This window comes from Hemibagrus wyckioides, linkage group LG24, assembly GCF_019097595.1.
Source record: "Hemibagrus wyckioides isolate EC202008001 linkage group LG24, SWU_Hwy_1.0, whole genome shotgun sequence".
Lineage (NCBI taxonomy): Eukaryota > Metazoa > Chordata > Actinopteri > Siluriformes > Bagridae > Hemibagrus > Hemibagrus wyckioides.
Window position 1 is genome coordinate 19,840,178 of NC_080733.1, and position 72,089 is coordinate 19,912,266.

The 72,089-nt window shown below is 48.7% G+C and overlaps 2 protein-coding genes across 4 annotated transcripts; both read left to right on the plus strand.

The window, feature by feature from the left end:
• The first annotated feature begins 1,548 nt into the window (after nt 1–1,548).
• On the plus strand, nt 1,549–18,356 carry cdk12 (cyclin dependent kinase 12). Of its 3 annotated transcripts, none has more exons than XM_058377747.1 (15): nt 1,549–2,253; nt 2,354–3,366; nt 7,851–8,471; nt 8,544–8,744; nt 9,178–9,317; nt 9,428–9,598; nt 9,720–9,909; nt 10,065–10,121; nt 10,209–10,310; nt 10,581–10,658; nt 11,351–11,467; nt 11,693–11,824; nt 11,915–12,114; nt 12,217–12,678; nt 17,798–18,356. In XM_058377747.1, the coding sequence occupies exons 2-15, from the start codon at nt 2,381–2,383 to the stop codon at nt 18,154–18,156; spliced, it is 3,816 nt and encodes a 1,271-aa protein (XP_058233730.1). In that variant the 5' UTR covers nt 1,549–2,253; nt 2,354–2,380; the 3' UTR covers nt 18,157–18,356. The 3 variants fall into 3 exon arrangements, with proteins under 3 accessions (XP_058233730.1, XP_058233729.1, XP_058233731.1); XM_058377746.1 differs by having other exon boundaries at nt 1,549–2,273; nt 17,798–18,355; XM_058377748.1 differs by lacking the exon at nt 17,798–18,356 and adding an exon at nt 14,585–14,607 and having other exon boundaries at nt 1,550–2,273.
• Nucleotides 18,357–23,286: 4,930 nt separating this feature from the next.
• Nucleotides 23,287–52,002, plus strand: ppp1r1b (protein phosphatase 1, regulatory (inhibitor) subunit 1B). Its single transcript, XM_058377247.1, has 5 exons — nt 23,287–23,715; nt 30,769–30,852; nt 32,351–32,426; nt 51,343–51,444; nt 51,595–52,002. The coding sequence occupies exons 1-5, from the start codon at nt 23,608–23,610 to the stop codon at nt 51,753–51,755; spliced, it is 531 nt and encodes a 176-aa protein (XP_058233230.1). The 5' UTR covers nt 23,287–23,607; the 3' UTR covers nt 51,756–52,002.
• The last annotated feature ends 20,087 nt before the right edge of the window (nt 52,003–72,089 follow it).

Consider the following 72,089-nt stretch of genomic DNA (forward strand, 5'->3'; position numbering starts at 1 on the left):
TGGCTTTGAACAGAAGAGAATGAACTAATCACGCAGAACAACAGGTTTCTTTAGAAGGAGAGCCGAGCGCTCAGAGGAGGGTTGTGCAGAGGATTCTGAGGAACACAGCAGAAATACTCTGGGGAAACAGACTGGAGGATTCCAGAGGGAACAGGCTTTAAAGAAGAAATTACACACACACTTCTATCTCAAAAGAAAGAAAGAAAGAAAGAAAGAAAGAAAGAAAGAAAGAAAGAAAGAAAGAAAGAAGAGAAAACATTTCTTGCTGTCTGTGTTTAAGAAAGGCAGCTTGTGAAAGGCTTAATAAAAATAAAAAATAAAAAATAAAATAATAATAATAATAATAATAATAATAATAATCTCAGTGTGTGTGTGTGCTCTGTGATGGATTGGCACTCCGTCCAGGGTGTATCCTGCCTTGACTCCTGAGATCTATACTCCCCGTGGCTCCCCGTGATAGATCGGATAAGCGGTACAGACAATGAAATGAAATGAAACGAAAAAATTATAATCTCAGACTGTAAACTTTCACCTTTAACACGCGTTTTAATCACAAAGGTCTCACGCGCACTGATGGATTATTATTATTTATTTCCACCTTCACGTGCTGATAAACGGACATCTTTCCATGATAATCAGCGGGCTAATGTCGGACTGTTAAAGAGAGAAAAACATGAAAATATCTTTATATTGAGAGTGTACATGTTCTGTAGCGCATTGTGGCTTTGAATCCGCAAGGATGACTTTCCTCATGGCAACATGGCAACATGGCAACCCCGAGCTCTCCACTTCCTGTCTGGTCAGAAATGAGAAAAATAAACCGGTTTGGTTTCACTGCTCTCTGAATCATCACACTGACTGATTGACCATCTAACTGCCCTTCACTGAGCCGCTGAGTTTATTACAACAACAACAATAATAATAATAATAGTAATAATAATAAAGAACAAAAGATCAACCAAAAGATAAACCAAAAATGGTAATCAGTCAATAAAAAAATAAAAAAATAAACAAACAAATTAAATAATAAATAAATATGATAATGTAGATTCTTATTTTTATTTATTATTATTATTATTATTAACAACGATAGTAAAGATTATTAATATTATTATTTATTTGATTAAAAAAACACTTTGAGAATTAAACTGTGATTTATAAAAAAAATAAAATAAAAAATATTAGGAAGAACAATGCTACTTTTGCTACTTTACAGCCAACCCCAGAGCACGAAGAAGGGTTATTAATGATCTGATTGGCTGTCGCCTAGCAACGCTTTCACCTAGCCTGCCAGCACTTCCGGGTATAGCCATTCAACGGATATTTTCTTTTATCAGATATCAGTATTCTGTTATAAGAGAGCATGCGTTTATATTATTATATAATGCGTATTATATTTACTTATATATATATATATATATATATATATATATATATATATATATATATATATATATATATATATATATATATATTATTTTTATAATCAAAAACAGCGCATGTGCCAAACGTCAGTTCCTGTCGTAGCTCCGCGCGAGCTGTATTGTATGGGCGGGAGCGCGCGCACAGGCAGCGAGAACGCGCACTTGTCAGCTTAGCAACAATGGCCACTTCGGACTCGTAAAGAGAAGGGGCGGTGGAGCGTTTCTTTAAATCCACGAACATCGCCCTAAATATCGGCCTGGTTTCCTTTCAGAGCTGCTAAAAATAAACTGGAATAAATTCTGCACACGAATCTATGATTATTGCCGATAAATATAAAAAACTGATAAAGATATTACTGAGAAATATTAAAAGCGAAACATGTAAACAGAACTAAACCGGCTTGCAAGTTTTTTTTTCAGTTTAGTGAAACATTTGTCCATGTATTATGGATTTCTATTCGTTTCTGAAGCTTTAAAAGACTCAAACTCAAAAGCTCGGTGCACGGAGAAGGATAGATTGTTGAAAAAGGAGACTTCCTTTCATCTTTTTGTGTTCTTTTTTGAAAAGCGCTCGCTCGCTAGCTAGCTTAGCTTAGCACGGCTAGCTAGCTAAACAAGGCGAGGAGAAAGTACGCAGTGTCCTCACATTATTTTGGGGGCTTATTTTTTTCCGTCAAGCTCCGAGAGACATCATTTTGAACGAAACAGAGCCTGATAAAGAAGTTTAAACCGATATTTATGTTTCATCGGTGTTATTTTTTCACGTCAGAAGAGAGGAGAGGCGCGCGCTGCAGGAGAAGTTGGCCGGGGATGAGTTCCGGATAAAGCCGTGAGCTACACGCTAACTCTGTGAGCTAAACTCCATTAAAGTGCACCGTGCTTGATGGTGTGTGTGTTTCAGTGTGTTTATGTGTTTAATCTTTCCCCAGAAGGGACTGTGGTCGGCGGAATAAGGCATGCCTGGCTCGGACCGACATCATGTCACCAAGCGGAAGTCGGAACCTGAATATAAACAACAAACGACGGCCACCACCGGAAACGCCGACTCCAGGCTTCATCAGATCAAATCTACAGGCTCCTCATCATCCTCTTCCTCTTCTTCTTCATCATCGAAGCACAACAAACGCCACAAACCGTCCAAACATGGCAGCCGGCTAGACTCTCCGGTGGAGCCCCCTGTCGTCTCCATTAAGCCCTTGGTGGAATACGATGACATAAGTTCCGACTCGGACGAGTTCCTGGACCCTCCGCCGGCCGAGAAACCGCAGGATGAGCCGTACCGCAACAAAGAGATCCGGACTCATAAACGCAAACGCTCGAGGAAAAAGTCCAAAGACCCGCACCGGGTCCGGGAGTCGGGCGACGGTGGCGACAGAGACACCAAAGTGAAGAAGCCTGGCGAGCGAGACGGAAAAGACGCGAAGCGGAAAAGCAGAGACAAACTCGCGTCCGCCGTCGGTGTCTCCCGGCTGGAATGCGACCCGGGTCCGAGGCGAGCGGTCGCGGAGCCGCATTCGTCTTCCGTCGCTCTTCACTTAGCCGAGTCCTCGAGCGCCGCGTCTCAAAAGAGCAAAAGCAAAGATTCGCACGATTCTTCCCACAGGTCGTCTCACCGCTCGCACCGGAACAAGGCCGAGCACGAACACGAGCGTGAGCACTCGGACCGCAGCCGCCGCAAGGCGTCCAAGAACCGGAAAGGAGGATCGTCTCGGACCGGAGGCGGTGGTGGGGGTGTCTCCGTCTCCGCCTCCTCCCCCGTGGACCCAGAAGACGGGTACTCATCCCGGCGCCGTGCCGGCACCCCGAGCCCGTACCGGGACAGCTCACGCCGGAGCAGGCAGAGGTCCGAGAGTCCGTATTCACGCCGCAGGTCCTCCAGCTACGACCGGGACGGGAGTCCGTACGGGAACAGACGCTCGTGCAGCACCAGTCCCGTGTCCCGGTGAGTACCACCTCCACACACTGAACACCACCTCCACACACTGAACACCACTGAACACCACCTCCACACACTGAACACCACTGAACACCACCTCCACACACTGAACACCACTGAACACCACCTCCACACACTGAACACCACTGAACACCACCTCCACACCCTGAACACCACTGAACACCACCTCCACACCCTGAACACCACCTCCACACCCTGAACACCACTGAACACCACCTCCACACCCTGAACACCACCTCCACACACTGAACACCACCTCCACACCCTGAACACCACCTCCACACACTGAACACCACTGAACACCACCTCCACACACTGAACACCACTGAACACCACCTCCACACCCTGAACACCACCTCCACACCCTGAACACCACTGAACACCACCTCCACACCCTGAACACCACCTCCACACCCTGAACACCACCTCCACACCCTGAACACCACCTCCACACCCTGAACACCACTGAACACCACCTCCACACCCTGAACACCACCTCCACACCCTGAACACCACCTCCACACCCTGAACACCACTGAACACCACCTCCACACACTGAACACCACTGAACACCACCTCCACACACTGAACACCACCCCCACACACTGAACACCACCCCCACACACTGAACACCACCTCCACACACTGAACACCACCTCCACACCCTGAACACCACCTCCACACCCTGAACACCACTGAACACCACCTCCACACACTGAACACCACCTCCATACACTGAACACCACCCCCACACACTGAACACCTCTGAACACCACCTCCACACACTGAACATCTCTGAACACCACCTCCACACACTGAACACCTCTGAACACCACCTCCACACCTCTGAACACCACCTCCACACACTGAACATCTCTGAACACCACCTCCACACACTGAACACCACTGAACACCACCTCCATACACTGAACACCACCTCCACACACTGAACATCTCTGAACACCACCTCCACACACTGAACACCTCTGAACACCACCTCCACACCCTGAACACCACCTCCACACCCTGAACACCACCTCCACACCCTGAACACCACTGAACACCACCTCCACACACTGAACACCACCTCCATACACTGAACACCACCCCCACACACTGAACACCACTGAACACCACCTCCACACACTGAACACCACCTCCACACCCTGAACACCACCTCCACCCACTGAACACCACTGAACACCACCTCCATACTCTGAACACCACCAGACACCTCTGAACACCACCAAACACCTCTGAACACCACCTCCACACACTGAACACCTCTGAACACCACCTCCACACACTGAACACCTCTGAACACCACCTCCACACCTCTGAACACCACCTCCACACACTGAACATCTCTGAACACCACCTCCACACACTGAACACCACTGAACACCACCTCCATACACTGAACACCACCTCCACACACTGAACATCTCTGAACACCACCTCCACACACTGAACACCTCTGAACACCACCTCCACACCCTGAACACCACCTCCACACCCTGAACACCACCTCCACACCACCTCCACACCCTGAACACCACCTCCACACCCTGAACACCACTGAACACCACCTCCATACACTGAACACCACCTCCATACACTGAACACCACCCCCACACCCTGAACACCACTGAACACCACCTCCACACCCTGAACACCACCTCCACACCCTGAACACCACCTCCACCCACTGAACACCACTGAACACCACCTCCATACTCTGAACACCACCAGACACCTCTGAACACCACCAAACACCTCTGAACACCACCTCCACACACTGAACACCTCTGAACACCACCTCCACACACTGAACACCTCTGAACACCACCTCCACACACTGAACATCTCTGAACACCACCTCCACACACTGAACATCTCTGAACACCACCTCCACACACTGAACATCTCTGAACACCACCTCCACACCTCTGAACACCACCTCCACACCTCTGAACACCACCTCCACACACTGAACACCACCAGACACCTCTGAACACCACCAAACACCTCTGAACACCACCTCCACACACTGAACACCACCAAACACCTCCACACACTGAACCCCACCTCCACACCCTGAACACCACCTCCACCCACTGAACACCACTGAACACCACCTCCATACTCTGAACACCACCAGACACCTCTGAACACCACCAAACACCTCTGAACACCACCTCCACACACTGAACACCTCTGAACACCACCTCCACACACTGAACACCTCTGAACACCACCTCCACACACTGAACATCTCTGAACACCACCTCCACACACTGAACATCTCTGAACACCACCTCCACACACTGAACATCTCTGAACACCACCTCCACACCTCTGAACACCACCTCCACACCTCTGAACACCACCTCCACACACTGAACACCACCAGACACCTCTGAACACCACCAGACACCTCTGAACACCACCAAACACCTCTGAACACCACCTCCACACACTGAACACCACCAAACACCTCCACACACTGAACCCCACCTCCACACTCTGAACACCACTGACCACCTCCACACTCTGAACACCACTGACCACTTCCACACACTGAACACCACCAAACACCTCCACACACTGAACAACCACTGAACACCTCTGCACACAGAACACTGCCACACACACCAAACACCACCCTGCACCACCCACCAAACACTGTGAGGTGCTGAACACCCCCGTACCGTGTTCCTGACTTTATCGACCGACGTGTTAACGTGTGAACTTTGAGCTTTGCCTCAGGGCTGAAAATGATACCAGTGTGCAGTGTGTGGTGACTGGGATTAGTCTTTATTTCTGTCATGTTGGTTTCTGAGTAAAACAGGAGACCTGATGAGGTTGTGGTGTTGGTGTGGTGGAGTGGAGGCGGTGGTGTGAAGGCGTTGGTGTGGTGGAGCGGAGGCATTGGTGTGGAGGCGTTGGTGTGGTGGAGTGGAGGCATTGGGGTGTTGGTGTGGTGGGGTGGAGGCGTTGGTGTGGGTGGGGTGGAGGCGTTGGTGTGGTTGTATTGTGGAGGCATTGGTGTGGTGGTGGCGTTGGTGTGGTGGTGGAGTGGAGGCGTTGGTGTGTTGGTGTGGTGGTGGAGTGGAGGCGTTGGTGTGGTGGTGGAGTGGAGGCGTTGGTGTGTTGGTGTGGTGGTGGAGTGGAGGCGTTGGTGTGGTGGTGGAGTGGAGGCGTTGGTGTGGTGGTGGAGTGGAGGCGTTGGTGTGGTGGTGGAGTGGAGGCGTTGGTGTGGTGGTGGAGTGGAGGCGTTGGTGTGGTGGTGGTGTGGAGGCGTTGGTGTGGAGGCGTTGGTGTGGTGGTGTTGGTGTGGTGGTGGAGTGGAGGCGTTGGTGTGGTGTTGGTGTTGGTGTGGTGGTGTTGGTGTGGTGGTGGAGTGGAGGCGTTGGTGTGGTGGTGTTGGTGTGGTGGTGGTGTTGGTGTGGTGGTGGTGTTGGTGTGGTGGTGGTGTGGTGGTGTTGGTGTGGTGGTGGTGGAGTGGAGGCGTTGGTGTGGTGGTGGTGGAGTGGAGGCGTTGGTGTGGTGGTGGAGTGGTGGTGTTGGTGTGGTGGTGGTGTTGGTGTGGTGGTGGAGTGGTGGTGTTGGTGTGGTGGTGGTGTGGTGGTGGTGTTGGTGTGGTGGTGGAGTGGAGTTCATTGAGTCTGCTCTACATCTATTCAGTCTATGGCCTGCTCAAAGTGCTGACCATGTCCAGGGATCTGAGAAAAGTGCCGAGTCAGCATAACTCTCACCGCTCGCTTCATTCTGCACGCCGCTACACTGACCGTCTTTACGTTCTGAAAATTTACTATTTACTATTTTTATTATCCAGTGTCCAGCTTCTCCATCACATCCTCTTACATCCTCACATCATCCTGATCTTTACAAACCTCATCACACACTCTAATGATCTATCAGAGACAGGGGGTGAGTGTGTGAGAGGTCTGGACTGTACACACACACACACACACACACACACACAGTCTCTGTCCTGCTGGTTATTTCTTAGAGACAGAGTTGGAGATTAAGCGTCACCCTGGTGATGACATCATTGTTGTGTTATTGGTGCTGATTGTGAGTCGGTGTTAGTGTTCCGATAAATAATGACACACAGAGAGAGAGAGACCGAAGAGAGATTCTTTTGATCTTTAGTATAAGTGCTTGTTTTAGGGGGCGTGGCCAAGTGCTCATTAGTAGATCACATGACCATCATGTACTAGGGACTCTGTTAACGTCTCTAAAACCTGCTACTCTCTAACACTTCTGCATCAGGGATCGACTTCGTCTGAAATGTCAGAGATATGATGATCACTTGAGCAGAAAGAGGAGAATTGAACTGGGCTGTTTAATGTGTGTGTGTGTGTAACGCTGGTGTTTTTATCATCTGATGGATAAATAATGAATTTGAAGGAGTTTATGGACAGTAATAATTTGTTGTGTATTTGTGTGTTTGTGTTTTTCAGGCGCTCCATCAGGTCCCGCAGTCGCTCTCCTCTCTACTCATCCTCTCGTCGATCCTCTTCACACTCACGCAGTAAGAAACACTCTTCACTGGGTGGAGCCAGCGGGAGCTCCGCCTCCAGGAGCCGCCCGGCCAGCCGCTCCCCTTCGTCTTCCCGCCTGCCCATCTCTTCAAGCCTGGGGGCGGAGCTTACGCGCAAGAAAAAAGAAAGACAAGCGGCAGCAGCGGCTCGGGCAGCTGCGACTCCGCCCACTCAACCTCGAGACCAGAAGGTGGATCCAGAATCAGGCCCGCCCCCAGCACCCGAGCCCCCTCCTCCTACTCCTGTTCCGAATACCATCGCATCAGAGGAAACGAACGTAGCACCACCCCCTCCTCCACTTCCTGCTAATTCCCCACCCCCACTTCCTCTCAATTCTCCACCACCCCTTCCTTTAAATTCTCCACCGCCGCTGCCTTTAAATTCACCACCACCACTTCCTCTGAACTCTCCACCACCTCTTCCTTCTTCAGCCCCACCACCTCAGGCCAAAAGCCCCGCCCACAAAACCATGCCAGTCAAAACCTCCACGCTTCCGCCCCTCCCTCTACCACCAGTACTACTGGGAGACTGCAGAGACAGGTAAGGTAACACACACACACACACACATGTAAGAAGTGTAAGAATCTCTTTAACATTTATTTAAAACCTCAGTCCGAAGAAGGCCACGCCCACACACCGTACCTCAAGGAAAGAACGAGAGAAGGAAAAGGAGAGGGAGAAGGAGGTTAGGACACGCCTCCTTAGTGATTTACCCCTCCCACCTTTACTACCTGGAGGGGATTCGTCTCCACCCCTTTCACCTGTGCAAGAAGCTATGCCCCCTGTACAGCCCACCTACAAGAAGAGACCAAAGTAAGTGTTTTTTTAATTAACGTCGCTCACTTTACAGAACGAAAAATAGTGTCACATATTAAATCATATCATCCGCCTCCGTACACCCCGCCTCTTTACACCCAGCCTCCGTACGCCCCGCCTCTTTACACCCTGCCTCCATACACCGCCTCCGTACGCACCGCCTCTTTACACCCCGCCTCCGTACACCACGCCTCTTTACACACCGCCTCGTTACGCACCACCTCCGTACGCACCGCCTCTTTACACACCACCTCCATACACACTGCCTCGTTACAAACCCATGGTTCCTCTCTTGTTCAGTTGAAAAGCAGTAATTATTCATGGACCTGTTTGTACCAGCATAAATATAAAAGCCGTGCAATAGACATGCCCATTTCTGCACATAACCTTTAGACAAGAGCAACTGTACTTAATAATTGTGTGTGTGTAGGTTCTGCTCTCCTCGTTTTGGTGAGAAGAGACAAACCCAGATCGACTGGGGGAAACGCTGCGTGGACAAGTTTGACATCATTGGCATCATCGGGGAAGGAACCTACGGTCAGGTGTATAAAGCCAAGGACAAGGACACAGGTGTGTGTGTGTACATGTGTAGGTGTGTGTACATGTGTAGGTGTGTGTACATGTGTAGGTGTGTAACCTGCTGTGAGCTGTTTGTTATAAGTGTGTGCTGGTGTGTGTAGGAGAGCTGGTGGCCCTGAAGAAGGTCCGTTTGGATAATGAGAAGGAGGGCTTCCCCATCACAGCCATCCGCGAGATTAAAATCCTCCGACAGCTGAACCACCGCAGTGTGGTCAACATGAAGGAGATCGTCACTGACAAGCAGGATGCACTGGACTTCAAAAAGGACAAAGGTCAGTAGGCCACACACACACACATTATTAGGTGACATTAAAACCTTCTGCTTACATGATACTGTAGTTACAGTAACACCATGAATATATGACTGTTCTGTGTGTGTGTGTGTGTGTGTAGGAGCATTCTACCTGGTGTTTGAGTACATGGACCATGACCTGATGGGGCTGTTGGAGTCGGGCCTCGTCTCATTCTCACACGAACACATCCGCAGCTTCATGAGGCAGCTGATGGAGGGACTGGACTACTGTCACAAGAAGAACTTCCTGCACAGAGACATCAAGTGTTCCAACATCCTGCTCAACAACAGGTACACACACACACACACACACACAAACACACACAATACTGAGATTCATCAGGTGTTATAAACTGACTGGTGTGTATGCAGTCAAAAATAATCTCCCTGTCACTCTCTCTCTGTCTCTCACTGTCTCTCTCTGCCTGTCTCTCTCTCTCTCTCAGTGGACAGATAAAGCTGGCTGATTTTGGGTTAGCACGGCTGTATAACTCAGAGGAAAGGTGAGCTCAGTTTAATCACTGATTCCTATGTATGGTACTGTGTGTGTGTGTGTGTGTGTTAATGAACCCGTCTCTGGTTGTTTCCAGTCGGCCGTACACCAATAAGGTGATCACACTATGGTACCGCCCACCTGAGCTGCTGCTGGGGGAGGAGAGATACACACCTGCCATCGATGTCTGGAGCTGCGGGTACACACACACACTGGCAACAGTCCAAAAATTTATTTTTTATCTGAATCGTTGCAGACGTGAATCTGAGACAACACTCTGATTTTAATGTATTTTTTTTTATCCTCAGGTTAACTACTACTGTTATAAACTCTCAACGGATCCACATGTTTTATTTGTCATGGTCTTTAAACAGAACCAGTGTAAACCCCTTCACTCACCACTAGGGGGTAGTGCAGCATGGGCTTCATCACTCCACTTCTAACACTGTGTTTACTCTCCTCTCTCCAGGTGCATTCTGGGAGAGCTCTTCACTAAGAAACCCATTTTCCAGGCTAATCAGGAGCTGCTGCAGCTCGAGCTTATCAGGTAGGTGTTACTGTGTTTGAGCTCATGCGCACACACACACACTCTCCCTCTTCATCAGCTTCTCTCTGAACATGTTGATTGCGTGAATGAAGGACTAACCTTAAGTTAAGTGTATCCTTAAATTTGTGCGTGTGTGTGAGAGAGAGTGACACTGTGAGACAGTGAGAGAGAGGGACAGAGAGAGAGTGTGTGAGACAGTGAGAGAGAGAGAAAAAGAGAGACATAGAGTGTGTGTGAGAGAGCATGAGAGAGAGGGACAGAGAAAGTGTGTGTGTAAGAGAGAGAGAGCGTGAGAGAGAGAGTGACTGTGTGAGTCAGTGAGAGAGAGGAAAAAAGAGAGAGACATAGTGTGTGTGTGTGAAAGGGACAGAGAGAGAAAGACAGGGATATGGAGAGAGGGAGAAAGCACGAGAATGAGACAGAGAGAGAGACAAATAAATACAGAATACAGTCTAAGTAAGTGCCCCCAGATGTGTGTGTGTGTAGAGAATTTCAAGATTCCAGATTTATTCTCCTCTCTTCACTGTTCTAATCAGCTCCACTCTTCTGGGGGTCAGTCAGTGGTCAGTGGGGTTGAGTCAGGGCTCTGTGCAGGACACTCCAGTTCTTCACTCCAACCTTCACCTCCACACCATGTCTTTATGGAGCTGCCCTATATCCTGTCCTGCACTATATGACTGTGTGTGTTTCAGTCGTCTGTGTGGCAGTCCGTGTCCAGCAGCTTGGCCCGATGTCATTAAACTGCCCTACTTCAACTCCATGAAGCCCAAGAAGCAGTACAGACGCCGCTTACGAGAAGAGTTCTCCTTGTGAGTATACACACACACACACACACACTCTCTCACGTGTCTAAATCTCAAATTGTAGCCATGGTAACAGAAAGTACTTTCTTACATCACACTAATGTAGCTGATCATCACCCAGTCACTTAGTGTTTTACTGACCCTAACACACACTGTGTGTATTTATTTAATAAATATTGTGTGTGCGGTCATCTGTAACAGTATAATAATCTCTCATCCTCTCTCTCTCAGTTTGCCCTCTCCAGCTCTGGACCTGTTTGACCGCATGTTGACCCTTGACCCCTCACGCAGGTGTACAGCAGAGCAGGCTCTAGCGAGCGGCTTCCTCTGTGATGTTGACCCCAGTAAGATGGCGCCTCCAGAGTGAGTGTCCTCAGAATTCTACGCTAAAATAAGTTCATGCCCAACAGATACTTATTAACTGTGTGTGTGTGTGTGTGTGTTGCTGTCTAGTTTGCCCCACTGGCAGGACTGTCATGAGTTGTGGAGTAAGAAGAGGCGGAGACAGAGGCAGAGCGGGTTGACTGAGGATGTGCCTGTACAGAAAGCAGCACAGCAGAAGGACCTGGGGAGCACAGCCAGCCGAGAGAACAGCCAATCAGCACCCAGCTCCTCCCCTCCCCCTGCCCCCACCACACACACTGACCTCATGGGTGTGTATCTCTCTCTCACACACACACACACCTCACAGGCTTGTATCAGATAGATGAATCTCTGCCAACACTCTGTGTGTGTGTGTGTGTGTGTGCGCATAGGTCTGGGTGCAGTAGCTGATCAGTTGAATCAGACGGAGATGGCCGTGTTGTTGAACCTGCTGCAGGGTCAGTCCGAGCGTCTCACTCTCCCTCAGATGGCTGAGCAGCTCCTCACTTCCTCCACCTCCTCCTCACTTCCTATCCCTGACTCCGCCCCAGATGCAGATTCCTCCCAGCACCTGGAAGTGCTCAGCCACACCCTTTCATCTCTCATTCAGGCGTCTAATAGTGCGCCGGCTCCTCCACCTCCTCCTCCCCCCCCTGAAGCTCCACCACCTGAGGCCCCTCCCCCAGAAGCCCCTCCCTCAGATGACACCACCGGCCTCCTTGCGCTTCTCCTCAGCCAGCTGATTAAAGCTCCGTCCCAGGGGGCGGCTCAAGGCGAGGAGAGCAACGGCGTCCAGTCGGATGGGGCGGTGACGAGAAGCAGCTCCACCTCCCTTTCCGGCACCGACTGCAAGGGCAAGTCCGAGTTTACTCTCTAGAGGGCGTGGCTCAAAGCAAACCAAGGGCTGTGATTGGCCAAAGCAGTTTGCGGAGCTTCCTCATGTGGCTCCTTGTAGTGTTAAAACTCCTCTTATCAGAGCGATTGTATATTTTTGAGATGTTTCTCAGTATTTTTTTTTTTTTTTTTTGTTCCAACAGTAGAAGTGGCACGCTAAAGAAATCTAAAATAAATCCAAGTTTGTTTGTTTCAAATCTTTATTTTTCATTTATTAGTAACTTCTTTATGCCATACGTCTCAATTTATAAAGGAGGCAGTGTTGAGTTTATTTTTTATGGGAACAAAAACACACACACACACTTTTCCTCAATAAGTCAACTCACTGTCTCACACACACAGACACAGACAGACAACAGGACATGAACACACCTCTCCATTGTCATGTGTTGCATTCCATCCTGTCATTCACGCCATTTCATTGTTTTTCTTCAGGTCTCTCGTTATCCTTGTTAAGGCCACGTTAACGAGCTCAATCACACTGAAACTGAGCTAGAGATTTCCCTGATGAACAAACCTGAGCCAGAGACACACTGCATCCACACTAGCAGCTGATGAGTCTCTCCTGGCACACTTCTCGCTCGTGGGCGTGGCCTCGCCGGGAAATATATACAAGTTCCACTGAGCAGCATCAGTAGTGTAATATCTTAAAGCTTAACGAGTTAAACATGAACAAAAGTCCAGCACTAATCACGGTGAACATCTGCTCAGGTGTGTGATTTCAGCGTTACACAGCTGGAGAGAGAATTGTACAGCTACACACCCTGACTGAGACACCTTCTCTCTTGCTAGTGTGAACGTGGAGTTCAAGCCCATCCTGATTTTCCCTTTGACTCAGTAATGGAAACTGTGAGCAGAGTGTAAAGCGAGGCTTAAGAAACACACACACACACACTACATGAGTGGAGCTGTACAGCTGGTGAACACTGTCAGGTCTGATCTGGTGATAGAGTGTGAGATTGGACCGTTATTGATCCTTATGGATGTGCCATTCTGTCAGTTTCTCTCCTCATTATTCACTAAAGAGAGAGAGCAGGAGAGCTCTGTTAGCATGTAATAACATGTTTATAATCATGCAGACATCTGGACTGAGGTTTGGTCAGGCGTACCTTACACTTCCTCAGTCCAGCTCCTGATTTTCACCTGTGTATTGTGTTGATTTTTTTTTTTTTTTTTTTTTTTTTTTATAAATATATACATTACTTTTTTTTCCCCCCTTGGTTTGGGATGTGTGTGTGTGGGGGGGGGGGCGTGGTGTCACTGTGTCCTCTCAGTCAGAATGTTGAATAAATTATGAGCTACACACAAGCAGCATGTCTTTTTCCCTTTTCTTTTTCCTTCTGTTTTTCATCTTGTTTTCACCTGCTCATTATTTTCACTGAATCAGAGTCTGAGCAAAATAAATAAAATAAAGTACAGCTGCAGCAGGTGCAGTAACAGAGACACCTCATGGGGGCGCCGCCTCATCACTACTGACTTACAGATCAGTACTTATTCTGAATCTGATAACTTTTAGTTAAAAACGTTCTGATAAATTAATATTTATTAATAAAATAACTATAATTGTAATAAATTAGAATAAAAATGAATATTATCGTTTTTACCATTAATGAGGTGGTAATTTAAAAAAAATCTATTTTTAAAATTATAAAAATGATCTCAACATATTCATTAAATTTAAACCTGCAAATCTGAATTTAATTTATCTATTTATCTACTTATTTATTTGTATTTACTTTGATATTATATAAATATATTTACATTATGTACCAGTGTGATTTATAATCAGTCTTCTTGATTTATTTATTTATGTCCTAATAAGGTATATTTTTCTAATTTTTTATTAATTGTTTCTGATGGTTTCAGAAGTTTAGCCAGTGGTCAGCTGTAACATGAGCCCCTGACAGGTGAGATGTAGAAGGTTGGTGTTCAGGTGTGTGTTAGAGTCCAACGCTCGCTTCTCAAAGCTGGTGTGTTGAAGCGGAGAGAGGTGGAGAGAAGGAGGAGAATCCAGGCGACTCGGACCAGAACCACACTGATGTCTAGACAACTGGGTCAGAGCTTCAACCAGACAGCAGGTCTGTGTAGTGACCCGGTGTCCAGGGTTAGAACCTACCAGAAGTACTGTATAAAAGAAGAACTGGAGAACCTCTGAGACCGAAGTCTACTCCGTCTGGTCTGATCCCACAGAAGAGCATAAACTGCTGAAACAGTGAGTGTCAGAGTGACCGTGCTGACTCCTGACCACCACCCAGAACTCCTACATTGGACACCTGAGGATCAGAACTGAGGACCGTGTGTGATCACCAGTTTGTCCTAATGTGAGGTCAGTGACCTCTTTCAGCAGAGTAATGCTCCATGGCACACTCCTCAGAAATTCTCCAGGAAAGTTTTGAGGAGCATGAGAGCTCTGACTTGGCCTCAGAATTCCCCAGATCTCATTCTGATGGAGTGTCTGTGGAATGTGCTGGCAAACAAGTCTGATGCATCAACTTCCAGGAATTAAAGGATCTCCTGCAGATGTCTTGGTGCCTGATTCCACAGCACACCTTCAGAGATCTCCTGCAGATGTCTTGGTGCCTGATTCCACAGCACACCTTCAGAGATCTCCTGCAGATGTCTTGGTGCCTGATTCCACAGCACACCTTCAGAGATCTCCTGCAGATGTCTTGGTGCCTGATTCCACAGCACACCTTCAGAGATCTCCTGCAGATGTCTTGGTGCCTGATTCCACAGCACACCTTCAGAGATCTCCTGCAGATGTCTTGGTGCCTGATTCCACAGCACACCTTCAGAGGAGATCTCTGGTGGAGTTCATGTCTCCGTGGCAGGAGGCGGAGCTACACAGTGCTTTTAATGTTACTGATTGGTGTATTATTTAATTATACATTTTTAAAAGGTTTAGTGTTTTATTAATGTTATTTTTAATAGAAAAAAAATTATATTTTAATTATAAATAAAAACAATATATATATAAAGAAGTTTTGTGAGTTAATTTTAGCTTTATTTAAATAAATTATAAACTCTTTAAATTATAATTTTGTTAACGTTAAAATGTTCATTTTGATGTTTTTTTACATTTTATTAATGAGGTTTAAGTCTCCAGCTGAACCACGAGGATGGTCAGGACAAACACCCAGTACACCTCCATCCTCTCCATCTCTCCACCCTCTTCATCATTCCATCCTCTCCATCTCTCCACCCTCTTCATCATTCCATCCTCTCCATCTCTCCACCCTCTTCATCATTCCATCCTCTTCGTCTCTCCACCCTCTTCATCATTCCATCCTCTCCATCTCTCCACCCTCTTCATCATTCCATCCTCTCCATCTCTCCACCCTCTTCATCATTCCATCCTCTCCATCTCTCCACCCTCTTCATCATTCCATCCTCTCCATCTCTCCACCCTCTTCATCATTCCATCCTCTTCGTCTCTCCACCCTCTTCATCATTCCATCCTCTCCATCTCTCCACCCTCTTCATCATTCCATCCTCTTCGTCTCTCCACCCTCTTCATCATTCCATCCTCTTCGTCTCTCCACCCTCTTCATCATTCCATCCTCTTCATCTGTCCACCCTCTTCATCATTCCATCCTCTTCGTCTCTCCACCCTCTTCATCATTCCATCCTCTTCATCTGTCCACCCTCTTCATCATTCCATCCTCTTCGTCTCTCCACCCTCTTCATCATTCCATCCTCTTCGTCTCTCCACCCTCTTCATCATTCCATCCTCTTCATCTGTCCACCCTCTTCATCATTCCATCCTCTTCATCTGTCCACCCTCTTCATCATTCCATCCTCTCCATCTCTCCACCCTCTTCAACATTCCATCCTCTCCATCTCTCCTTCCTCTTCATCATTCCATCCTCTTCATCTCTCCTTCCTCTTCATCATTCCATCCTCTCCATCTCTCCATCCTCTTCAACATTCCATCCTCTCCATCTCTCCATCCTCTTCAACATTCCATCCTCTCCATCTCTCCATCCTCTTCAACATTCCATCCTCTCCATCTCTCCATCCTCTTCAACATTCCATCCTCTCCATCTCTCCATCCTCTTTCATTCCATCCTCTTTATCATTCCATCCTCTTTATCTCTCAATCTTCATCTCTCCATCCTCTTCATATCTCCATGCTCTTCACCTCTCCATCTTCATCATTCCATCCTCTTCGTCTCTCCATCCTCTTCATCTTTCCATCCTCTTTATCTCTCCATCCTCTTTATCATTCCATCCTCTTTATCTCTCAATCTTCATCTTTCCATCCTCTTAATCTCTCCATGCTCTTCATCATTCCATCCTCTTCATCTCTCCATCCTCTTCATATCTCCATCCTCGTCATTTCTCCACCCTCTCATTCATTCCATCCTCTTTATTTCTCCATCCTCTTCCTCATTCCATCCTCTTTATCATTCCATCCCCTTCATCTCTCCATCCTCTCCATCTCTCCATCCTCTTCAACATTCCATCCTCTTCAACATTCCATCCTCTTCAACATTCCATCCTCTTTATCATTCCATCCTCTTTATCTCTCCATCTTCATCTTTCCATCCCCTTCATCATTCCATCCTCTTTATCTCTCCATCCTCTTCATCTTTCCATGCTCTTCAACATTCCATCCTCTTTACCTCTCCATCCCCTTCATCATTCCATCCTCTTCATCTCTCCATCCTCTTTATCTCTCAATCTTCATCTTTCCATCCTCTTCATCTCTCCATCCTCTTCACTTCTCCATCTTCATCTTTCCATCCTCTTCGTCTCTCCATCCTCTTCGTCTCTTCATCTCTCCATCCTCTTCATCATTCCATCCTCTTCGTCATTCCATCCTCTTCATCTCTCCATCCTCTTCATCTTTCCATCCCCTTCATCATTCCATCCTCTTTATCATTCCATCCTCTTTATCTCTCCATCTTCATTTCTCCATCCTTTTCATCTCTCCATCCTTTTCATCTCTCCATCCTCTTCATCTTTCAGTCCCAGTTATACCTCCATCATCTTCATCCCAGATTTTAATTCAAATTCACTCTTTTTATTTTTTACACACAGACTTCGCTCACTGTTGCTGTTGTTTGGTTGTTTTAGACTCCACCCTCTTCAGTGAGAAGCCTCTGGCCCAGACTCTGGTGCTGACCCGTGACCCAGCAACCCCAGCTGCTCCACCTGCGCAGTCAGATGATCTCCAAGGTGATGTGGCGTCTGCACTCCTGCAGCTTATTTCCCAGCATGCCTCAGAGAGCCAGCCCACTTCCTCAGACTCTCGGTGTCTGAAAGAGACGCAGTCGCCGTCTTCGTATTCCTCTCCCGGAGCTTTAATCTTCAGCCAGCCTGAACATGATGCTAACAATGCTAATGCTAACAAAGAAGCGCAGTACCCCCGTGACCAGGACCTCCGGTTCACCCTGGGGTCCTGCGGGGAGGACAGACAGGAGAGCGAGTCCTGAAGCTTCATACTGTTTCTGTTTACCAAACATCTGGAGCCCTGGACACTTCAAACACATCTGTCCTCCACACACACACACACACACACACACACACACACACAAGCTTTACTTTATATCAAATCTTCAACATGACTGAGAACCTGATGTAACACTGACCACAACAATAACATCAGTAACATCATCACCATGACGTCAACATTTTACTTTCACTTTCAGTGACTGGATAAAAGAATGTTTTTGTAAATATTTTCTTTTCTGTTTATTAAAAGAAGCTGAGTGAAAAAGCATTGTGTTTATACTGAGTGAGACGTGTTCAGGGTGAGACGTGTTCAGGGTGAGACGTATTCTGAATGATAAGTGTTCAGTGTGAGATGTGTTCAGAATGAAATGTGTTCAGAGCGAGACATTTTCAGAGTGAGACGTGTTCAGAGTGAGATGTGTTCCGAGTGAGACGTGTTCAGTGTGAGACGTGTTCAGAGTGAGACGTGTTCAGTGTGAGACGTGTTCAGAGTGAGACGTGTTCAGTGTGAGACGTGTTCAGAGTGAGACGTGTTCAGAGTGAGACGTGTTCAGAGTGAGACGTGTTCAGTGTGAGACGTGTTCAGAGTGAGACGTGTTCAGTGTGAGACGTGTTCAGAGTGAGACGTGTTCAGTGTGAGACGTGTTCAGAGTGAGACGTGTTCCGAGTGAGACGTGTTCAGAGTGAGACGTGTTCCGAGTGAGACGTGTTCCGAGTGAGACGTGTTCCGAGTGAGACGTGTTCAGAGTGAGACGTGTTCAGAGTGAGACTTGTTCAGTGTGAGACGTGTTCAGTGTGAGACGTGTTCAGAGTGAGACGTGTTCAGAGTGAGACGTGTTCAGTGTGAGACGTGTTCAGAGTGAGACGTGTTCAGTGTGAGACGTGTTCAGAGTGAGACGTGTTCAGTGTGAGACGTGTTCAGAGTGAGACGTGTTCAGTGTGAGACGTGTTCAGAGTGAGACGTGTTCAGTGTGAGACGTGTTCAGAGTGAGACGTGTTCAGTGTGAGACGTGTTCAGAGTGAGACGTGTTCAGAGTGAGACGTGTTCCGAGTGAGACGTGTTCCGAGTGAGACGTGTTCAGAGTGAGACGTGTTCCGAGTGAGACGTGTTCCGAGTGAGACGTGTTCCAAGTGAGACGTGTTCAGTGAGACGTGTTCCGAGTGAGACGTGTTCCGAGTGAGACGTGTTCAGAGTGAGATGTGTTCAGAGTGAGACTTGTTCAGTGAGACGTGTTCAGAGTGAGATGTGTTCAGAGTGAGACTTGTTCAGTGTGAGACGTGTTCAGTGAGATGTGTTCAGAGTGAGATGTGTTCAGTGAGACGTGTTCAGAGTGAGATGTGTTCCGAGTGAGTGAGACGTGTTCAGAGTGAGATGTGTTCCGAGTGAGTGAGGCGGGTTCAGTGTGAGACGTGTTCAGAGTGAGACGTGTTCAGTGAGACGTGTTCAGTGTGAGACGTGTTCAGAGTGAGATGTGTTCAGTGTGAGACGTGTTCAGTGAGATGTGTTCAGAGTGAGATGTGTTCAGTGAGACGTGTTCAGAGTGAGATGTGTTCCGAGTGAGTGAGACGTGTTCAGAGTGAGATGTGTTCCGAGTGAGTGAGGCGGGTTCAGTGTGAGACGTGTTCAGTGTGAGACGTGTTCAGTGAGATGTGTTCCGAGTGAGTGAGGCGGGTTCAGAGTGAGACGTGTTCAGTGAGACGTGTTCAGAGTGAGATGTGTTCAGTGAGACGTGTTCAGAGTGAGATGTGTTCAGAGTGAGTGAGGCGGGTTCAGTGTGAGACGTGTTCAGAGTGAGACGTGTTCAGAGTGAGACATGTTCAGAGTGAGACGTGTTCAGAGTGAGATGTGTTCAGAGTGAGACGTGTTCAGAGTGAGATGTGTTCAGTGAGACGTGTTCAGAGTGAGATGTGTTCCGAGTGAGACGTGTTCAGAGTGAGATGTGTTCAGTGAGACGTGTTCAGAGTGAGATGTGTTCCGAGTGAGATGTGTTCCGAGTGAGGTGTTCAGAGTGAGATGTGTTCCCAGTGAGACGTGTTCAGTGAGACGTGTTCAGTGTGAGACGTGTTCAGAGTGAGACGTGTTCAGAGTGAGATGTGTTCAGTGAGACGTGTTCAGAGTGAGATGTGTTCCGAGTGAGTGAGGCGGGTTCAGTGTGAGACGTGTTCAGAGTGAGACGTGTTCAGAGTGAGACATGTTCAGAGTGAGACGTGTTCAGAGTGAGATGTGTTCAGAGTGAGACGTGTTCAGAGTGAGACGTGTTCAGAGAGATGTGTTCAGTGAGACGTGTTCAGAGTGAGATGTGTTCCGAGTGAGACGTGTTCAGAGTGAGATGTGTTCCGAGTGAGACGTGTTCAGAGTGAGATGTGTTCTGAGTGAGTGAGGCGGGTTCAGTGTGAGACGTGTTCAGTGTGAGACGTGTTCAGTGAGATGTGTTCAGAGTGAGATGTGTTCCGAGTGAGACGTGTTCAGTGAGACGTGTTCAGTGTGAGACGTGTTCAGAGTGAGACGTGTTCAGAGTGAGATGTGTTCAGTGAGACGTGTTCAGAGTGAGTGAGGCGGGTTCAGTGTGAGACGTGTTCAGTGTGAGACGTGTTCAGTGAGATGTGTTCAGAGTGAGACGTGTTCAGTGAGACGTGTTCAGTGTGAGACGTGTTCAGAGTGAGATGTGTTCAGTGAGACGTGTTCAGTGTGAGAGGTGTTCAGTGAGATGTGTTCAGAGTGAGATGTGTTCAGTGAGACATGTTCAGAGTGAGATGTGTTCCGAGTGAGTGAGGCGGGTTCAGTGTGAGACGTGTTCAGTGTGAGACGTGTTCAGTGAGATGTGTTCAGAGTGAGATGTGTTCCGAGTGAGTGAGGCGGGTTCAGTGTGAGACGTGTTCAGAGTGAGACGTGTTCAGTGAGACGTGTTCAGAGTGAGATGTGTTCAGTGAGACGTGTTCAGAGTGAGATGTGTTCAGAGTGAGTGAGGCGGGTTCAGTGTGAGACGTGTTCAGAGTGAGACATGTTCAGAGTGAGACGTGTTCAGAGTGAGATGTGTTCAGAGTGAGACGTGTTCAGAGTGAGATGTGTTCAGTGAGACGTGTTCAGAGTGAGATGTGTTCCGAGTGAGACGTGTTCAGAGTGAGATGTGTTCCGAGTGAGACGTGTTCAGAGTGAGATGTGTTCCGAGTGAGTGAGGCGGGTTCAGTGTGAGACGTGTTCAGTGTGAGACGTGTTCAGTGAGATGTGTTCAGAGTGAGATGTGTTCCGAGTGAGACGTGTTCAGTGAGACGTGTTCAGAGTGAGACGTGTTCAGAGTGAGATGTGTTCAGTGAGACGTGTTCAGAGTGAGATGTGTTCCGAGTGAGTGAGGCGGGTTCAGTGTGAGACGTGTTCAGTGTGAGACGTGTTCAGTGTGAGACGTGTTCAGTGAGATGTGTTCAGAGTGAGACGTGTTCAGAGTGAGACGTGTTCAGTGAGACGTGTTCAGTGTGAGACGTGTTCAGAGTGAGATGTGTTCAGTGAGACGTGTTCAGTGTGAGACGTGTTCAGTGAGATGTGTTCAGAGTGAGATGTGTTCAGTGAGACGTGTTCAGAGTGAGATGTGTTCCGAGTGAGTGAGGCGGGTTCAGTGTGAGACGTGTTCAGAGTGAGATGTGTTCAGTGAGACGTGTTCAGAGTGAGATGTGTTCCGAGTGAGTGAGGCGGGTTCAGTGTGAGACGTGTTCAGAGTGAGATGTGTTCCGAGTGAGTGAGGCGGGTTCAGTGTGAGACGTGTTCAGTGAGACGTGTTCAGAGTGAGATGTGTTCAGTGAGACGTGTTCAGAGTGAGATGTGTTCAGAGTGAGTGAGGCGGGTTCAGTGTGAGACGTGTTCAGAGTGAGACGTGTTCAGAGTGAGATGTGTTCAGTGAGACGTGTTCAGTGTGAGACATGTTCAGAGTGAGACGTGTTCAGAGTGAGATGTGTTCAGTGAGACGTGTTCAGAGTGAGATGTGTTCCGAGTGAGACGTGTTCAGAGTGAGATGTGTTCAGAGTGAGACGTGTTCAGAGTGAGATGTGTTCAGTGAGACGTGTTCAGAGTGAGATGTGTTCCGAGTGAGTGAGGCGGGTTCAGTGTGAGACGTGTTCAGTGAGATGTGTTCAGAGTGAGATGTGTTCCGAGTGAGTGAGGCGGGTTCAGTGTGAGACGTGTTCAGAGTGAGACGTGTTCAGAGTGAGATGTGTTCAGTGAGACGTGTTGAGAGTGAGATGTGTTCCGAGTGAGTGAGGCGGGTTCAGTGTGAGACGTGTTCAGAGTGAGACGTGTTCAGTGAGACGTGTTCAGAGTGAGACGTGTTCAGTGAGACGTGTTCCGAGTGAGACGTGTTCCGAGTGAGACGTGTTCAGAGTGAGACGTGTTCAGAGTGAGACGTGTTCAGAGTGAGACGTGTTCAGTGAGACGTGTTCAGAGTGAGACGTGTTCAGAGTGAGATGTGTTCAGTGAGACGTGTTCAGAGTGAGACGTGTTCAGAGTGAGACGTGTTCAGAGTGAGACGTGTTCCGAGTGAGACGTGTTCAGAGTGAGACGTGTTCAGAGTGAGATGTGTTCAGAGTGAGATGTGTTCCGAGTGAGACGTGTTCAGAGTGAGATGTGTTCAGAGTGAGACGTGTTCAGAGTGAGATGTGTTCAGTGAGACGTGTTCAGAGTGAGATGTGTTCAGTGAGACGTGTTCAGAGTGAGACGTGTTCAGTGAGACGTGTTCAGAGTAAGACGTGTTCCGAGTGAGTGAGGCGGGTTCAGTGTGAAACTTGCTCAGTCTGAGTGTGAGATGTTTAGTGTGAGTGAGATGTGTTCAATGTATTTATACAGAGAGATAAAAGCAGAAAAGAGAAGTGAGATGAGAGAGGAAGGAAGGAAAGAAAGAAAGATGAGAAAGACCGGAAACAACAAAAAGAAGAAGAAGAAGGAGAAGAAAAAGAAAAATCTTTAATAATATTTGAAAGCATTTCTGAATGTTTGGGTTTTTGTTTGTTTTCATTTAAAAATCTCTCTCTCTCTCTCTCTCTCTCTCTCTCTGCCTCCCTCCTCTGCCCCCCCCCCACACACACCTCCCGGTCTCTCTCTCTTTCTCTACGCCCCCACAAAATCTCTTGCTCACGAATAGAGGACAGAAGCGGCTCAGCAACAACTGGACCAGATTATCTTTTATTTCAAATCTCACACACACACAAGCTCCTCCCTCTCTCTCTCTCTCTCTCTCTCACACACACACACAAACAGACTCTTTTTCATTTTCAGTCTCAGGTCTGTGTTGTGTTTGTATTGTGGAGATAGAGAGAGGACGAGACGATCCCTCAGAGAGAGAGAGAGAGTGGACTCTGCACCATTGTGTGTGTAGCAATTTGACCACGGAGGACGATTTACTGGACATAAGTGTGAGTGTGTATAAGTGTGTGTGTGTGAGTTAAGGATGATGGAGGCGTCAGAAGTTCACGAGGAAACAAAGGAGAAGAAGAAGATCCACTTTGCTGTTCCCTCTACATCCCCAACCCAGCTCGACCCACGGCAGGTGGAGATGGTGGGTGACCACACACACACACACACACACACACACACTCACTCACCCAGGGTGTGTGTAATCACAGATAATTTAACTTCCTTAAATAAATGTATATTTTCTGAAATATTCTCACACCTCTTTAAAATATCACCTGAGACTGTGTGTGTCTTTTAAAGTAGGAGGCTAAAGGTACAGAGATTAGTGATACCCTGTGTGTGTGTGTGTGTGTGTGTGTACACTCAGCAATCTCTGATTGGACAGTTAACTATCAGCTTGTATAAACACTACATTCCTGTCTCTGATGTGAACTTTCTGTGTGTGTGTATTTATGTAAACAAGAGCAGAGTAGTTAACTAGTTTATCTCACACACACACACACACACACACACATGCCCTGTCTTGCAGTTCTGATTGTATCGTCTGTAACACACCTACACACAGTCTAAGATTTTACTGTTTCATCATACTTCTCTTCTCTCTTCTTATCTCTTCATTTTTTTCTCTTTCTTTTAAACACACTTCATTTCGAAATCAGTTTCTGTTTATTCCGTATCTCCATGGCTTCCTCAGGTCATTCCTACAGAACAGTGTGAACAGAAAACTCAGAAATATAGAGCAGAAATACATTCACTCTATAAAGCGAACATCATGTGATGAACTCAGTGAGGTTTAATCACTCAGATGTTGACGTGTGTGTGTGTGTGTGTTTGTGAAATTCCGGTGTTTGTGAAATTCTCTTATTGCGCAGTGAATCAGTGAAAATCTTGCTCTGAATCTACAGGCAGCTGCAATGAAGAATTTGTGGAGAAACTATTTAAAGAAGATAAACATTATAAAAACACAAAAGTCCACTGAAGTACAGATAAAACAACGAGTCTGTGTCTGATACACACATCACACAGAGAGGAGGAGGAGAATGGGGAAGAGGAGGAGGAGAATGGGGAAGAGGAGAAAGAGAAGGAGGATGGGGAAGAGGAGGAGGATGGGGAAGAGGAGGAGGAGGAGGATGAGGAAGAGGAGGGAGAGAAGGAGGAGAATGGGGAAGAGGAGGGAGAGAAGGAGGAGAATGGGGAAGAGGAGGGAGAGAAGGAGGAGAATGGGGAAGAGGAGGATGGGGAAGAGGAGAATGGGGAAGAGGAGGGAGAGAAGGAGGAGAATGGGGAAGAGGAGAATGGGGAAGAGGAGGATGGGGAAGAGGAGGATGGGGAAGAGGAGGGAGAGAAGGAGGAGAGGTGTAACTACATGATATATCAGTTGTGTTAACTTGTTGGCTTTAGAAGTGATAGACGGATTACTGATTCTCCTCAGAGCTAAAAACGACAAAAAAACACAGGAGAAATCATCACATCAGGAGACAAGTAACTTTCACTTGCTATCTCATGCTGTGTGTGTGTGTGTGTGTGTGTGTGTGTGTGTGTATAGGCCAGGCTGTCCTGTCCTGTGCTGGTTTAATTTTAGTGTGTGTATAAAGTGGGTCAGGTTGGAATGAGGACAGAGACGCTCTCAGCAGAGCAAAGAGAAATATTCACTCTGGAGTTTCTAATTAACCTCTGCCCTCATTACACTGATTCATCATCCTGCTCAACACACACACACTATACACACACTATACACACACTATACACACACTATACGCACACTACATCATCATCCTGCTCACTCCGCCCTCATTACACTGATTCCACATCATCCTACACACTATACACACACACACACACTATATATATATATATATATATATATATATATATATATATATATATATATATACACAAATTATACACACACACTATACACACACACACTATATATATATATATACAAATTATACACACACACTATACACACACACACTATTTATATATGTATATATATATATATATATACACAAATTATACACACACACTATATATATATATATATCTACACACAAATTATACACACACACTATACACACACACACACTATATATATATATATATATATATATATATATATATATATATATATATATATATATATATACACAAATTATACACACACACACTATATATATATATATATATATATATATATATATATATACACTATATTGCCAAAAGTATTCGCTCCCCCATCCAAATAATCAGAATCAGGTGTTCCAATCACTTCCATGGCCACAGGTGTATAAAATCAAGCACCTAGGCATGCAGACTGTTTTTACAAACATTTGTGAAAGAATGGGTCGCTCTCAGGAGCTCAGTGAATTCCAGCGTGGAACTGTGATAGGATGCCACCTGTGCAACAAATCCAGTCGTGAAATTTCCTCGCTCCTAAATATTCCACAGTCAACTGTCAGCTGTATTATAAGAACGTGGAAGTGTTTGGGAACGACAGCAACTCAGCCACGAAGTGGTAGGCCACGTAAACTGACGGAGCGGGGTCAGCGGATGCTGAGGCGCATAGTGCGAAGAGGTCGCCAACTTTCTGCAGAGTCAATCGCTACAGACCTCCAAACTTCATGTGGCCTTCAGATGAGCTCAAGAACAGTGCGCAGAGAGCTTCATGGAATGGGTTTCCATGGCCGAGCAGCTGCATCCAAGCCATACATCACCAAGTGCAATGCAAAGCGTCGGATGCAGTGGTGTAAAGCACGCCGCCACTGGACTCTAGAGCAGTGGAGACGCGTTCTCTGGAGGGACGAATCGTGCTTCTCCATCTGGCAATCTGATGGACGAGTCTGGGTTTGGCGGTTGCCAGGAGAACGGTACTTGTCTGACTGCATTGTGCCAAGTGTAAAGTTTGGTGGAGGGGGGATTATGGTGTGGGGTTGTTTTTCAGGAGCTGGGCTTGGCCCCTTAGTTCCAGTGAAAGGAACTCTGAATGCTTCAGCATACCAAGACATTTTGGACAATTCCATGCTCCCAACTTTGTGGGAACAGTTTGGAGCTGGCCCCTTCCTCTTCCAACATGACTGTGCACCAGTGACCAAAGCAAGGTCCATAAAGACATGGATGACAGAGTCTGGTGTGGATGAACTTGACTGGCCTGCACAGAGTCCTGACCTCAACCCGATAGAACACCTTTGGGATGAATTAGAGCGGAGACTGAGAGCCAGGCCTTCTCGTCCAACATCAGTGTGTGACCTCACAAATGCGCTTCTGGAAGAATGGTCAAAAATTCCCATAAACACACTCCTAAACCTTGTGGACAGCCTTCCCAGAAGAGTTGAAGCTGTTATAGCTGCAAAGGGTGGACCGACGTCATATTGAACCCTATGGATTAGGAATGGGATGTCACTTAAGTTCATATGCGAGTCAAGGCAGGTGAGCGAATACTTTTGGCAATATAGTGTATATATATACACACAAATTATACACACACACTATACACACACACACACTATATATATATATATATATATATATATATATATATATATATATATATATATATATATATATATATATATACACAAATTATACACACACACTATACACACACTCACTATATATATATATATATATATATATATATATATATATATATATATATATATATATATATATACACAAATTATACACACACACTATACACACACACACACACTATATATATATATATATATATATATATATATATATACACAAATTATACACACACACTATACACACACACACTATATATATATATATATATATACACAAATTATACACACACACTATACACACACACACTATATATATATATATATATATACACAAATTATACACACACACACACACACTATATATATATATATATATATATATATATATATATATATACACAAATTATACACACACACTATACACACACTATATATATATATACACACAAATTATACACACACACTATATATATATATATATACACACAAATTATACACACACTATACACACACACACTATATATATATATATATATATACACAAATTATACACACACACACTATATATATATATACACACACAAATTATACACACACACTATACACACACACACACTATATATATATATATATATATATACACACAAATTATACACACACGCTGTACACACACACACACTATATATATATATATATATATATATATATATATATATATACACAAATTATATACACACACACTACATACTATACTACACAGTAAATACATACACACACACAGAGATTACACTGATTACAGATTATACATATAGTGCTGTCAATCAGGCGTACTTATTAGAATATTAGGCCACGCCCTTGGGGATAATGTGTCAGAAAGTAAAGTAAAGTGAACTGTGAGGTCAGTGGAGGTCAGGTCCTCTGTTTCAGAATTGTTTTTTTTATCTTTCCACTGATGAGCTATCTGAGGCCATTCAGATAAATGATTCATTCAGATCTGTTCACACTGTTCCACTGACCATGAACAGGACTCCGTTATCTCACTGACTCACTTAACTGATTAACAAAAAGAGTCACTGATTCAAACACTGAATCACTTCATGAGAGAGGAGCGAATCTCAGACATGATCTATAAGATTCACTGATTCATAACATAATTGTTTATTAAGGCCGTTTGCTGATGTTTGATTCAGTCTGGAGGTCAGTGAGTTTGATTACATCAGAATACTGAAGCAGCACCTGAATGAAATGAACGACTCTGTGATTCATGATTAATGATCCATTTGTCTTAGTGAATCGTTCAAGACAACCAGAGTGATTCTTACATTGTGAAATCAGTTTTTAATGTAGACTTGTGTTGTGTGTGTGTGTGCACATGCACGTGTGTTTTTGTGTGAGTATTTGTGTGTGTTTGTGTGTGTGAGAAAAATCTGCATTCTGCTCAATACTTTCTGTTTATGATCTCACTGTAACCTCACCTGTGTGTTTTATATAAATCAGGTGTATATGAGGATAAAGTGGTGTATATCATGAACATCAGGGGTTAGTGGGCAGAGCTTATCAAGCTGGTAGACACACCTCTGTACCTGTGCTTCACTTGAGCTTTACCTAGAATTCCATACACATAGAATGTTGCCAGGTCTGTGATTCTCACACACACACACACACACACACACACACACTGTTCTCCCTTTGCTTGTTTCTGTGGGCAGATTTTCTGAGCAATTTTACAGAATTCTGGATGTAGATTTAGATCCAGCTCCAGTCTCCTCTCATTAACTCTTTATCTTATGGATAGGTCATTAGCTTGAGTGTTTATAAACATACAAATCAGACCACATTCTGTGTGTGTGTGAGTGAGTGCATGTGTGTGTGTGTGTGTGTGTGTCTGTGTGTGTGAGAGATAAAGACGTAGCTGTAGCTGGAGGTGGTGGTTTTCTGGGTTAGGTCAGTGTGCAGCGTCAGTGTAAGGACTGGGCTCTCTGAGGAACAGACCCAATTAGACACAGACTCTGTCTTTAAGTGATGAAAAGACAGATTAGAAATGGGACAGATTTTATTTTTAATACTCTCTGAATAAATCACAGTAGAACGCAGGTCTGGAGGTGGAGTTAGATCATGTGTTGTATTACTGAGCTGGAGAGCACACAAACAGAAATAAATGAATTTCGTCCAGAAATACATAACATAACATTAGTAACAATAAGAGAAATGTAACAGCTAAAGCTAGCGCACTTGCTACACATTTGATACATACACACATCATACAACATTCACAACATCACGACTCATTCATCACGAGTCGATTCATCCAACTGTAGGGCATAAAAGGGACTCTCTCGAATGTGTTTAACCAACTTCTGAGTTATATCATCTGCCAGTTCATTTATTCTTCTCTCAACCGTATTATCCGAAAGTGAAATCAGATTTAACTGCTTGCGGGCCTTTTCTCCACACATCACGCCAACCATTTCTTTCACGGCAGGTAAAATCAAAGTTTCACCAATTGTGTGTGGTTTTCCAGCCTTCGCCATTAGTTTTGCAACGCGATAAGATGCCTCCACTGCTTTACTGTTGTCGTTGACAGAGAACGCAGTTTCAAGAGTTTTTTTCTTGCTTTGGTACTCTTTAAGTTTGTTCTCAAAAAAACTCAATTGGCTTGGACGCATATTCACTATGTTTTGTTTCCAAGTGCCGTTGTAATTTGCTCGGTTTTAAAGCTTCATTTGACAAGACTTCTGAGCGTACAACACAGAGCGGTAGCTCGTTCTCCACTCCCACACACGTGAAACCTAGTGCTAGGTACTCGCTGCTATATTTTCTTCATTTAGGTTTATTTTGAGTCTTTTCAGTGTCCTGCTTCCTTGTGGATGAAGAAACGTCGGTATTTGTCCTTTTCAGCGATCCCGTTGACAACCATTTATCCATGTTTACATCTGTTTTAGCATGTATGCAGCAAAAATATGTTAGATAGCCTAAATTGGTGGGTTTTTATTAAACCAATCAACGAGATGGAATAGTGAATGCAAAGTAACAGTTTATTATTAATTTTTCGTTATTTAATTATATATCAAATTGTGATATTTAATTATGACTACACATTTTTCATACATTAGCAATATTATTATTTCTATTGATAATAACTAGCGGCCCCCCTGCAATACCGTTGCGGCCCACAGGTTGAAAACCACTGATCTAAAGGATTGTTCCACTAAATAGGAACAAAAACACATTTCCTGCCATCTCTGCTGTTTTCTTCTGGAGTCCAGTACAAGCCTATTATTATTATTATTATTATTATTATTATTATTATTATTATTATTATTATTGTTGCTACTATTAGTCGTAGTAGTAGTAGTAATAGTATTTATTAATTTATTTATTCATTCATTCATTTATGTATATTATTTTATTATTATTATTAGTAGTAGTAGTATTTTATTTATTTATTTATTCCTTTATTTATATTATTTTATTAGTAATAGTAGTAGTAGTATTTTAATTATTTATTTATTTATTTATTCATTTATATTATTTTATTATTAGTAGTATCTATTTATTTATTGAATTTTATTATTATTATTATTATTATTATTATTTGTCCTCAGTACAGACAGGATGTTGGGTTTTAACTAGTGGTTTGTTTCGTGTTGTTGTTGTTGTAGATACGCAGACGGAGGCCGACGCCCGCCACTCTGTTTAGAGTAGCTGACCAGCCGTGTCCAGAGGACGAGTACACTGCAGGGCAGGTAGGAGGATAAACCACACCCACACGGCACAGATCATTCCCATAATGCACTGCTGTGATTGTAGCAGAAATACAAGTGTGTGTCTGGGTGTGTGTGGGTGTGTGTGTGTGTGTCTGGGTGTGTGTGTGTGTGTCTGGGTGTGTGTGTGTCTGGGTCTGGGTGTGTGTGTGTCTGGGTGTGTGTGTGTGTCTGGGTGTGTGTGTGTGTGTCTGGGTGTGTGTGTGTGTGTCTGGGTGTGTGTGTGTGTCTGGGTGTGTGTGTGTGTGTCTGGGTGTGTGTGTGTGTCTGGGTGTGGGTGTGTGTGTCTGGGTGTGTGTGTGTCTGGGTGTGTGTGTGTCTGGGTGTGTGTCTGGGTGTGGGTGTGTGTGTGTGTCTGGGTGTGTGTGTCTGTGTGTGTTTGGACTGATACAGAGATGAGTAACGTACAACACTCCTCATCATTCATTACAATATACTCCTCAAATCTTAATTAACGTGTGCTGGGTGATCAGATGTTAGGAGATCAGGGTTGTATGCATGTGAGGAGTGCCGGGGATGAGTTCATTTGAGAGTTAAGGGGATGAGAGCATGTGGGAGTTCAGGGGATGAGTTTAGGGGATGAGTGCATGTGAGTATAGGGGATGAGTGCATGTGAGTATAGGGGATGAGTGCATGTGAGTATAGGGGATGAGTGCATGTGAGTACAGGGGATGAGTGCATCTGTGAGTACAGGGGATGAGTGCATGTGTGAGTACAGGGGATGACTTTAGGGGATGAGTGCCAGGGATGAGTTCATGTGTGAGTACAGGGGATGAGTGCATGTGTGAGTTCAGGTGATGAGTTCATGTGTGAGTTCATGTGTGAGTTCAGGTGATGAGTTCATGTGAGAGTACAGGGGATGAGTTTAGGGGATGAGTTCATGTGTGAGTACAGGGGATGAGTGCATGTGTCAGTACAGGGGATGAGTGCATGTGTGAGTACAGGGGATGAGTGCATGTGTGAGTAGAGGGGATGGGTGCATGTGTGAGTACAGGGGATGACTTTAGGGGATGAGTGCCGGGGATGAGTTCATGTGTGAGTTCAGGTGATGAGTTCAGGTGAGAGTACAGGGGATGAGTTTAGGGGATGAGTTCATGTGTGAGTTCAGGGGATGTGTCCTGTCCACACATGCACTTATCCCTTGTACTCACACATGCACTCAGAGATGTTTTGTGATCTAATCACTCAGTCAGAGACACATACAGACGACAGAAGCTTCACTCGTCTCCTCAGACCTTCACGTGTCTCCTGTTATCATTGTCACATCACTTTCTGTGGATGATAATGAGGGTTTGGGTGAATAATAGTGATAATGAAAATAGTCGTCGGAGAGAGGTGGGGGAGGAGCTTGATGAACAGACATAAATGCACAATATAAATCTAAATGATGATGATGATAGTTACACACACACACACACACACAGAGGGGTGATAATAAATACAGCAGATTAAATGTGAAGTGTGATTTGTTGTGTTTCAGTGGGTGGTGGGTGAGAACGGAGTCCTGAGACCAAAACGTCTCAATCCCAGCGCCTACCAGCCTCCTTCACTCAAAGGTGTGTGTGTGTGTGAGAGAGAGAGAGAGAGAGAGAGAGAGAGAATGGGTGGTCTGTATTATATATATTTCAACAGATGTTGCTGTGCTGACTGTAATGTTTACAAACCACATTCACACACACACACACACACATCAGTCATGCTCATGCCTTCCATTTTTACTGTTAAATGTGTAGGATTAGGACAGTGACAGCTGTGATGGTTGTGTCCCTGTGCTGGATTCTACAGGATTATGACAAACACACACACACTCTCTCTCTCTATGTCTCATTCAAACCCCATGTTCATGTTCACTCTAACGCACATCACATCACTGAAAACACTTGTGGGCGTGTCTTAGCAACTTCTGGTGATGTCATTTTTGTAGGCATGTCTCAGTAACTACTGATGATGTCACTTTTGTGGGTGTGTCTCAGTAACTACTGATGTCAGTTTTGTCGGCGTGTCTTAGCAACTACTGATGATGTCAACTTTGTGGGTGTATCTTAGCAACTATTGATGATGTCACCTTTGTGGGCGTATCTTAGCAACTACTGATGCTGTCACTTTTGTGGGCGTGTCTCAGCAACTAGTAATATTATTGTAAGTCAAGGAAAGAAATGATTCAAAAGCTGCTACAGAAATACAGCACTCCTTTAACCTAAACACATCTCCTCTGAACACACACACAAACACACACACACACAGGATCAGGTGAAGGACACACACTTGAGCATGACCTGTGTTTGTGATTTTATCTAGAGTTCGTTGAAAAAAGTAAGATAAAGCTCAAACAGCTTCTGACTCCGCCCACGTCTGCAATATTGTCTGTGTTTGTAGAAAAATGTGTATCATTGCAGGTGTGTGTCAGTGCAGGCGTGTGTCAGTGCAGGCGTGTCAGTGCAGGCGTGTGTCAGTGCAGGCGTGTGTTAGAGTGTAGGTGTGTGTCAGTGCGGGTGTGTGTTAGAGTGTAGGTGTGTGTCAGTGCGGGCGTGTGTCAGTGCGGGCGTGTGTCAGTGCAGGCGTGTCAGTGCGGGTGTTTGTCAGTGCGGGTGTTTGTCAGTGCGGGTGTGTGTCAGTGCGGGCGTGTGTCAGTGCGGGCGTGTGTCAGTGCGGGCGTGTGTCAGTGCGGGTGTGTTAGTGCAGGCGTGTGTTAGTGCAGGCGTGTGTCAGTGCAGGCGTGTGTCAGTGCAGGTGTGTTAGTGCAGGCGTGTGTTAGTGCAGGTGTGTGTCAGTGCAGGCGTGTGTCAGTGCAGGCGTGTGTCTGCAGGCGTGTGTCAGTGCGGGCGTGTGTCAGTGCGGGCGTGTGTCAGTGCGGGCGTGTGTCAGTGCGGGTGTGTGTTAGAGTGTGGGTGTGTGTCAGTGCGGGCGTGTGTCAGTGCAGGCGTGTGTCAGTGCAGGTGTGTGTTAGTGCAGGTGTGTGTTAGTGCAGGCGTGTGTCTGCAGGCGTGTGTCTGCAGGTGTGTGTCAGTGCGGGCGTGTGTCAGTGCGGGCGTGTGTCAGTGCGGATGTGTGTCAGTGCAGGCGTGTGTCAGTGCGGATGTGTGTCAGTGAAGGCGTGTGTCAGTGCGGGCGTGTGTCAGTGCGGATGTGTGTCAGTGCGGATGTGTGTCAGTGCAGGCGTTTGTCAGTGCGGGTGTGTGTTAGAGTGTAGGTGTGTGTCAGTGCGGGCGTGTGTCAGTGCGGGCGTGTGTCAGTGCAGGCGTGTCAGTGCGGGTGTTTGTCAGTGCGGGTGTGTGTCAGTGCGGGCGTGTGTCAGTGCGGGCGTGTCAGTGCGGGCGTGTGTCAGTGCGGGCGTGTGTCAGTGCGGGCGTGTGTCAGTGCGGGTGTGTGTTAGAGTGTGGGTGTGTGTCAGTGCGGGCGTGTGTCAGTGCAGGCGTGTGTCAGTGCAGGTGTGTGTCAGTGCAGGTGTGTGTTAGTGCAGGCGTGTGTCTGCAGGCGTGTGTCTGCAGGTGTGTGTCAGTGCGGGCGTGTGTCAGTGCGGGCGTGTGTCAGTGCAGGTGTGTGTTAGTGCAGGCGTGTGTCTGCAGGCGTGTGTCTGCAGGCGTGTGTCAGTGCAGGTGTGTGTCAGTGCAGGTGTGTGTTAGTGCAGGCGTGTGTCTGCAGGCGTGTGTCTGCAGGTGTGTGTCAGTGCAGGCGTGTGTCAGTGCAGGCGTGTGTCAGTGCAGGTGTGTGTCAGTGCAGGTGTGTGTTAGTGCAGGCGTGTGTCTGCAGGCGTGTGTCTGCAGGTGTGTGTCAGTGCGGGCGTGTGTCAGTGCGGGCGTGTGTCAGTGCGGGCGTGTGTCAGTGCGGGCGTGTGTCAGTGCGGGTGTGTGTTAGAGTGTAGGTGTGTGTCAGTGCGGGCGTGTGTCAGTGCGGGCGTGTGTCAGTGCGGGTGTTTGTTAGTGCGGGTGTGTGTCAGTGTGGGTGTGTGTCAGTGCGGGCGTGTGTCAGTGCGGGCGTGTGTCAGTGCGGGCGTGTGTCAGTGCGGGTGTGTTAGTGCAGGCGTGTGTCTGCAGGCGTGCGTCTGCAGGTGTGTGTCAGTGCGGGCGTGTGTCAGTGCAGGCGTGTCAGTGCGGGTGTTTGTCAGTGCGGGTGTGTGTCAGTGCGGGCGTGTGTCAGTGCGGGCGTGTGTTAGAGTGTGGGTGTGTGTCAGTGCGGGCGTGTGTCAGTGCGGGCGTGTGTCAGTGCAGGTGTGTGTCAGTGCAGGTGTGTGTTAGTGCAGGCGTGTGTCTGCAGGCGTGTGTCTGCAGGTGTGTGTCAGTGCGGGCGTGTGTCAGTGCGGGCGTGTGTCAGTGCGGGCGTGTGTCAGTGCGGGTGTGTGTTAGTGCAGGCGTGTGTCTGCAGGCGTGTGTCTGCAGGCGTGTGTCTGCAGGCGTGTGTCTGCAGGTGTGTGTCAGTGCAGGCGTGTGTCAGTGCAGGCGTGTGTCAGTGCAGGTGTGTGTCAGTGCAGGTGTGTGTTAGTGCAGGCGTGTGTCTGCAGGCGTGTGTCTGCAGGTGTGTGTCAGTGCAGGCGTGTGTCAGTGCAGGTGTGTGTCAGTGCAGGTGTGTGTTAGTGCAGGCGTGTGTCTGCAGGCGTGTGTCTGCAGGTGTGTGTCAGTGCGGGCGTGTGTCAGTGCGGGCGTGTGTCAGTGCGGGTGTTTGTTAGTGCGGGTGTGTGTCAGTGCAGGTGTGTGTCAGTGCGGGCGTGTGTCAGTGCGGGCGTGTGTCAGTGCGGGCGTGTGTCAGTGCGGGTGTGTGTCAGTGCGGGCGTGTGTCAGTGCGGGCGTGTGTCAGTGCGGGCGTGTGTCAGTGCGGGCGTGTGTCAGTGCGGGCGTGTGTTAGAGTGTAGGTGTGTGTCAGTGCGGGCGTGTGTCAGTGCGGGCGTGTGTCAGTGCGGGTGTTTGTTAGTGCGGGTGTTTGTCAGTGCGGGTGTGTGTCAGTGCGGGCGTGTGTCAGTGCGGGCGTGTGTCAGTGCGGGTGTGTGTCAGTGCAGGTGTGTGTCAGTGCGGGCGTGTGTCAGTGCGGGCGTGTGTCAGTGCGGGCGTGTGTCAGTGCGGGCGTGTGTCAGTGCGGGCGTGTGTCAGTGCGGGCGTGTGTCAGTGCGGGCGTGTGTCAGTGCGGGTGTGTGTTAGAGTGTGGGTGTGTGTCAGTGCGGGCGTGTGTCAGTGCAGGCGTGTGTCAGTGCAGGTGTGTGTCAGTGCAGGTGTGTGTTAGTGCAGGCGTGTGTCTGCAGGCGTGTGTCTGCAGGTGTGTGTCAGTGCGGGCTTGTGTCAGTGCGGGCGTGTGTCAGTGCAGGTGTGTGTTAGTGCAGGCGTGTGTCTGCAGGCGTGTGTCTGCAGGCGTGTGTCAGTGCAGGTGTGTGTCAGTGCAGGTGTGTGTTAGTGCAGGCGTGTGTCTGCAGGCGTGTGTCTGCAGGTGTGTGTCAGTGCAGGCGTGTGTCAGTGCAGGCGTGTGTCAGTGCAGGTGTGTGTCAGTGCAGGTGTGTGTTAGTGCAGGCGTGTGTCTGCAGGCGTGTGTCTGCAGGTGTGTGTCAGTGCGGGCGTGTGTCAGTGCGGGCGTGTGTCAGTGCGGGCGTGTGTCAGTGCGGGCGTGTGTCAGTGCGGGTGTGTGTCAGTGCGGGTGTGTGTCAGTGCAGGCGTGTGTCAGTGCAGGTGTGTGTCAGTGCAGGTGTGTGTTAGTGCAGGCGTGTGTCTGCAGGCGTGTGTCTGCAGGCGTGTGTCAGTGCGGGCGTGTGTCAGTGCGGGCGTGTGTCAGTGCGGGCGTGTGTCAGTGCAGGTGTGTGTTAGTGCAGGCGTGTGTCTGCAGGCGTGTGTCTGCAGGCGTGTGTCTGCAGGTGTGTGTCAGTGCAGGCGTGTGTCAGTGCAGGCGTGTGTCAGTGCAGGTGTGTGTCAGTGCAGGTGTGTGTTAGTGCAGGCGTGTGTCTGCAGGCGTGTGTCTGCAGGCGTGTGTCAGTGCAGGCGTGTGTCAGTGCAGGTGTGTGTCAGTGCAGGTGTGTGTTAGTGCAGGCGTGTGTCTGCAGGCGTGTGTCTGCAGGTGTGTGTCAGTGCGGGCGTGTGTCAGTGCGGGCGTGTGTCAGTGCGGGTGTTTGTTAGTGCGGGTGTGTGTCAGTGCAGGTGTGTGTCAGTGCGGGCGTGTGTCAGTGCGGGCGTGTGTCAGTGCGGGTGTGTGTCAGTGCAGGTGTGTGTCAGTGCGGGCGTGTGTCAGTGCGGGCGTGTGTCAGTGCGGGCGTGTGTCAGTGCGGGCGTGTGTCAGTGCGGGTGTGTGTCAGTGCGGGTGTGTGTTAGAGTGTAGGTGTGTGTCAGTGCGGGCGTGTGTCAGTGCGGGCGTGTGTCAGTGCGGGCGTGTGTCAGTGCGGGTGTTTGTTAGTGCGGGTGTGTGTCAGTGCAGGTGTGTGTCAGTGCAGGCGTGTGTCAGTGCGGGTGTTTGTTAGTGCGGGTGTGTGTCAGTGTGGGTGTGTGTCAGTGCGGGCGTGTGTCAGTGCGGGCGTGTGTCAGTGCGGGCGTGTGTCAGTGCGGGCGTGTGTCAGTGCGGGTGTGTTAGTGCAGGCGTGTGTTAGTGCAGGCGTGTGTCAGTGCGGGCGTGTGTCAGTGCGGGTGTGTTAGTGCAGGCGTGTGTTAGTGCAGGCGTGTGTCAGTGCAAGTGTGTGTCAGTGCAGGTGTGTGTCAGTGCAGGTGTGTGTTAGTGCAGGCGTGTGTCTGCAGGCGTGTGTCTGCAGGCGTGTGTCAGTGCGGGTGTGTGTCAGTGCGGGCGTGTGTCAGTGCGGGCGTGTGTCAGTGCGGGCGTGTGTCAGTGCGGGCGTGTGTCAGTGCGGGCGTGTGTCAGTGCGGGCGTGTGTCAGTGCAGGTGTGTGTTAGTGCAGGCGTGTGTCTGCAGGCGTGTGTCTGCAGGCGTGTGTCAGTGCGGGCGTGTGTCAGTGCGGGCGTGTGTCAGTGCGGGCGTGTGTCAGTGCAGGTGTGTGTTAGTGCGGGTGTGTGTTAGTGCGTAGGTGTGTGTCAGTGCAGGTGTGTGTTAGAGTGTAGGTGTGTGTTAGAGTGTAGGTGTGTGTCAGAGCGGGTGTGTGTTAGTGTGGGTGTGTGTTAGTGCGGGTGTGTGTCAGTGCAGGTGTGTTAGTGCGGGTGTGTGTTAGTGCAGGTGTGTGTTAGAGTGTAGGTGTGTGTTAGTGCAGGTGTGTGTCAGTGCGGGTGTGTGTCAGTGCGGGTGTGTGTCAGTGCGGGTGTGTGTTAGAGTGTAGGTGTGTGTCAGTGCAGGTGTGTGTCAGTGAGGGTGTGTGTCAGTGTGGGTGTGTGTCAGTGCAGGTGTGTGTTAGAGTGTAGGTGTGTGTCAGTGCAGGTGTGTGTCAGTGCGGGTGTGTGTCAGTGCGGGTGTGTGTTAGAGTGTAGGTGTGTGTCAGTGCAGGTGTGTGTTAGTGCAAGTGTGTGTCAGTGCAGGTGTGTGTCAGTGCAGGTGTGTGTTACAGTGTAGGTGTGTGTCAGTGCGGGTGTGTGTCAGTGCGGGTGTGTGTCAGTGCGGGTGTGTGTTACAGTGTAGGTGTGTGTCAGTGCGGGTGTGTGTTACAGTGTAGGTGTGTGTCAGTGCGGGTGTGTGTCAGTGCAGGTGTGTGTTAGAGTGTAGGTGTGTGTTAGTGTGGGTGTGTGTTAGTGTGGGTGTGTGTCAGTGCAGGCGTGTCAGTGCAGGTGTGTTAGTGCGGGTGTGTGTTAGAGTGTAGGTGTGTGTCAGTGCAGGTGTGTGTTAGAGTGTAGGTGTGTGTCAGTGCGGGTGTGTGTCAGTGCGGGTGTGTGTCAGTGCAGGTGTGTGTTAGAGTGTAGGTGTGTGTCAGTGCGGGTGTGTGTCAGTGCAGGTGTGTGTCAGTGCAGGTGTGTGTCAGTGCAGGTGTGTGTCAGTGCGGGTGTGTATTAGTGCGGGTGTTTGTTAGTGCGGGTGTGTGTTAGAGTGTAGGTGTGTGTCAGTGCAGGTGTGTGTCAGTGAGGGTGTGTGTCAGTGTGGGTGTGTGTCAGTGCAGGTGTGTGTTAGAGTGTAGGTGTGTGTCAGTGCAGGTGTGTGTCAGTGCGGGTGTGTGTCAGTGCGGGTGTGTGTTAGAGTGTAGGTGTGTGTCAGTGCGGGCGTGTGTCAGTGCGGGCGTGTGTCAGTGCGGGCGTGTTAGTGCAGGCGTGTGTTAGTGCAGGCGTGTGTCAGTGCAGGTGTGTGTCAGTGCAGGTGTGTGTTAGTGCAGGCGTGTGTCTGCAGGCGTGTGTCTGCAGGTGTGTGTCAGTGCGGGTGTGTGTCAGTGCGGGCGTGTGTCAGTGCGGGCGTGTGTCAGTGCGGGCGTGTGTCAGTGCGGGCGTGTGTCAGTGCGGGTGTGTGTCAGTGCGGGTGTGTGTTAGTGTGGGTGTGTGTTAGTGCGGGTGTGTGTCAGTGCAGGTGTGTTAGTGCGGGTGTGTGTTAGTGCGGGTGTGTGTTAGAGTGTAGGTGTGTGTTAGTGCAGGTGTGTGTCAGTGCGGGTGTGTGTCAGTGCGGGTGTGTGTTAGAGTGTAGGTGTGTGTCAGTGCGGGTGTGTGTCAGTGCGGGCGTGTGTCAGTGCGGGTGTGTGTCAGTGCGGGTGTGTGTCAGTGCGGGTGTGTGTTAGAGTGTAGGTGTGTGTCAGTGCGGGTGTGTGTCAGTGAAGGTGTGTTAGTGCAGGTGTGTCAGTGCAGGTGTGTGTCAGTGCAGGTGTGTGTTAGAGTGTAGGTGTGTGTCAGTGCGGGTGTGTGTCAGTGAAGGTGTGTTAGTGCAGGTGTGTCAGTGCAGGTGTGTGTCAGTGCAGGTGTGTGTCAGTGCAGGTGTGTGTCAGTGCGGGTGTGTATTAGTGCGGGTGTTTGTTAGTGCGGGTGTGTGTTAGAGTGTAGGTGTGTGTCAGTGCAGGTGTGTGTCAGTGCGGGTGTGTATTAGTGCGGGTGTTTGTTAGTGCGGGTGTGTGTTAGAGTGTAGGTGTGTGTCAGTGCAGGTGTGTGTCAGTGAGGGTGTGTGTCAGTGTGGGTGTGTGTCAGTGCAGGTGTGTGTTAGAGTGTAGGTGTGTGTCAGTGCAGGCGTGTGTCAGTGCGGGCGTGTGTCAGTGCAGGTGTGTGTTAGAGTGTAGGCGTGTGTCAGTGCGGGCGTGTGTCAGTGCGGGCGTGTGTCAGTGCGGGCGTGTGTCAGTGCGGGCGTGTGTCAGTGCAGGCGTGTGTCTGCAGGCGTGTGTCTGCAGGCGTGTGTCAGTGCAGGTGTGTGTTAGTGCAGGCGTGTGTCTGCAGGCGTGTGTCTGCAGGCGTGTCAGTGCGGGTGTGTGTCAGTGCGGGTGTGTGTCAGTGCGGGTGTGTGTCAGTGCGGGTGTGTGTCAGTGCGGGTGTGTGTTACAGTGTAGGTGTGTGTCAGTGCGGGTGTGTGTCAGTGCAGGTGTGTGTCAGTGCAGGTGTGTGTCAGTGCGGGTGTGTGTCAGTGCGGGTGTGTGTTAGAGTGTAGGTGTGTGTCAGTGCGGGCATGTGTCAGTGCGGGCGTGTGTCAGTGCGGGCGTGTGTCAGTGCGGGCGTGTGTCAGTGCGGGCGTGTGTCAGTGCAGGTGTGTGTCAGTGCGGGCGTGTGTCAGTGCGGGTGTGTTAGTGCAGGCGTGTGTTAGTGCAGGCGTGTGTTAGTGCAGGCGTGTGTCAGTGCAGGTGTGTGTCAGTGCAGGTGTGTGTTAGTGCAGGCGTGTGTCTGCAGGCGAGTGTCTGCAGGCGTGTGTCAGTGCGGGTGTGTGTCAGTGGGGGCGTGTGTCAGTGCGGGCGTGTGTCAGTGCGGGTGTGTTAGTGCAGGCGTGTGTTAGTGCAGGCGTGTGTTAGTGCAGGCGTGTGTCAGTGCAGGTGTGTGTCTGCAGGCGTGTGTCAGTGCGGGTGTGTGTCAGTGCAGGCGTGTGTTAGTGCAGGCGTGTGTCTGCAGGCGTGTGTCAGTGCGGGCGTGTGTCAGTGCGGGCGTGTGTCAGTGCGGGTGTGTGTCAGTGCGGGTGTGTGTCAGTGCGGGCGTGTGTCAGTGCGGGCGTGTGTCAGTGCAGGTGTGTGTTAGTGCAGGCGTGTGTCTGCAGGCGTGTGTCAGTGCGGGTGTGTGTCAGTGCGGGCGTGTGTCAGTGCAGGTGTGTGTCAGTGCAGGTGTGTGTTAGTGCAGGCGTGTGTCTGCAGGCGTGTGTCAGTGCGGGTGTGTGTCAGTGCAGGCGTGTGTCAGTGCGGGTGTGTGTCAGTGCAGGCGTGTGTCAGTGCAGGTGTGTGTCAGTGCAGGTGTGTGTCAGTGCGGGTGTGTGTCAGTGCAGGTGTGTGTTAGAATGTAGGTGTGTGTCAGTGCGGGTGTGTATTAGTGCGGGTGTTTGTTAGTGCGGGTGTGTGTTAGAGTGTAGGTGTGTGTCAGTGCAGGTGTGTGTCAGTGCGGGTGTGTGTCAGTGCAGGTGTGTGTCAGTGCGGGTGTGTGTTAGAGTGTAGGTGTGTGTTAGTGCGGGTGTGTGTCAGTGCGGGTGTGTCTTAGAGTGTAGGTGTGTGTTAGTGCAGGTGTGTGTCAGTGAGGGTGTGTGTCAGTGTGGGTGTGTGTCAGGGCAGGTGTGTGTTAGAGTGTAGGTGTGTGTCAGTGTGGGTGTGTGTCAGTGTGGGTGTGTGTCAGTGTGGGTGTGTGTCAGGGCAGGTGTTTGTTAGTGCGGGTGTGTGTTAGAGTGTAGGTGTGTGTCAGTGCGGGTGTTTGTTAGTGCGGGTGTTTGTTAGTGCAGGTGTGTGTTAGTGCAGGTGTGTGTTAGTGCGGGTGTGTATTAGTGCGGGTGTTTGTTAGTGCGGGTGTGTGTTAGAGTGTAGGTGTGTGTCAGTGCGGGTGTGTGTCAGTGCGGGTGTGTGTCAGTGCAGGTGTGTGTTAGAGTGTAGGTGTGTGTCAGTGCAGGTGTGTGTCAGTGCAGGTGTGTGTTAGTGCAGGTGTGTGTCAGTGCGGGTGTGTGTCAGTGCGGGTGTGTGTTAGTGCGGGTGTGTGTTAGTGCGTAGGTGTGTGTCAGTGCGGGTGTGTGTCAGTGCAGGTGTGTGTTAGAGTGTAGGTGTGTGTCAGTGCAGTTGTGTGTTAGAGTGTAGGTGTGTGTCAGTGCGGGTGTGTGTTAGTGTGGGTGTGTTAGAGTGTAGGTGTGTGTCAGTGCAGGTGTGTTAGTGCGGGTGTGTGTTAGTGCAAGTGTGTGTTAGAGTGTAGGTGTGTGTTAGTGCAGGTGTGTGTCAGTGCGGGTGTGTGTCAGTGCGGGTGTGTGTCAGTGCAGGTGTGTGTTAGAGTGTAGGTGTGTGTTAGTGTGGGTGTGTGTCAGTGCGGGTGTGTGTCAGTGCGGGTGTGTGTCAGTGCAGGTGTGTGTTAGAGTGTAGGTGTGTGTCAGTGCAGGTGTGTGTTAGAGTGTAGGTGTGTGTCAGTGCGGGTGTGTGTCAGTGCGGGTGTGTGTCAGTGCGGGTGTGTGTCAGTGCGGGTGTGTGTTAGAGTGTAGGTGTGTGTCAGGGCAGGTGTTTGTTAGTGCGGGTGTGTGTTAGAGTGTAGGTGTGTGTCAGTGCGGGTGTGTGTTAGAGTGTAGGTGTGTGTCAGTGCGGGTGTTTGTTAGTGCAGGTGTGTGTTAGAGTGTAGGTGTGTGTCAGTGCGGGTGTGTGTCAGTGCGGGTGTGTGTCAGTGCGGGTGTGTGTTAGAGTGTAGGTGTGTGTCAGTGCGGGTGTGTGTCAGTGCGGGTGTGTGTCAGTGCGGGTGTGTGTTAGAGTGTAGGTGTGTGTCAGTGCGGGTGTGTGTCAGTGCGGGTGTGTGTTAGAGTGTAGGTGTGTGTCAGTGCGGGTGTGTGTCAGTGCGGGTGTGTGTCAGTGCAGGTGTGTGTTAGAGTGTAGGTGTGTGTCAGTGCGGGTGTGTGTCAGTGCAGGTGTGTGTTAGAGTGTAGGTGTGTGTCAGTGCAGTTGTGTGTTAGAGTGTAGGTGTGTGTCAGTGCGGGTGTGTGTTAGTGTGGGTGTGTGTCAGTGCAGGTGTGTGTTAGTGTGGGTGTGTGTTAGTGTGGGTGTGTGTTAGTGTGGGTGTGTGTTAGAGTGTAGGTGTGTGTTAGTGCAGGTGTGTGTTAGTGAAGGTGTGTGTCAGTGCAGGTGTGTGTCAGTGCAGGTGTGTGTTAGAGTGTGGGTGTGTGTTAGTGTGGGTGTGTGTTAGTGTGGGTGTGTGTCAGTGCAGGCGTGTCAGTGCAGGTGTGTTAGTGCGGGTGTGTGTTAGAGTGTAGGTGTGTGTCAGTGCAGGTGTGTGTCAGTGCAGGTGTGTGTTAGAGTGTAGGTGTGTGTCAGTGCGGGTGTGTGTTAGTGTGGGTGTGTGTTAGTTTGGGTGTGTGTTAGAGTGTAGGTGTGTGTCAGTGTAGGTGTGTGTCAGTGCAGGTGTGTGTTAGTGTGGGTGTGTGTTAGTGCGGGTGTGTGTTAGAGTGTAGGTGTGTGTTAGTGCAGGTGTGTGTCAGTGCAGGTGTGTGTCAGTGCAGGTGTGTGTTAGAGTGTAGGTGTGTGTCAGAGCGGGTGTGTGTTAGTGTGGGTGTGTGTTAGTGCAGGTGTGTGTCAGTGCAGGTGTGTGTTAGAGTGTGGGTGTGTGTTAGTGTGGGTGTGTGTTAGTGTGGGTGTGTGTTAGTGTGGGTGTGTGTTAGTGCAGGTGTGTGTCAGTGCGGGTGTGTGTTAGTGTAGGTGTGTGTCAGTGCAGGTGTGTGTTAGAGTGTAGGTCTGTGTCAGTGCGGGTGTGTGTCAGAGCGGGTGTGTGTTAGAGTGTAGGTGTGTGTCAGTGCGGGTGTGTGTCAGAGCGGGTGTGTGTTAGAGTGTAGGTGTGTGTCAGTGCGGGTGTGTGTCAGTGCGGGTGTGTGTTAGAGTGTAGGTGTGTGTCAGTGCGGGTGTGTGTTAGAGTGCGGGTGTGTGTTAGAGTGTAGGTGTGTGTCAGTGCAGGTGTGTGTTAGAGTGTAGGTGTGTGTCAGTGCGGGTGTGTGTCAGTGCAGGTGTGTGTTAGAGTGTAGGTGTGTGTCAGTGCAGGTGTGTGTTAGAGTGTAGGTGTGTGTCAGTGCGGGTGTGTGTCAGTGCGGGTGTGTGTTAGAGTGTAGGTGTGTGTCAGTGCGGGTGTGTGTCAGTGCGGGTGTGTGTTAGAGTGTAGGTGTGTGTCAGTGCGGGTGTGTGTCAGTGCAGGTGTGTGTTAGAGTGTAGGTGTGTGTCAGTGCGGGTGTGTGTTAGAGTGTAGGTGTGTGTCAGTGCGGGTGTGTGTCAGTGCGGGTGTGTGTTAGAGTGTAGGTGTGTGTCAGTGCGGGTGTGTGTCAGTGCAGGTGTGTGTTAGAGTGTAGGTGTGTGTCAGTGCGGGTGTGTGTCAGTGCGGGTGTGTGTTAGAGTGTAGGTGTGTGTTAGAGTGTAGGTGTGTGTCAGTGCAGGTGTGTGTCAGTGTAGGTGTGTGTCAGTGCAGGTGTGTGTTAGAGTGTAGGTGTGTGTCAGTGTAGGTGTGTGTCAGTGCAGGTGTGTGTTAGTGCGGGTGTGTGTCAGTGCAGGTGTGTTAGTGCGGGTGTGTGTTAGTGCAGGTGTGTGTTAGAGTGTAGGTGTGTGTTAGTGCAGGTGTGTGTCAGTGCGGGTGTGTGTCAGTGCGGGTGTGTGTCAGTGCAGGTGTGTGTTAGAGTGTAGGTGTGTGTCAGTGCGGGTGTGTGTTAGAGTGTAGGTGTGTGTCAGTGCGGGTGTGTGTTAGAGTGTAGGTGTGTGTCAGTGCAGGTGTGTGTCAGTGCAGGTGTGTGTTAGAGTGTAGGTGTGTGTTAGAGTGTAGGTGTGTGTCAGTGTAGGTGTGTGTCAGTGCGGGTGTGTGTCAGTGCAGGTGTGTGTTAGAGTGTAGGTGTGTGTTAGAGTGTAGGTGTGTGTCAGTGCGGGTGTGTGTCAGTGCGGGTGTGTGTCAGTGCGGGTGTGCAGGTGTGTGTTAGAGTGTAGGTGTGTGTTAGAGTGTAGGTGTGTGTCAGTGCGGGTGTGTGTCAGTGCGGGTGTGTGTTAGAGTGTAGGTGTGTGTCAGTGCAGGTGTGTGTTAGAGTGTAGGTGTGTGTCAGTGCGGGTGTTTGTCAGTGCGGGTGTGTGTTACAGTGTAGGTGTGTGTCAGTGCTGGTGTGTGTTAGTGTGGGTGTGTATTAGTGTGGGTGTGTGTCAGTGCAGGTGTGTGTTAGAGTGTAGGTGTGTGTCAGTGCGGGTGTTTGTCAGTGCGGGTGTGTGTTACAGTGTAGGTGTGTGTCAGTGCGGGTGTGTGTTACAGTGTAGGTGTGTGTCAGTGCGGGTGTGTGTCAGTGCAGGTGTGTGTTAGAGTGTAGGTGTGTGTCAGTGCGGGTGTGTGTTAGAGTGTAGGTGTGTGTCAGTGCGGGTGTGTGTCAGTGCGGGTGTGTGTCAGTGCGGGTGTGTGTTAGAGTGTAGGTGTGTGTCAGTGCGGGTGTGTGTTAGAGTGCGGGTGTGTGTTAGAGTGTAGGTGTGTGTCAGTGCAGGTGTGTGTTAGTGTGGGTGTGTGTTAGAGTGTAGGTGTGTGTTAGTGCAGGTGTGTGTTAGTGCAGGTGTGTGTCAGTGCAGGTGTGTGTCAGTGCAGGTGTGTGTTAGAGTGTAGGTGTGTGTCAGAGCGGGTGTGTGTTAGAGTGTAGGTGTGTGTCAGTGCGGGTGTGTGTCAGTGCAGGTGTGTGTTAGAGTGTAGGTGTGTGGCAGTGCGGGTGTGTGTCAGAGCGGGTGTGTGTTAGAGTGTAGGTGTGTGTCAGTGCGGGTGTGTGTCAGTGCAGGTGTGTGTTAGAGTGTAGGTGTGTGTTAGTGCGGGTGTGTGTCAGTGCGGGTGTGTGTCAGTGCGGGTGTGTGTCAGTGTAGGTGTGTGTCAGTGCGGGTGTGTGTCAGTGCGGGTGTGTGTTAGAGTGTAGGTGTGTGTCAGTGCAGGTGTGTGTTAGAGTGTAGGTGTGTGTCAGTGCGGGTGTGTGTCAGTGCAGGTGTGTGTCAGTGCAGGTGTGTGTCAGTGTAGGTGTGTGTTAGAGTGTAGGTGTGTGTTAGTGCAGGTGTGTGTCAGTGCAGGTGTGTGTTAGAGTGTAGGTGTGTGTTAGTGCAGGTGTGTGTTAGTGCAGGTGTGTGTTAGTGCAGGTGTGTGTTAGAGTGTAGGTGTGTGTTAGTGCAGGTGTGTGTTAGTGCAGGTGTGTGTCAGTGCGGGTGTGTGTTAGAGTGTAGGTGTGTGTTAGAGTGTAGGTGTGTGTCAGTGCGGGTGTGTGTCAGTGCGGGTGTGTGTCAGTGCAGGTGTGTGTTAGAGTGTAGGTGTGTGTCAGTGCGGGTGTGTGTCAGTGCAGGTGTGTTAGTGCAGGTGTGTGTTAGAGTGTAGGTGTGTGTTAGTGCAGGTGTGTGTTAGTGCAGGTGTGTGTTAGTGCAGGTGTGTGTTAGTGCAGGTGTGTGTTAGAGTGTAGGTGTGTGTCAGTGCGGGTGTGTGTCAGTGCGGGTGTGTGTTAGAGTGTAGGTGTGTGTCAGTGCGGGTGTGTGTCAGTGCAGGTGTGTGTTAGAGTGTAGGTGTGTGTCAGTGCGGGTGTGTGTCAGTGCGGGTGTGTGTCAGTGTAGGTGTGTGTTAGAGTGTAGGTGTGTGTCAGTGTAGGTGTGTGTCAGTGCGGGTGTGTGTCAGTGCGGGTGTGTGTTAGAGTGTAGGTGTGTGTCAGTGCGGGTGTGTGTCAGTGCGGGTGTGTGTTAGAGTGTAGGTGTGTGTCAGTGCAGGTGTGTGTTAGAGTGTAGGTGTGTGTCAGTGCGGGTGTGTGTCAGTGCGGGTGTGTGTCAGTGCGGGTGTGTGTCAGTGCAGGTGTGTGTTAGAGTGTAGGTGTGTGTCAGTGCGGGTGTGTGTTAGTGTGGGTGTGTGTCAGTGCGGGTGTGTGTCAGTGCGGGTGTGAGGTGTGTGTCAGTGCAGGTGTGTGTTAGTGCGGGTGTGTGTTAGAGTGTAGGTGTGTGTTAGTGCAGGTGTGTGTTAGTGCAGGTGTGTGTTAGTGCAGGTGTGTGTTAGTGCAGGTGTGTGTTAGTGCAGGTGTGTGTTAGAGTGTAGGTGTGTGTTAGAGTGTAGGTGTGTGTCAGTGTAGGTGTGTGTCAGTGCAGGTGTGTGTCAGTGCAGGTGTGTGTCAGTGCAGGTGTGTGTTAGAGTGTAGGTCTGTGTCAGTGCGGGTGTGTGTCAGTGCAGGTGTGTGTTAGAGTGTAGGTGTGTGTCAGTGCGGGTGTGTGTCAGAGCGGGTGTGTGTTAGAGTGTAGGTGTGTGTCAGTGTAGGTGTGTGTCAGTGCAGGTGTGTGTTAGAGTGTAGGTGTGTGTCAGTGCGGGTGTGTGTCAGTGCGGGTGTGTGTTAGAGTGTAGGTGTGTGTCAGTGCGGGTGTGTGTCAGTGCGGGTGTGTGTTAGAGTGTAGGTGTGTGTCAGTGCGGGTGTGTGTCAGAGCGGGTGTGTGTTAGAGTGTAGGTGTGTGTCAGTGCGGGTGTGTGTCAGAGCGGGTGTGTGTTAGAGTGTAGGTGTGTGTCAGTGTAGGTGTGTGTCAGTGCAGGTGTGTGTCAGTGCGGGTGTGTGTCAGTGCGGGTGTGCAGGTGTGTGTTAGAGTGTAGGTGTGTGTTAGAGTGTAGGTGTGTGTCAGTGCGGGTGTGTGTCAGTGCGGGTGTGTGTCAGTGCAGGTGTGTGTTAGAGTGTAGGTGTGTGTCAGTGCAGGTGTGTGTTAGAGTGTAGGTGTGTGTCAGTGCGGGTGTGTGTTAGAGTGTAGGTGTGTGTCAGTGCGGGTGTGTGTCAGTGCAGGTGTGTGTCAGTGCAGGTGTGTGTCAGTGCAGGTGTGTGTCAGTGCGGGTGTGTGTTAGAGTGTAGGTGTGTGTCAGTGCGGGTGTGTGTCAGTGCGGGTGTGCAGGTGTGTGTTAGAGTGTAGGTGTGTGTTAGAGTGTAGGTGTGTGTCAGTGCGGGTGTGTGTTAGAGTGTAGGTGTGTGTCAGTGCAGGTGTGTGTTAGAGTGTAGGTGTGTGTCAGTGCGGGTGTGTGTCAGTGCAGGTGTGTGTTAGAGTGTAGGTGTGTGTCAGTGCGGGTGTGTGTTAGTGTGGGTGTGTATTAGTGTGGGTGTGTGTTAGTGCGGGTGTGTGTTAGAGTGTAGGTGTGTGTCAGTGCGGGTGTGTGTCAGTGCAGGTGTGTGTTAGAGTGTAGGTGTGTGTCAGTGCGGGTGTGTGTTAGTGTGGGTGTGTATTAGTGTGGGTGTGTGTTAGTGCGGGTGTGTGTTAGAGTGTAGGTGTGTGTCAGTGCGGGTGTTTGTTAGTGCGGGTGTGTGTTAGAGTGTAGGTGTGTGTCAGTGAGGGTGTGTATCAGTGTGGGTGTGTGTCAGTGCGGGTGTGTGACAGTGCGGGTGTGTGTCAGTGCAGGTGTGTGTTAGAGTGTAGGTGTGTGTCAGTGCGGGTGTGTGTCAGTGCGGGTGTGTGTTAGAGTGTAGGTGTGTGTCAGTGTAGGTGTGTGTTAGTGTGGGTGTGTGTTAGTGTGGGTGTGTGTTAGTGTGGGTGTGTGTTAGAGTGTAGGTGTGTGTTAGTGCAGGTGTGTGTTAGTGCGGGTGTGTGTTAGAGTGTAGGTGTGTGTTAGTGCAGGTGTGTGTCAGTGCGGGTGTGTGTTAGTGCGGGTGTGTGTTAGAGTGTAGGTGTGTGTTAGTGCAGGTGTGTGTCAGTGCGGGTGTGTGTTAGTGCGGGTGTGTGTTAGTGCGGGTGCGTGTTAGAGTGTAGGTGTGTGTCAGTGCAGGTGTGTGTTAGAGTGTAGGTGTGTGTTAGTGCAGGTGTGTGTCAGTGCGGGTGTGTGTTAGTGTAGGTGTGTGTTAGTGCAGGTGTGTGTTAGAGTGTAGGTGTGTGTCAGTGCGGGTGTGTGTAAGTGTAGGTGTGTGTCAGTGCAGGTGTGTGTTAGTGTGGGTGTGTGTTAGTGTGGGTGTGTGTTAGTGCAGGTGTGTGTTAGAGTGTAGGTGTGTGTCAGTGCGGGTGTGTGTCAGTGCGGGTGTGTGTTAGTGTAGGTGTGTGTCAGTGCAGGTGTGTGTTAGTGTGGGTGTGTGTTAGTGTGGGTGTGTGTTAGTGTGGGTGTGTGTTAGAGTGTAGGTGTGTGTCAGTGTAGGTGTGTGTCAGTGCAGGTGTGTGTTAGTGTGGGTGTGTGTTAGTGTAGGTGTGTGTCAGTGCAGGTGTGTGTTAGTGTGGGTGTGTGTTAGTGCGGGTGTATGTTAGAGTGTAGGTGTGTGTTAGTGCAGGTGTGAGTCAGTGCAGGTGTGTGTCTGTGCAGGTGTGTGTTAGTGTGGGTGTGTGTTAGTGTGGGTGTGTGTTAGAGTGTAGGTGTGTGTCAGTGTAGGTGTGTGTCAGTGCAGGTGTGTGTTAGTGTGGGTGTGTGTTAGTGTAGGTGTGTGTTAGTGCAGGTGTGTGTTAGAGTGTAGGTGTGTGTTAGTGCAGGTGTGTGTCAGTGCGGGTGTGTGTTAGTGTAGGTGTGTGTCAGTGCAGGTGTGTGTTAGTGTGGGTGTGTGTTAGTGTGGGTGTGTGTTAGTGCAGGTGTGTGTTAGAGTGTAGGTGTGTGTCAGTGCGGGTGTGTGTCAGTGCGGGTGTGTGTTAGTGTAGGTGTGTGTCAGTGCAGGTGTGTGTTAGTGTGGGTGTGTGTTAGTGTGGGTGTGTGTTAGAGTGTAGGTGTGTGTTAGTGCAGGTGTGAGTCAGTGCAGGTGTGTGTCAGTGTAGGTGTGTGTCAGTGCAGGTGTGTGTTAGTGCGGGTGTGTGTTAGTGCAGATGTGTGTCAGTGTAGGTGTGTGTCAGTGCAGGTGTGTGTTAGTGCGGGTGTGTGTTAGTGCGGGTGTGTGTTAGTGCGGGTGTGTGTTAGAGTGTAGGTGTGTGTCAGTGTAGGTGTGTGTCAGTGCAGGTGTGTGTTAGTGCAGGTGTGTGTCAGTGTAGGTGTGTGTTAGTGCGGGTGTGTGTTAGTGCGGGTGTGTGTTAGTGCAGGTGTGTGTCAGTGCGGGTGTGTGTTAGTGTAGGTGTGTGTTAGAGTGTAGGTGTGTGTCAGTGCAGGTGTGTGTTAGTGTGGGTGTGTGTTAGTGTGGGTGTGTGTTAGTGTGGGTGTGTGTTAGTGTGGGTGTGTGTTAGAGTGTAGGTGTGTGTTAGTGCAGGTGTGTGTCAGTGCAGGTGTGTGTCAGTGCAGGTGTGTGTTAGTGCGGGTGTGTGTTAGAGTGTAGGTGTGTGTTAGTGCAGGTGTGTGTCAGTGCGGGTGTGTGTTAGTGTAGGTGTGTGTCAGTGCAGGTGTGTGTTAGTGTGGGTGTGTGTTAGTGTGGGTGTGTGTTAGAGTGTAGGTGTGTGTCAGTGCAGGTATGTGTCAGTGCAGGTGTGTGTCAGTGTAGGTGTGTGTCAGTGCTGGTGTGTGTCAGTGCGGGTGTGTGTCAGTGCGGGTGTGGTTCAGTGCAGGTGTGTGTTACAGTGTAGGTGTGTGTCAGTGCAGGTGTGTGTCAGTGCGGGTGTGTGTCAGTGCGGGCGTGTGTCAGTGTAGGTGTGTGTCAGTGCAGGTGTGTGTCAGTGCGGGTGTGTGTCAGTGCGGGCGTGTGTCAGTGTAGGTGTGTGTCAGTGCGGGTGTGTGTCAGTGCAGGTGTTTGTTAGTGCAGGTGTGTGTTAGTGCAGGTGTGTGTTAGAGTGCATGTATATGTTAGTGTAGGTGTGTGTTAGTGCAGGTGTGTGTCAGTGCAGGTGTGTGTTAGTTCAGGTGTGTGTTAGTTCAGGTGTGTGTTAGAGTGCATATATGTGTTAGTGCAGGTGTGTGTATCAGTGACATGTGTCAATGCAGGTGTGTGTATCAGTGACGTGTGTCAATGCAGGTGTGTGTTAGTGCAGGTGTGTGTCAGTGCGTGGGTGTGTGTCAGTGCGTGGGTGTGTGTCAGTGCGTGGGTGTGTGTCAGTGCAGGTGTGTGTTAGTGTAGGTGTGTTTTAGTGCAGGTGTGTGTCAGTCCAGGTGTGTGTTAGAGTGCATGTATATGTTAGTGCAGGTGTGTGTCAGTGCATGTTTGTTTAAGAGTGTAGGTGTGTGTGTCAGTGTAGGTGTGTGTTAGTGCAGGTGTGTGTCAGTGCAGGTGTGTGTTAGAGTGCATGTATATGTTAGTGCAGGTGTGTGTGTCAGTGCAGGTGTGTGTGTTAGAGTGCAGGTGTGTGTGTGTGTGTGTTATTGCAGGTGTGTGGTATTGCAGATGTGTGTGTGTGTGTTATTGCAGGTGTGTGTGTTATTGCAGGTGTGTGTGTTATTGCAGGTGTGTGTGTGTGTTATTGTAGGTGTGTGTTAGTGTATGTGTGCCATTTCAGACCACTGTCCTCCTTTTCCAATCATATGTGTTACTCTGTTTACCTGCTGTCTGTATGAGTGTCCTTGTGTGTGTGTGTAGATATGTGTGTGTGCGTGCTCCTTTACTGTATACACTACCACTTCCCTTATATATTAAGTTACCCTAAACCCCTGTTTTTGCCTGTGTCCCTCTGTCTCTCCGTGTGTGTGTGTGTGTGTGTGTGTGTGTGTGTGTGTGTAGCTGTACAGCAGATGGCTGAGGCTCATATGCAGAAGTTGGGTGTGTATCCTCACATGGAGGAGGACGGAGAGGATGAAGAGCGGGTATTAAAGTGTACTCCTGGTAAAACTTAACACACACACACACACATACACACACACATAAACACACACACATACACCTACTTATGAGGACTGTAAATGGGTTTCTAAGTGAAACATGATGGTGTTTAATACAACAGATGGATGATGAAGGTCATTTTGTTCTGATCAGATTCACAGATGGAGACGAGCTCCAGAGATGAGACGAGTAAAGCACAGAGCAGTGACAGGACTGAGGATGAGGATGAGGTGAAAGAGGAAGTGAAGGAAAAGGAAAAAGAAGAAGAGGAGGAAACAGAAAATGATCAGAAAGACGGAGCAACAGACGGATGAAAGAACAAAAAGAGAGATGATGATAGAGCCTCAGAATAAATCAACTGGAGAAACAGAAATGTGTGTGTGTGTGTGTGTGTGTGAGAAAGAGAGAGAGAGAGTGTGTGTGCGTCTATGTGCACGTGTGTGTGTGTGTGTGACTCTTCCTGACTCCTCCCAGTTCTGTTTATTTGTATACACACACACACTCTGACCTTGTGATAGACTGAAATTATATAAATAATAAAGATATTTGTTGATGCTTTATTTTAGTCTTGTAATTATTTTGAAAAAATAAATGTTATTAAATAAATAGACAATAAAGGATGATTGTGTGTGCGTTTGTACACTAACTCTAATATTGTGTGTATGAGTCTTAAATGAACATTATTCTCAACACTTTACAAGTGTTAATCCCCCCCCCCCACACACACACACAGACATACACTATGTTGCCAAAAGTATTCGCTCACCCATCCAAATAATCAGAATCAGGTGTTCCAATCACTTCCATGGCCACAGGTGTATAAAATCAAGCACCTAGGCATGCAGACTGTTTTTACAAACATTTGTGAAAGAATGGGTCGCTCTCAGGAGCTCAGTGAATTCCAGCGTGGAACTGTGATAGGATGCCACCTGTGCAACAAATCCAGTCGTGAAATTTCCTCGCTCCTAAATATTCCACAGTCAACTGTCAGCTGTATTATAAGAACGTGGAAGTGTTTGGGAACGACAGCAACTCAGCCACGAAGTGGTAGGCCACGTAAACTGACGGAGCGGGGTCAGCGGATGCTGAGGCGCATAGTGCGAAGAGGTCACCAACTTTCTGCAGAGTCAATCGCTACAGACCTCCAAACTTCATGTGGCCTTCAGATGAGCTCAAGAACAGTGCGCAGAGAGCTTCATGGAATGGGTTTCCATGGCCGAGCAGCTGCATCCAAGCCATACATCACCAAGTGCAATGCAAAGCGTCGGATGCAGTGGTGTAAAGCACGCCGCCACTGGACTCTAGAGCAGTGGAGACGCGTTCTCTGGAGTGACGAATCGCGCTTCTCCATCTGGCAATCTGATGGACGAGTCTGGGTTTGGCGGTTGCCAGGAGAACGGTACTTGTCTGACTGCATTGTGCCAAGTGTAAAGTTTGGTGGAGGGGGGATTATGGTGTGGGGTTGTTTTTCAGGAGCTGGGCTTGGCCCCTTAGTTCCAGTGAAAGGAACTCTGAATGCTTCAGCATACCAAGACATTTTGGACAATTCCATGCTCCCAACTTTGTGGGAACAGTTTGGAGCTGGCCCCTTCCTCTTCCAACATGACTGTGACCAGTGACCAAAGCAAGGTCCATAAAGACATGGATGACAGAGTCTGGTGTGGATGAACTTGACTTGCCTGCACAGAGTCCACACACACAAACACAAAAATATATATATATATACACTATATTGCCAAAAGTATTCGCTCACCTGCCTTGACTCGCATATGAACTTAAGTGACATCCCATTCCTAATCCATAGGGTTCAATATGACGTCGGTCCACCCTTTGCAGCTATAACAGCTTCAACTCTTCTGGGAAGGCTGTCCACAAGGTTTAGGAGTGTGTTTATGGGAATTTTTGACCATTCTTCCAGAAGCACATCTGTTCTTTTGGTATATTCTGGTGATTATTATTCATGATGTTTTTATTCTTCCTGTTTGTAGTTCACACAGTCAGTTCCACTGTAAACACACACACACACACAAACACACATCAGCTGAATTCACAAAACAGCACCCAGCACAGTTAGCATACTAGCTCTGTGCGAAACCCTGAGTCAGCTGTGGATTTTCTGCTTTGTAGCTCGAGCTCACAGAAATCTACAGATAGACTGAAAATGTCCACATGATGATGAGTCACAAAACTGAATGAGCAGAGGATGAGCTGTAATTACAAAAAATCAGCAGCAGAGGGCAGAGTGTTATTACACTACACTACACTACACCATACTACACCACACCACACTACACCACACTACACCACACCACACCACACCAAACTACACCACACCACACTACACTACACCACACTACACTACAGCACACCACACCACACCAAACTACACCACACCACACCACACCACACTACACCACACCACACTACACTACACCACACTACAATACACCACACTACAATATACCACACCAGACTACACCACACCACACTACACTACACTACACTACACTACAGCACACTACAATACACCACACTACACCACACCACACCACACTACACTACACTACACCATACTACACTACACCACATTACAATACACCACACCATACTACACTACACTACAATAGACTACACCACACTACACTGCACTACACCACACCACAGTACACTACACCACACTAGACTACACCACACTACACTACGCCACACCACACTACACCAGACTACACTACACCACACCACACTACACTACACCACACTACACTACACCACACTACACTACACCACACTACATTACACCACACTACACCACACCACACTACACTACAGCACACTACAATACACCACACCACACTACAATACACCACACCACACTACAATACACCACACCACACTACACCACACCACACTACACTACACTACACCACACCACACTACACTACACTACAGCACACTACAATACACCACACCACACTACAATACACCACACCACACTACACCACACCACACTACACTACACTACACCACACCACACTACACTACAGCACACTACAATACACCACACTACACCACACTACACTACACTACACCACACTACACTACAGCACACTACAGCACACTACAATACACTACACTACACTACACTACACTACACTACAGCACACTACAGCACACTACACCACACTACACTACACTACACCACACTACAATACACCACACTACAATACACCACACTGCACCACACCACACCACACTACAATACACCACACCACACTACACCACACCACACTACAATACACCACACCACACTACACCACACTACAATACACCACACCACACTACACCACACTACAATACACCACACCACACTACACCACACTACAATACACCACACCACACCACACTACACTACACCACACTACACCACACCACACTACACTACGTCACACTACACTGCACTACACCACACCACACCACACTACACCACACCACACCACACCACACCACACCACACCACACTACAATACACCACACCACACCACACTACACTACACCACACTACACCACACCACACTACACTACGTCACACTACACTGCACTACACCACACCACACCAAACTACACCACACCACACTACACTACACCATACTACACCACACCACACCACACCACACCACACTACACCACACCACACTACACTACACTACAATACACCACACCACACTACAATACACCACACCACACTACACCACACCACACTACACTACACTACACCACACCACACTACACTACACTACACTACAGCACACTACAATACACCACACCACACTACAATACACCACACCACACTACACCACACTACACTACACTACACTACACCACACTACACTACACTACACTACAGCACACTACAGCACACTACAATACACCACACTACACTACACTACACTACAGCACACTACAGCACACTACACTACACCACACCACACCACACTACACTACACTACACTACACTACACCACACTACAATACACCACACTACAATACACCACACTACAATACACCACACTGCACCACACCACACCACACTACAATACACCACACCACACTACACCACACCACACTACAATGCACCACACCACACTACACCACACCACACTACAATACACCACACCACACTGCACCACACCACACTACAATACACCACACCATACTACACCAAACCACACTACAATACACCACACTACACCACACCACACCACACTACACTACACTACACTACACCACCCCACACTACAATACACTACACTACACCACACTACACCACACCACACTACACTACACCACACCACAATACACCACACCACACCACACTACACTACACCACACTACACCACACCACACTACAATACACCACACTGCACCACACCACACCACACTACAATACACCACACCACATCACACTATGCCACACTACACTACACCACACCACACTACAAAACACCACACCACACTACACCACACCACACTACACCACACCACACTACACTACACTACACCACACCACACTACAAAACACCACACCACACTACACCACACCACACTACACTACACTACACTACACCACACCACACTACACTACACTACAGCACACTACAATACACCACACCACACTACAATACACCACACCACACTACACCACACTACACTACACTACACTACACCACACCACACTACACTACACTACAGCACACTACAATACACCACACTACACCACACTACACTACACTACACCACACTACACTACAGCACACTACAGCACACTACAATACACCACACTACACTACACTACACTACACTACAGCACACTACAGCACACTACACTACACTACACCACACCACACCACACTACACTACACTACACTACACTACACCACACTACAATACACCACACTACAATACACCACACTGCACCACACCACACCACACTACAATACACCACACCACACTACACCACACCACACTACAATGCACCACACCACACTACACCACACTACAATACACCACACCACACTACACCACACTACAATACACCATACTACACTACACCACACTACACCACACCACACTACACTACGTCACACTACGCTGCACTACACCACACCACACCACACCATACTACACTACACTACGCCACACTACACTACACCACACCATACTACACTACACTACGCCACACTACAATGCACTACACCACACCACAATACACCACACCACACCACACTACACTACACCACACCACACTACACCACACCACACCACACCACACTACACTACGCCACACTACACTACGCCACACTACACCACACCACACTACAATACACACCACACTACACCAAACCACACTACAATACACCACACCACACCACAATACACCACACCACCCCACACTACACCACACCACACTACAATACACCACACCACACTACACCACACTACACTACACCACACTACACTACGCCACACTACACCACACCACACTACAATACACCACACTGCACCACACCACACTACAATACACCACACCACACTACACCAAACCACACTACAATACACCACACCACACCACACTACAATACACCACACTGCACCACACCACACTACAATACACCACACCACACTACACCAAACCACACTACAATACACCACACTACACCACACCACACCACACCACACTACAATACACCACACTACACTACACCACACCATACTACACCAAACCACACTACAATACACCACACTACACCACACCACACCACACTACACTACACTACACTACACCACCCCACACTACAATACACTACACTACACCACACTACACCACACCACACTACACTACACCACACCACAATACACCACACCACACCACACTACACTACACCACACTACACCACACCACACTACAATACACCACACTGCACCACACCACACCACACTACAATACACCACACCACATCACATTATGCCACACTACACTACACCACACCACACTACAATACACCACACCACACTACACCACACCACACTACAATACACCACACCACACCACACTACAATACACCACACCACACTACAATACACCACACCATACTACACCACACTTCAATACACCACACCACACCACACTGCACCACACCACACCACACTACAATACACCACACCACACTACAATACACCACACCACAACACACTACAATACACCACACCACACCACACTACAATACACCACACCACACTACACCACACTTCAATACACCACACCACACCACACTACAATACACCACACCACACTACAATACACCACACTGCACCACACCACACCACACTACAATACACCACACCACACTACACCACACCACACTACAATACACCACACTACAATACACCACACTACACTACAATACACCACACCACACTACACCACACCACACTACAATACACCACACTACACTACAATACACCACACCACACTACACCACACTTCAATACACCACACTACCCCACACTACACTACACCACACCACACTACAATACACCACACCACACTACAATACACCACACTGCACCACACTACACCACACTACAATACACCACACTGCACCACACCACACCACACTACACCACACCACACTACAATACACCACACCACACCACACTACAATACACCACACCACACTACACCACACTACAATACACCACACCACACCACACTACACTACACCACACTACACCACACCACACTACACTACACTACACCACACCACACTACACTACACCACACCACACCAAACCACACTACACCACACTACACTACACCACACCACACTACACCAACCACACTACAATACACCACAATACACCACACAACACTACAATACACCACACTACACCACACTACACCACACTACACTACACCACACTACACCACACTACACTAAACCACACTACACCACACTACGCCACACTACACTACACCACACCACACCACACTACACCACACCACACCACACCACACCACACTACAATACACCACACCACACTACAATAAACCACACCACACCACACTACACCACACTACACCACACCACACCACAGTACAATACACCACACCACACTACACTACACTACACCACACCACACTACAATACACCACACCACACTACACCACACTACAATACACCACACCACACTACACCAAACTACAATACACCACACCACACCATACTACACTACACCACACTACACCACACCACACTACACTACGTCACACTACGCTGCACTACACCACACCACACCACACTACACCACACCACACCACACTACAATACACCACACTACACCATACTACACTACACTACGCCACACTACACTACACCACACCATACTACACTACACTACGCCACACTACAATGCACTACACCACACCACAATACACCACACCACACCACACTACACTACACCACACCACACTACACCACACCACACCACACCACACTACACTACACCACACTACACTACGCCACACTACACCACACCACACTACAATAAAAACCACACTACACCACACCACACCACAATACACCACACTACAATACACCACACTACACCACACCACCCCACACTACACCACACCACACTACAATACACCACACCACACTACACCACACTACACTACACCACACTACACTACGCCACACTACACCACACCACACTACAATACACCACACTGCACCACACCACACTACAATACACCACACCATACTACACCAAACCACACTACAATACACCACACTACACCACACCACACCACACTACACTACACTACACTACACCACCCCACACTACAATACACTACACTACACCACACTACACCACACCACACTACACTACACCACACCACAATACACCACACCACACCACACTACACTACACCACACTACACCACACCACACTACAATACACCACACTGCACCACACCACACCACACTACAATACACCACACCACATCACACTATGCCACACCACACTACACCACACCACACTACAATACACCACACCACACTACACCACACCACACTACAATACACCACACCACACCACACTACAATACACCACACCACACTACAATACACCACACCATACTACACCACACTTCAATACACCACACCACACCACACTGCACCACACCACACCACACTACAATACACCACACCACACTACAATACACCACACCACAACACACTACAATACACCACACCACACCACACTACAATACACCACACCACACTACACCACACTTCAATACACCACACCACACCACACTACAATACACCACACCACACTACAATACACCACACTGCACCACACCACACCACACTACAATACACCACACCACACTACACCACACCACACTACAATACACCACACTACAATACACCACACTACACTACAATACACCACACCACACTACACCACACCACACTACAATACACCACACCACACTACACCACACTTCAATACACCACACTACCCCACACTACACTACACCACACCACACTACAATACACCACACCACACTACAATACACCACACTGCACCACACTACACCACACTACAATACACCACACTGCACCACACCACACCACACTACACCACACCACACTACAATACACCACACCACACCACACTACAATACACCACACCACACTACACCACACTACAATACACCACACCACACCACACTACACTACACCACACTACACCACACCACACTACACTACACTACACCACACCACACCAGACTACACCACACCACACTAGACTACACTACACCACCCTACACTATACCACACCACAGCACACTACACCACACCACACTACACCACACCACACCACACTACACCACACCACACTACACTACACTACACTACACCACACCACACCACACCACACCACACTAGACTACACCACACCACACTAGACTACACCACACCACACTACACTACACCACACTAGACTACGCCACACCACAGTACACCATACAACACTAGACAACACTACACAAAACCACACCACACTACACTACACCACACCACACCAAACCACACTACACCACACTACACTACACCACACCACACTACACCAACCACACTACAATACACCACAATACACCACACAACACTACAATACACCACACTACACCACACTACACCACACTACACTACACCACACTACACCACACTACACTAAACCACACTACACCACACTACGCCACACTACACTACACCACACCACACCACACCACACCACACCACACCACACCACACCACACCACACTACAATACACCACACCACACTACAATAAACCACACCACACCACACTACACCACACTACACCACACCACACCACAGTACAATACACCACACCACACTACACTACACTACACCACACCACACTACAATACACCACACCACACCACACTACACCACACCACACTACACCACACTACAATACACCACACTACACTACACCACACCACACTACAATACACCACACTACACAACACTACACAACACCACACCACACTACAATACACCACACTACAATACACCACACTAGACTACACCAGATTCCACTACACTACACCACACCACACCACACCAGACTACACTACGTCACACTACACTGCACTACACCACACCACACCACACTACACCACACCACACCACACCACACCACACTACAATACACCACACCACACTACACCACACCACACTACACTACAATACACCACACTACACCACACTACACCATACTACACTACACTACGCCACACTACACTACACCACACCATACTACACTACACTACGCCACACTACAATGCACTACACCACACCACAATACACCACACCACACCACACTACAATACACCACACCACAATACACCACACCACACCACACTACACCACACCACACCACAATACACCACAACACACCACACTACAATACGCCACACTACACCACACCACACTACAATACACCACACTGCACCACACTACAATACACACCACACTACACCAAACCACACTACAATACACCACACCACAATACACCACACTACACCACACTACCCCACACTACACTACACCACACCACACTACAATACACCACACCACACTACACCACACTACACTACAACACACTACACTACGCCACACTACACCACACCACACTACAATACACCACACTGCACTACACCACACCACAATACACCACACCACACCACACTACAATACACCACACCACAATACACCACACCACACCACACTACACCACACCACACCACAATACACCACACCACACCACACTACACTACGCCACACTACACCACACCACACTACAATACACCACACTGCACCACACCACACTACAATACACACCACACTACACCAAACCACACTACAATACACCACACCACAATACACCACACTACACCACACTACCCCACACTACACTACACCACACCACACTACAATACACCACACCACACTACACCACACTACACTACAACACACTACACTACGCCACACTACACCACACCACATTACAATACACCACACTGCACCACACCACACTACAATACGCCACACCACACTACACCAAACCACACTACAATACACCACACTACACCACACCACACTACACTACACTACACTACACCACACCACACCACACTACAATACACCACACTACACCACACCACACCACACTACACCACACCACACCACACTACAATATACCACACTACACCACACCACACTACACTACACTACACCACACTACACCACACTACACCACACCACACCACACTACACCACACCACAATACACCACACCACACTACACTACACCACACTACACCACACCACACTACAATACACCACACTGCACCACACCACACCACACTACAATACACCACACCACATCACACTATGCCACACTACACTACACCACACCACAATACACCACACCACACTACACCACACCACACTACAATACACCACACCACACTACACCACACCACACTACAATACACCACACCACACCACACTACAATACACCACACTACACCACACTACACTACACTACACTACACTACACTACAATACACCACACTGCACCACACCACACCACCCTACAATACACCACACCACACTACACCACACCACACTACAATACACCACACCACACTACACCACACCACACTACAATACACTACACCATACTACACTACACCACACCACACCACACCACAATACACCACACCACACCACACCACACTACACTACACTACACCACACCACACCACACCACATCACACTATGCCACACTACACTACACCACACCACACTACAATACACCACACTACACCACACCACACTACAATACACCACACCACACTACACCACACCACACTACAATACACCACACCACACCACACTACAATACACCACACCATACTACACCACACTTCAATACACCACACCACACCACACTACAATACACCACACCACACTACAATACACCACACTGCACCACACCACACCACACTACAATACACCACACCACACTACACCACACCACACTACAATACACCACACCACACTACAATACACCACACCACACTACACCACACCACACTACAATACACCACACCACACTACAATACACCACACCACACTACAATACACCACACTGCACCACACCACACCACACTACAATACACCACACCACACTACAATACACCACACCACACTACAATACACCACACTACACTACAATACACCACACCACACTACACCACACTTCAATACACCACACTACACCACACCACACTACAATACACCACACTACACTACAATACACCACACCAGACTACACCACACTTCAATACACCACACTACACCACACTACCCCACACTACACTACACCACACCACACTACAATACACCACACCACACTACACCACACTACAATACACCACACTGCACCACACCACACTACAATACACCACACCACACTACACCAAACCACACTACAATACACCACACTACACCACACCACACCACACCACACTACACTACACTACACCACCCCACACTACAATACACCACACCACACCACAATACACCACACCACAATACACCACACCACACTACACTACACCACACTACACTACACCACACTACACCACACCACACTACAATACACCACACTGCACCACACCACACCACAGTACAATACACCACACCACATCACACTATGCCACACTACACTACACCACACCACACTACAATACACCACACCACACTACACCACACCACACTACAATACACCACACCACACTACACCACACCACACTACAATACACCACACCACACCACACTACAATACACCACACCACAGTACAATACACCACACCATACTACACCAGACTTCAATACACCACACCACACCACACTACAATACACCACACCACACTACAATAAACCACACTGCACCACACCACACCACACTACAATACACCACACCACACTACACCACACCACACTACAATACACCACACCACACCACACTACACCACACCACACCACACTACAATACACCACACCACACTACAATACACCACACCACACTACACCACACTTCAATACACCACACCACACCACACTACAATACACCACACCACACTACAATACACCACACTGCACCACACCACACCACACTACAATACACCACACTGCACCACACCACACCACACTATACCACACCACACTACAATACACCACACCACACTACACCACACTACAATACACCACATCACACCACACCACACCACACTACAATACACCACACCACACTACACCACACTACAATACACCACATCACACCACACCACACCACACTACAATACACCACACCACACTACAATACACCACACCACACTACACCACACTACAATACACCACACCACACCACACTACACTACACCACACTACACCACACCACACTACACTACACCACACCACACCAGACTACACCACACCACACTAGACTACACTACACCACACTACACTATACCACACCACACCACACCACACTACACCACACCACACCACACTACACCACACTACACTACACCACACCACACTACACCACACCACACTAGACTACACCACACCATACTACACCACACCACACCACACTACAATACACCACACCACACCACACTACACTACACCACACTAGACTACACCACACCACACAACACTAGACAACACTACACAAAACCACACCACACTACACTACACCACACCACAGTACACCAACCACACTACAATACACCACACTACACTACACCATACCACACTACACCAACCACACTACAATACACCACAATACACCACACTACAATACACCACACCACACTACACCACACTACACTACACCACACTACACCACACTACACTACACCACACTACACCACACCACACTACACTACGCCACACTACACTACACCACACCACACCACACTACACCACACCACACCACACCACAGTACAATACACCACACCACACTACAATACACCACACCACACGACAGTACAATACACCACACCACACTACACTACACTACACCACACCACACCACACCACACTACAATACACCACACCACACCACACTACACCACACTACAATACACCACACTACACTACACCACACCACACTACAATACACCACACTACACCACACTACACCACACCACACTACACCACACTACACTACACCACACCACACTACAATACACCACACTAGACTACAATACACCACACTAGACTACACCAGACTACACTACGTCACACTACACTGCACTACACCACACCACACCACACTACAATACACCACACTACACCATACTACACTACACTACGCCACACTACACTACACCACACCATACTACACTACACTACGCCACACTACAATGCACTACACCACAACACAATACACCACACCACACCACACTACAATACACTACACCACAATACACCACACCACACCACACTACACCACACCACACCACAACACAATACAGCACACCACACCACACCACACCACACTACACCACACTAAACTACGCCACACTACACCACACCACACAATACACCACACTGCACCACACCACACTACAATACACACCACACTACACCAAACCACACTACAATACACCACACTACAATACACCACACTACACCACACTACCCCACACTACACTACACCACACCACACTACAATACACCACACCACACTACACCACACTACACTACAACACACTACACTACGCCACACTACACCACACCACACTACAATACACCACACTGCACCACACCACACTACAATACACCACACCACACTACACCAAACCACACTACAATACAGCACACTACACCACACCACACCACACTACACTACACCACACCACACCACACCACACTACAACACACCACACTACACCACACCACACCACACTACACCACACCACACCACACCACACCACACTACAATATACCACAATACACCACACCACAGTACACTACACTACACCACACTACACCACACCACACTACAATACACCACACTGCACCACACCACACTACACCACACCACAATACACCACACCACACCACACTACACTACACTACACCACACTACACCACACCACACTACAATACACCACACTGCACCACACCACACCACACTACAATACACCACACCACATCACACTATGCCACACTACACTACACCACACCACACTACAATACACCACACCACACTACACCACACCACACTACAATACACCACACCACACCACACTACAATACACCACACCACATCACACTATGCCACACTACACTACACCACACCACACTACAATACACCACACCACACTACACCACACCACACTACAATACACCACACCACACTACACCACACTTCAATACACCACACCACACTACAATACACCACACTGCACCACACCACACTACACCACACTACAATACACCACACCACACCACACTACACTACACCACACTACACCACACCACACTACACTACATCACACTACACTGCACTACACCACATCACACCACACTACACCACACCACACCACACTACAATACACCACACTACACCATACTACACTACACTACACCACACAATACTACACTACACTACGCCACACTACAATGCACTACACCACACCACAATACACCACACCACACCACACTACACTACACCACACCACACTACACCACACCACACCACACCACACCACACTACACTACACCACACTACACTACGCCACACTACACCACACCACACTACAATACACACCACACTACACCAAACCACACTACAATACACCACACCACACCACAATACACCACACTACACCACCCCACCCCACACTACACCACACCACACTACAATACAACACACCACACTACACCACACTACACTACACCACACTACACTACGCCACACTACACCACACCACACTACAATACACCACACTGCACCACACCACACTACAATACACCACACCACACTACACCAAACCACACTACAATACACCACACTACACCACACCACACCACACTACACTACACTACACTACACTACACTACACCACCCCACACTACAATACACTACACTACACCACACTACACCACACCACACCACACTACACCACACCACAATACACTACGTCACACTACACTGCACTACACCACACCACACCAAACTACACCACACCACACTACATTACACCACACTACACCACACCACACTACAATACACCACACTGCACCACACCACACCACACTACAATACACCACACCACATCACACTATGCCACACTACACTACACCACACCACACTACAATACACCACACCACACTACACCACACCACACTACAATACACCACACCACACCACACTACAATACACCACACCACACTACAATACACCACACCATACTACACCACACTTCAATACACCACACCACACCACACTGCACCACACCACACTACAATACACCACACCATACTACAATACACCACACCACACCACACTACAATACACCACACCACACTACACCACAACACACTACAATACACCACACCACACCACACTACAATACACCACACCACACTACACCACACTTCAATACACCACACCACACCACACTACAATACACCACACCACACTACAATACACCACACTGCACCACACCACACCACACTACAATACACCACACCACACTACACCACACCACACTACAATACACCACACTACAATACACCACACTACACTACAATACACCACACCACACTACACCACACCACACTGCACCACACTACACCACACTACAATACACCACACTGCACCACACCACACCACACTACACCACACCACACTACAATACACCACACCACACCACACTACAATACACCACACCACACTACACCACACTACAATACACCACACCACACCACACTACACTACACCACACTACACCACACCACACTACACTACACTACACCACACCACACCAGACTACACCACACCACACTAGACTACACTACACCACCCTACACTATACCACACCACAGCACACTACACCACACCACACTACACCACACCACACCACACCACACCACACCACACTACACTACACCACACCACACCACACTAGACTACACCACACCATACTACACCACACCACACCACACTAGACTACACCACACCACACTACACTACACCACACTAGACTACGCCACACCACAGTACACCATACAACACTAGACAACACTACACAAAACCACACCACACTACACTACACCACACCACACCAAACCACACTACACCACACTACACTACACCACACCACACTACACCAAACACACTACAATACACCACAATACACCACACCACACTACAATACACCACACTACACCACACTACACCACACTACACTACACCACACTACACCACACTACACTACACCACACTACACCACACTACAATACACCACATCACACCACACCACACCACACTACAATACACCACACCACACTACACCACACTACAATACACCACATCACACCACACCACACCACACTACAATACACCACACCACACCACACTACACTACACCACACTACACCACACCACACTACACTACACCACACCACACCAGACTACACCACACCACACTAGACTACACTACACCACACTACACTACACCACACCACACCACACTACACCACACCACACCACACTACACCACACCACACTACACCACACCACACCACACTAGACTACACCACACCATACTACACCACACCACACCACACTAGACTACACCACACCACACCACACTACACTACACCACACTAGACTACGCCACACCACAGTACACCACACAACACTAGACAACACTACACAAAACCACACCACACTACACTACACCACACCACACTACACCACACCAAACCACACTACACCACACTACACTACACCATACCACACTACACCAACCACACTACAATACACCACAATACACCACACTACAATACACCACACCACACTACACCACACTACACTACACCACACTACACCACACTACACTACACCACACTACACCACACCACACTACACTACGCCACACTACACTACACCACACCACACCACACTACACCACACCACACCACACCACACCACAGTACAATACACCACACCACACTACAATACACCACACCACACGACAGTACAATACACCACACCACACTACACTACACTACACCACACCACACCACACCACACTACAATACACCACACCACACCACACCACACTACACCACACTACAATACACCACACTACACTACACCACACCACACTACAATACACCACACTACACCACACTACACCACACCACACTACACCACACTACAATACACCACACTGCACCACACCACACCACACTACAATACACCACACCACACTACAATACACCACACCACACTACACCAGACTACACTACGTCACACTACACTGCACTACACCACACCACACCACACTACAATACACCACACTACACCATACTACACTACACTACGCCACACTACACTACACCACACCATACTACACTACACTACGCCACACTACAATGCACTACACCACACCACAATACACCACACCACACCACACTACAATACACTACACCACAATACACCACACCACACCACACTACACCACACCACACCACACCACAACACAATACACCACACCACACCACACCACACTACACCACACTAAACTACGCCACACTACACCACACCACACAATACACCACACTGCACCACACCACACTACAATACACACCACACTACACCAAACCACACTACAATACACCACACTACAATACACCACACTACACCACACTACCCCACACTACACTACACCACACCACACTACAATACACCACACCACACTACACCACACTACACTACAACACACTACACTACGCCACACTACACCACACCACACTACAATACACCACACTGCACCACACCACACTACAATACACCACACCACACTACACCAAACCACACTACAATACAGCACACTACACCACACCACACCACACTACACTACACTACACCACACCACACCACACTACAATACACCACACTACACCACACCACACCACACTACACCACACCACACCACACCACACTACAATATACCACACTACACCACACCACACTACACTACACTACACCACACTACACCACACCACACTACAATACACCACACTGCACCACACCACACTACACCACACCACAATACACCACACCACACCACACTACACTACACTACACCACACTACACCACACCACACTACAATACACCACACTGCACCACACCACACCACACTACAATACACCACACCACATCACACTATGCCACACTACACTACACCACACCACACTACAATACACCACACCACACTACACCACACCACACTACAATACACCACACCACACCACACTACAATACACCACACCACACTACACCACACTTCAATACACCACACCACACTACAATACACCACACTGCACCACACCACACTACAATACACCACACCACACTACAATACACCACACTACACTACAATACACCACACCACACTACACCACACTTCAATACACCACACTACACCACACTACCCCACACTACACTACACCACACCACACTACAATACACTACACCACACTACACTACGCCACACTACACCACACCACACTACAATACACCACACTGCAACACACCACACTACAATACACACCACACTACACCAAACCACACTACAATACACCACACCACAATACACCACACTACCCCACACTACACTACACCACACCACACTACAATACACCACACCACACTACACCACACTACACTACAACACACTACACTACGCCACACTACACCACACGACACTACAATACACCACACTGCACCACACCACACTACAATACACCACACCACACTACACCAAACCACACTACAATACACCACACTACACCACACCACACCACACTACACTACACTACACCACACCACACCACACTACAATACACCACACTACACCACACTACACTACACCACACCACACCACACCACACTACAATATACCACACTACACCACACCACACTACACCACACTACACTACACCACACCACACCACACTACAATATACCACACTACACCACACCACACTACACTACACTACACCACACTACACCACACCACACCACACTACACCACACCACAATACACCACACCACACCACACTACACTACACCACACTACACCACACCACACCACATCACACTATGCCACACTACACTACACCACACCACACTACAATACACCACACCACACTACACCACACTACAATACACCACACCACACTACAATACACCACACCACACTACACCACACTTCAATACACCACACCACACCACACTACAATACACCACACCACACTACAATACACCACACTGCACCACACCACACTACAATACACCACACCACACTACACCACACCACACTACAATACACCACACTACACTACAATACACCACACCACACTACACCACACTTCAATACACCACACTACACCACACTACCCCACACTACACTACACCACACCACACTACACTACACCACACCACACTACAATACACCACACTGCACCACACCACACCACACTACAATACACCACACTACAATACACCACACCACACTACAATACACCACACCACACTACAATACACCACACCACACCACACTACACTACAATAGACTACACCACACTACACTGCAGTACACCACACCACACTACACTACGCCACACAACACTGCACTACACCACACTTCACTACACCACACCATAC

Coding starts and splice junctions, on each gene's coding strand:
- ppp1r1b (XM_058377247.1), top strand. CDS start 23,608: ATGATGGAGGCGTCAGAAGTTCACGAGGAAACAAAGGAGAAGAAGAAG. Junction 23,716..30,768: donor ACCCACGGCAGGTGGAGATG/GTGGGTGACCAC, acceptor TTGTTGTTGTAG/ATACGCAGACGGAGGCCGAC. Junction 32,427..51,342: donor CCAGCCTCCTTCACTCAAAG/GTGTGTGTGTGT, acceptor GTGTGTGTGTAG/CTGTACAGCAGATGGCTGAG.
- cdk12 (XM_058377747.1), top strand. CDS start 2,381: ATGCCTGGCTCGGACCGACATCATGTCACCAAGCGGAAGTCGGAACCT. Junction 11,468..11,692: donor TTACGAGAAGAGTTCTCCTT/GTGAGTATACAC, acceptor TCTCTCTCTCAG/TTTGCCCTCTCCAGCTCTGG. Junction 11,825..11,914: donor AGTAAGATGGCGCCTCCAGA/GTGAGTGTCCTC, acceptor GTTGCTGTCTAG/TTTGCCCCACTGGCAGGACT.